This window comes from Myotis yumanensis, unplaced genomic scaffold (assembly GCF_028538775.1).
Source record: "Myotis yumanensis isolate MYYU_CA2020_CCGP unplaced genomic scaffold, mMyoYum1.0.hap1 SCAF_14, whole genome shotgun sequence".
Taxonomy (NCBI): domain Eukaryota; kingdom Metazoa; phylum Chordata; class Mammalia; order Chiroptera; family Vespertilionidae; genus Myotis; species Myotis yumanensis.
This window is the reverse complement of record NW_027223765.1, coordinates 57,017,050-57,088,873: the sequence shown is the minus strand read 5'-3', so window position 1 is coordinate 57,088,873 and position 71,824 is coordinate 57,017,050. Positions and strand designations below refer to the sequence as shown.

General features: G+C 46.8%; 1 protein-coding gene across 2 annotated transcripts; it reads left to right on the top strand.

Annotated features, from left to right (window-relative positions):
- Nucleotides 1–46,007: 46,007 nt before the first annotated feature.
- On the top strand, nt 46,008–69,939 carry PROK2 (prokineticin 2). 2 transcript variants are annotated; one of them, XM_070391813.1, is made up of 4 exons: nt 46,008–46,103; nt 50,004–50,129; nt 66,821–66,883; nt 68,112–69,939. In XM_070391813.1, the coding sequence occupies exons 1-4, from the start codon at nt 46,008–46,010 to the stop codon at nt 68,214–68,216; spliced, it is 390 nt and encodes a 129-aa protein (XP_070247914.1). In that variant the 3' UTR covers nt 68,217–69,939. The 2 variants fall into 2 exon arrangements, with proteins under 2 accessions (XP_070247914.1, XP_070247915.1); XM_070391814.1 differs by lacking the exon at nt 66,821–66,883.
- The last annotated feature ends 1,885 nt before the right edge of the window (nt 69,940–71,824 follow it).

The window sequence follows — 71,824 nt, the reverse complement described above, 5'->3', positions numbered from 1 at the left end:
AACAATGGCCTTGCATCTCCTTGGAAAGTTTGGGTAAGTCAGGTTTGTATGTTGTTGTTTTTAATTTTAGGTACAATTCCAGGTTCTCATCAATAAGACAACTTCTCAATTTACTCTTGATAAGGTTCATGCTTGAAAATGATTGTTCACATAAATATGTAGACCCAAATAAGAAAAGAACAGCAAACGCTAGTTTTTTCAATTGATTATATGAGTCAGGAATACTATTCCAGGTGTTAAAAATCAACATATCTTCCTTCTCCAGGTCTTTCAAAGCAGACCACTTGTGCTGTGAACTAAGTTCACATTTGTTTTTCTCCAATATTTCTATATCAGCACAAAGATGTTCAAATTTCGAGCTCCACAGTTCTTTGTTTTTTAAATCCAGCAATTGCATTTCAAAGTTGCCAATATTCAATATTAAAGGGAAAAAATTTAATTCTGTTACAGTAGCATTGAGAGGTTTTTTAACAAAGGCTAATGTCACTTTGCTGTTTCTGAATTCCTGGAACCTGTTGAGAAAAGCTTCCCTCATATTTAAAAGTATTGTTTTGAAATAGCAAATGTCAATATCAGAATTATTTTCTTGGCGACATTTCAACAGGCTTGGAAAGTGAATCAAAGTTTCTCTTTCAAAATCTTGAGCAAAAAGAGATAAGTTGTTTTCAAATGAAATAACTTCTAACATCGAAAAAGCTGTGTTTCCTTTCCCCTGTAGTTTACGATTAAGCTGATTTAGATGAGACGTAACGTCTACCATGAAATAAAATTTTTGGATCCACTGATCGTTCGTTAGTTCTGGATAGTGAACACCCTTCCCAAGGAGAAATGCTTTAATTTCTGTTAATAAGGAAGCGAAACGTTTCAAAACGTTTCCTCTTGATAACCAACGTACCTTGTTATGCAGCAGAAGATCTGCGTACTCACTCTCCATTTCGGGGCATGTGCCTGGGTTGCGGGCACATCCCCAGTAGGGGATGTGCAGGAGGCAGCTGATCGATGTTTCTCTCTCGTCGATGTTTCTAACTCTCTATCTCTCTCCCTTCCTCTCTATGGAAAATCAATAAAATATATGAAAAAAAAATTCTTTAAATTGGTGATGATTAAGAGCTTTAGTTATAATGGAGTTGATAATCTTAATCACCAATTCCATAACTTTGCAAATTTCTTCTGGAAATGTCTGCGAACAAAGTACTTCTTGATGAAGGATGCAATGGTAAGTGAGTATCTCGTGATTAATTTTTTTCTTTCAAAATAGCACCAAACCCATTTCTTACGCCGGTCATACTTTTCGACCCGTCTGTTGAAATTGAGACAATTTTATCAAGTGGAATATGATGTTTTTAAATGCACTCAATTACAGCATTTGCTATATCCTCTCCACGTGTTTGACCTTTGAGTGGCAATAATCCTAAAAGTTCTTCTTTAGGACCTGTAGCTGAAATAAATCATACAAAAGGTGAAACTTGCGCTGTATCATTTATGTCACAAGACTCGTCAACTGCTATTGATAAAGCTGAGACCAATTTGAGATCTTCAACTTGCTGGTTGGTTATATTCGAAGACATTTTGACTGTTCTATCTTTCACCGCTTTAGCAGACAATGGTGACTCTTTAATTTTTTTTAGAATATCTGCTTTGTTCTTAAAATCCCGAAATAGCTCTTCAGATACATTTATAAAACAACTTTTTATATATTTGCTGTCCGTATATGGTTTTCCTCTCTTAGCAATCTCTTGACTAACCACAAAACTTGCAACATTAACATTGTTGGAAGATTGCGTCCAGTAATTAAATACAGAACTTGATTTTTCTTGACTCTTCTGAAGTTTCTCAACTGCTTTCTTCCTTGCATCACTGACGGGATATTTAGTACTAAATGACACATGTTTAGTTGTAAAGTGTCTCTCCAAATTTGATTTCTTGTTATGCGCCAATTTTTCCTGACAAATAAGACAGATCGGAAGGCCATTTAAGTTTTGAATAAACTCGAAAGTCTCGGTCCACTCAACTTTAAATTCACGGTTTTCGTCTTCCGTTTTTCTTTGCTTCTTCTTTGTAGCCATGTCAAACAGGGCACCTAAAAAATGTTTCATTTTATAATAATAAAGCCACCAACACAAAAGAATTACAATTCTTAAATTGATGACAAAAATACCTGTAGGATTTGCAGCTGGTTGGAAAAATACAGGTAACTTTATGCTTCGAGTAGATACTTTTGTCACCCGCACGCGATGCGGATGCGACTAGAACTAACCACTGCACGAGACTGCTGACTGACTGGCTCACTCAAATAGTGCATGAATCGCGCGCGCGCACCTCCCCCACGCTGTGTATCCTGCGGCCGCCTGCGCCATGTCCCCAGTCGCCCGCCCGACCGACACCCCCCACTTCTTCTAAAGCCATTTCTTCAAAATAGACTTGCCCAGGCCGAAAACCGACTTCTGTGCATGGTCTTGAAGTTTCAATAGCACTGTATGTGCGCGCCCGCACGTGGTATTTTGTGAAAGAGCCACACTCAAGGGGCCAAAGAGCCGCATGTGGCTCGTGAGCCTCGGTTTGCCGACCACTGGTATAGTCAAATCTCAAAGGTACGGTAGAATATATTTATTCTAATTCTCCTGGCAACCTTGCAAGCTAGGTGCTATTGTTCCATTGTTTACAGGGGGAGATCAAGGCTCTGAGGCGCAGGGGGCGTTGACCAGGAGCCTGGCACTAACGAGCGCAGAGCTGAGAGCTGAAGCCAGTCTGGCTGCGCTGACCCCGTGCCCTTTCCCGGCACCACGGTTGTAGGTGGAGGTCCAGTGCGCCAAGATGATGTGATAATATCAGATTTACGAGGTTCCTCCTTCCAAAAAGGAATAGAGGCAATCTAACAAGTAAAACAAGACATTTAAAAATGGGAACAAAACATAAGACAGTTTAGGAGAGTTGATGTTATAATGGAACAGAAATTATTTTTGGTGAGTCTGAATTCGGCTCTGAGTGTCCTCATAGGCAAGTAACAGAGGAAGGTGAGTTACAAAGTTCTGTTTGTCCTAACAAGCCAATGAATGCACTCATTTGCAAAGACAGTCTTTTTATTTATTTATTTTTTTTGTCCATTCAACATTTTAAAAAATTAAATCTTTATTGTTCAGATTATCACAGTTGTTCCTCTTTTATCCCCCCCATAGTTCCCCTCCACCCGGTTCCCACCCCATCCTCTGCCCTTACCACCCTCCCACCCACTGTCCTCATCCATAGGTGCACGATTTTTGTCCAGTCTCTTCCTGCACCCCCCACACCCCTTTCCCCCCTGAAAGTAGTCAGTCCACTCCCTTTCTATGCCCCTGATTCTATTCTATTTACCAGTCTATTCGGTTCATCAGATTATTTATTCACTTGATTTTTAGATTCACTTGTTGATAGATGTGTATTTGTTGTTCATAATTTGTATCTTTACCTTTTTCTTCTTCTTCCTCTTCTTAAAGGATACCTTTCAGCATTTCATATAATACTGGTTTGGTGGTAGTGAACTCCTTAAGCTTTTCCTTATCTGTGAAGCTCTTTATCTGACCTTCAATTCTGAATGATAGCTTTGCTGGATAAAGTAATCCAGGTTGTAGGTTCTTGCTGTTCATCACTTTGAATACTTCTTGCCACTGCCTTCTGGCCTGCATAGTTTCTGTTGAGAAATCAGCTGACAATCGTATGGGTACTCCCTTGTAGGTAACTGACTGTCTTTCTCTTGCTGCTTTTAAGATTCTCTCTTTGTCTTTTGCTCTTGGCATTTTAATTATGATGTGTCTTGGTGTGGTCCTCTTTGAATTCCTTTTGTTTGGGGTTCTCTGTGCTTCCTGGACTTGTAAGTCTACTTCTTTCACCAGGTAGGGGAAGTTTTCTGTCATTATTTCTTCAAATAGGTTTTCAATATCTTGCTCTCTCTCTTCTTCTGGCACCCCCATAATTCGGATGTTGGTACACTTGAAGTTGTCCCAGAGGCTCCTTACACTATCTTCATGTTTTTGGATTCTTTTTTCATTTTGCTTTTCCGGTTGGGTGTTTTTTGCTTCTTTGTATTTCAAATCTTTGACTTGATTCTTGCAATTCTCTAGTCTGCTATTGGAACTCTGTATAATATTCTTTATTTCAGTCAGTTTATGCTTAATTTCTAGTTGGTACTTTTTTCATATCCTTGAGGGTCTCACTAGATTTCTTGAGGGTCTCACTGAATTTATTGGTGGCTTCTAGAAAATTCTTGAAAAACCTTATAAGTGTGGTTTTGAACTCTATATCCAGTCATTCGCTTTCCTCCATTTCTGTCATTTGTGACCTGTTTCTTTGTCTCGGCATTTTTTATGCTTCCCTGTGTTGATAGAGTGGCTTTGTGTGCTAGGTGTCCTATAGGGCCCAGTGGCTCAGCCTCCCCAATTACCTGAGGTGGACACTCTTGGTGCACCCCTTTGTGGGCTTTGTGCACAGTCTTGTTGTAGTTAAGCCTTGATTGTTGTAGGTATCACTGGGAGGAATTGACCTCCAGGCCAATTGGCTGTGAGAATCAGCTGTGTCTACAGTGGGAGAACTTCTGTGCTGGAGACACTCTTATGGGGCAAGACCTGCTTCAGTGGGGCTTTGGTGCTCACTGAGTCTGCCCCCTGAGTGTGTCCCTTATGGATCTGAGGAGTTATAATCTGGATAGTCCCACTCTGACCACTGGGTACACTGGCTCTTGGATCTCTAAGGAGGTGCTAATTTAGCCTCTTCCTGAGGCTACCCAGCAGGAGCTATGGAGAGATCTGCAGATTCCTCTTCTTTGTTTGGGATTTGGAGGTGCCCAGATGAGGCCCAACTCTGAAGCAATGCAAGCTGCTGTGGGGCCTTGAGCCTTCTTTTGGAAGTTCTGGGTCTCTCTGACCCAGCTGCAGTTTGTTAGGTAATTTTCAGATTGCAAAGGGTCAGGCCTTTCATATGCAAAAGCCTCTGTGCACAGCTTGGGTGGGGCGGGGTCTCAGGGAATCAACAGGGTGGAGGAAACAGCTATGGCTGATCCTTAGTCCTACTCTAAGAGGCCCTGGGTCTCAGTGTCCTGGGGTAATCGCTGCAAGCACCTCTGAGAGAAAGCCGCCCTCGAGTTCCGCCCATTGCCAGACAGTCCGGTTTCTCCCCATATGAGTCTGGGTCCCCAGAGACTCGCCCAGGACTGGAGTTCAGAGCAGTCGGGAGCTTGAGAATCCCTCCCAATTGAAAATGACACCGGCGTTCTTCATTGCCAGCACTTTCCTTGCGCACCTCCGTACCTCTGCACTTTGCTTCCGCACTCCTCTGAGTCTCAGTGTGCTTTTCTCTTTCCTTCTAGTTGTAGAATTTCCACTCAGCCAGCCTTCCTGTGGTTCTGGATGATGTCCATTTTGTCTTTTAGTTGTATTTTTGAAGTGGTTGTGTGAGGCAGCAATTTCCAGTGTTTACCTATGCCGCCATCTTGGTTTCTCCTCGACAGTCTTTTTATTTGATGAAGGAATTTGTGACCTGAATTCTTTATTAAGGGATGCTCAATAATCGAATGGATATTGCCTTATTGAATCTTTACGTTTGTAGAAATCAAGTAGTTTCACAGAAACCTTGAGCCTGAACTGCATTTGAGGTTATAAATTACCATTTTAAAATAGCACTGATATACATGGGTGTTTATTACATAACTCATGCTAAGGAATTAACACTAAATTGCAATTCGTTAAGGACATTTTGGCAAAAGTGGACATAGTATTATGGTGATAGTGCCATTTGATGACCTGATACCAGGGTCAGTGGCTTGCTCCAAAGGACCTGATATTAAATATTTTAAGCTTTGTGAGCTCCATGGTCTCTGTTGCAACTGCTCAACTCAGCGGTCGGAGGGTGAAGGCCGCCCAGACAGCACATAAATAAATGAGTGTGTGTGTGTGTGGGGAGGGGGGAGGGGGGTGGCGGTGGGGATGCATTAAACTTTATTTACAAAAACGGGCAATGAACCAGATTTGGCTTATGGGCCCTTGTTTGCTGACACCCCCCCCCCCCCCAATGTAATAAAGAATAGAGACTGACAGCTAGACCCTTCAGCATTTGTCTCAGATGCCAGAGGCCCACCTGAACCTGCATCACCAGCAATTCAAGGAGGAACTCTGCACCGTGTGTGCACATTCTCTGTTATTGCTTCATCAGAGGTTCGTTCTGAGCAGACAGCAAGAAGCAGAGTTCATGTTGTGAAGAGGTGGAACTCACAGCTGCAGGCTGTGCCCCCTAAAGGCTGCAGCATGGGGCTCAGGAGATGCAGCCCAGCTACCGCTGCTGCTTCTGCAGGAGGAGGGCGAGTTTCTGATTTGTCTGTTGGGAGGGATGTCTTTTCTTAATTCCTGTGCAGGCCTGCTGTGTGCCCACAGAGGCCCCGTGCAAGCCTGAGGTTGCGACTCATATCCTTCCCACTTTTGTGGGCGGCCACTCAGAAGCAAGCTTTGCGTGGTTCTTGAAAAAGAATTAGGTGGAAGCCATAGGGTTTGGCGCCATATTTCAGGAAGAAGACACTTGAGGTCTGAGAAATATTAAAGGCAGCTGTTAACAAGTGACTTTTGCAACCAGAACACCATAAGATTGTGTTTACTCTCTCTTATTTTGGTCTTAATAGGCTGTCATGGACTTTAAAATCCTAACCAAATCTAAGGAAATTGCATAATTGCTATAATGGGCCATGACCCTTGCAGGGCCCAATGCTGACTCTGATGACAGGTGGTGGGAGAGTCTGTGCTTGTTTTCTGAGCAGATTCACTGCTAACCTGTGCTCAATTGTGTGATAAGTATGTTCAAAACTTGCTGTTCTTCATGACATCGATGAAGCCTGGGCTGCGATTTGTTAAGAAGGATGCTGACATAGACTTCTTTTGTTTACTTGAGTTAGTTTTATTATTTTTATTATTAAAATTTCTCATAGAATTAAAACGATACTAAAATATAGAAAAGAAAAGCGGAGGCGCCCTGTGCTTTCTGGCCTTCGGGCAATGCTGAGGGAGGAGTGACCCAGGACGGGCTCTAAAATATATCCTCTGGGTTTCCTCCTAGTAGGTTTTTTTCTTTTTTTATTAATTTTCATTTTTTGTTAACCCTCACCTGAGGATAGAGAGTGGAAGGGAGAGGGAGAGACAGAGAATTATCCTCCCACACTCGCCCCAACCAGGGCCGGGGATCGAGCCTGCACCCGAGGTATGTGCCCTTGACCAGAATCGAAACCAGAACCCTTCAGTCTACAGGCTGACGCTCTATCCACTGAGCCAAACAGGCCCGGGCTTGTTTTGTTTTTGTATTTAAATCTTTAGTCTGACCTGAGTATGTTTTGAGTGTGTTGTGAGGTGTGAATTTGATCTTCATCTGTTGAGTGGCCAGTGTTTACACTGATGAACGGCTCCATCATAAGTTAATATGCAGCCCAGATGCCTCATGGGAACGTCCGCTTTGTCTTACAGACAGTGAAAGGGTGGAGCTTTAATCAAATGACCTTTTCCTGCTTCATCAGGAGTTCATAAATGAAATTGGCATTTTTTTGTTTTGTTTAATTTGGATTTTTTTTAACGGAAGTGCATGATGGGGGTGAGGATGACGCTCCCACAGTGCGGTGCCCTGCCTTGATCTGTGTCAGGGTCCCAGCCGTTATACCCACCGTTGTGGTTGTGCTTTTATCATCAGGGCAAATGTGCACACAGGGGAGGCAAGTCATGTTTTGGTAAATTATGCAAATAACTCTGACCTCACAGACCTTCCCGAAAGGGTCTCAGAGATCCCAACAGTAGGCTGTGATTTCTGAGAGAAGAAGAATTCTGGCCATCTTGCTTGTCATTCATTGTATTCCAGTCTAGCATATAGTAGCACATCAATAGCTATTCCTGATTGAGTGCTTGTTACCACCTCTACCAGTTAGCTTTCATTGCAGTAATACTGGCTGATAAACAACACGAGTCTCAGTGGCATCCTAACAGCATTTTCTACTCGCACATCTGCCGGCTGCCTGGTTCCGCTGATCCAGGCAGAACTCGCCTGGGCTCTGCTTCTCACCACAGAGCCTGGGGTGGTGCCTCTGCCCCACGTCTCTCGTTGCTCCATAGGCTGAGAGCTTCTCTGTGGAAGAGACATGAGAGAGAGACCAGAAACATGAAAGACCTATTAAACTTAGAAGAGGCACTCTACTTCTAGCCGTATACTTTTGCCCAAACAAGTCACATGGCCAAACCCAAAGTCAAGGAACAGGGGTACTCATTGCCCATAGTGAGGTCATGGCAGAAATGTGGTTGCAGAGAGGGAGGAAAGAAGAACTGAGACCAAACTGCTCATGGAGGTACCAACACATCCCAGTTTGCCTCGGATTCTCCAGGTTTTAGCGCTGAAAGTCTCAGGTCCCAGGAAGCCCCTCAGTTCCTGGCAAATTGGGACAGATGTCCATCCAGTGCACATGAAGCCATTTGTAGGTTAAGAATTGTATGATATGGGAGTTGGTCACATTTTAAATTTTTTCTCCTTTCTCAAGCATTATAACTTTAGATGCAAATATTCAATAAAAACTTCTGCTTATAATTGGGTGGGGGGATGGCAAAAATAAATATTAATTGTTTTCACCCTCCACAAAGAAGACATACTCTGAATATATAGAATCATCAGGTCACTCATTAAAATAATGATTTTATCAAACACAGCTTGAACCATCTATTAAGAAAATTCTATTTTAAATATATGTACGATATCATGTATATGTGATAAATTATGGTAGGAATCTCTTATGTTTTGCAAATATCTTTTAACATTTTCCTCAATTTAGTTCATTTTTATATCCTTAATCATAAAGCTATAAAAACAAGATGATATTGTTACTGACACTGTAGTTATGTAACAACTCATAGGGCAAGAAAAGGAACACATAAAAGAGTGATATAAGCAAAGAATATTTTGGAGGTATTAATGACGTTGGGTATCAAAGCTGAGAGACTGAAACAAATTTAGGGGGTTACATTGCATCTTTAGCAGTTAAAATGCAAGAGGGAAATAACAGATCAGCTGAATCATTGTAAGAAAATTGAGAAGTGAGATTAACAGAACTACACAGGAACTGAGAGACATATATGCCTATTGCTAGGAATGAAAATGAGAGTATCGGAAATGAATAATTTCCCATTATCCTTGAAATATCATTACTATTGTTCAAAAAGGTCCTTTCTCATTTGTAGTTTTCCTTAATGCAATACATTTGTTTGCATCTTGCTTGAGGAAATTGTTTGAAATACATCAGAAATGTTCTCTAATTCCAATTGAAAATAACAATATTCCAAGAGCTCAGAAGAGACTTTTAAAAACTCACTGTGCTTAAAAATAGGCCCTTTTAAAAGTGTAGTATTGAACACCAATGAATCCACTATTGCTCTCAAATGAAAATGAGTATTTATTTAAAAGATTGACTTCTGCTGTAAAAGGCATTGACCGAAATGTATCAAAAATAAATTAAGTGTACATTATGTTTTGAGAATATTTTATTCACTATCATTCTCAGCACAAGCAAGTAAATATTTAATGCAGAAGAACCTTGCACCTCCAGTCAACACAGATCTTTGTACAATGAAGGGAAGTCGGCTGCCAATGTCCTATTTATTTGGAGCAACTTGAACACAACAAAAACTGAGGTCAGCAAAATATGTGGGTGGTTATAGCACTTATCATCCCCACAGCCCTACATAGCTGATCGAACATCCTCCCTTTAGATCAGCCGTGGGCAAAAAACGGCCCGTTTGAAATGAATAAAACTAAAAAAAAAAAAAAAGACCGTACCCTTTTATGTAATGATGTTTACTTTGAATTTATATTAGTTCACACAAACACTCCATCCATGCTTTTGTTCCGGCCCTCCGGTCCAGTTTAAGAACCCATTGTGGCCCTCGAGTCAAAAAGTTTGCCCACCCCTGCTTTAGATGAAGAAACCAGCTCAGAGGGTTAGTACTCAGTAAGCACACAGTTTGTAAGTGTCAGCGTTGGTATTGACACCAAGAACACAGTCCAGTGTTCTTGCCTCTGATCTCAGCAGGTTCAGATGGAGCCAAAGCACACCTCTGCTGGAGGCTTCCGCCAGTGTCCCTCCATCCTGCACATCTCTGGTTTTTGTCTGTTCAGTCTTCTTCTGATGGGAAACTCCTCTCCATTCCATGCAGTTCCAGGGGGCTGCCACTACAGTGCCCCACCCACAAACGCATCTCCTGTTCTCCATCAAGCAGGGTTATACTGTCACCAGGCGAGCCACTCACAGAACCTTTTATTGTTCAGTTGGCATCCTTTCCATGAGTTTTCTAAACTGGGATAAAACAGCTAAATCTCTCTCTCTCTCTCTCTCTCTCTCCCCTGTAAGCAATTAGCCTTTGGAATATCAACTGTCATCTCCCCATCACCCCCAGCCCAACCTCTCAACACTGCCATTCATTTAGAGAGCGCCTGTTTGCACAGAAATAATCAGTCTAACACACAAAGAGAAGCAAAGGTGACAGATGAATGGAGAGAGAAGCTGAGGGTCTCTGAATGAGCCTAGATCCAGACTTGGGGTACATTCAGCTGATGTGAGTCAATAAATCTTCTCTTTGATTGAGGTAGTTTCCATTGGGTTTCTGTCATTTTCAATGGAAAGGCTCTTGAGTACGGCGCATCTCCCTCCAGTGTCCCATGGCCCTCGGAGCTTGGCTTTTTTGTCTCCGTGTCCATGTGTGCACTGTTCTTCACCCCACACCGAGAAGCACGGAGGGCAGAGGCTGTGCCTCGTCTGTTCTGTAGGCCCAGTGCTTAGAGTAGTGCTGAACCAATACCCACTCGGGACTGGAACCTGATCAGACAAATCAGTCGACACCAAGCGGGTGAACACCCCAATGGAACGCAGCCATCTGCATGTTCATGGAGGTCATAGGAGCCTTGAAAATGTGTTCAGTACTCAAGGAATGCAACTGAAATCACAGAAATGCCACTTGACAGGCATCAAGATGAGTGAGACGGTTAATTCTCACAATAACAAGTGTTGGTGAAGACATGGACAAACACCCATAAGCTCTTTGCATTGAGTGTAATTTGCTGTCACCGTTTGAAGAGCAATTGTGCAAAAGCTAGTAAAATTCAAAGTGTGCATATCGCTTGATTCCGTAATTCCACTTGTAAAGAAACCATTGTGCATGTGACCAGGGGAATGTGTACAAGGGTCCTCGTTACAACCTTGTTGGAAAAATGGAAAAGCACCTAAAATCGCAGCATCACTCCAGAAGAAAGACGGCGCAGCATTTGTGCGATGGAAAGTCCCAGAGCACTTCAAACGCATCCGCCTGAGTCTGCGCAGAGCCCTGGTGCGTGGAATCACCTGCAAGAAGATTTGGGGCCATGATGCCATTTTACCACGTGTTAAATCCCCAGAGGACATACACTATTCCCTCTAGTTTTGTTTATGTTTAAAATGTTCCATAATAATTTTTCATCTGTTTTCTTATTTGACTGAAAATTAGACACTCCCCCAGTCCAGGAGGAATGGGTGGGCTTAGCCCTCCTCCTGCTCCTCCTCCTCCTCTTTCCCCTCCTCCTCCTCCTCCCACTCCTCCTCCTCCTCCTCCACTCCTCCTCCTCCTCCCACTCCTCCTCCTCCTCCTCCTCCTCCCACTCCTCCTCCTCCTCCCACTCCTCCTCCTCCTCCTCCACTCCTCCACTCCTCCTCCCACTCCTCCTCCTCCTCCTCCCACTCCTCCTCCTCCTCCTCCTCCTCCCACTCCTCCTCCTCCTCCTCCCACTCCTCCTCCTCCCACTCCTCCTCCTCCTCCTCCTCCTCCCACTCCTCCTCCTCCTCCCACTCCTCCTCCTCCTCCTCCACTCCTCCACTCCTCCTCCCACTCCTCCTCCTCCTCCTCCCACTCCTCCTCCTCCTCCCACTCCTCCTCCTCCTCCACTCCTCCTCCCACTCCTCCTCCTCCTCCTCCCACTCCTCCTCCTCCTCCTCCTCCTCCTCCCACTCCTCCTCCTCCTCCTCCCACTCCTCCTCCTCCTCCTCCCACTCCTCCTCCTCCTCCCACTCCTCCTCCTCCTCCACTCCTCCTCCCACTCCTCCTCCTCCTCCTCCCACTCCTCCTCCTCCTCCTCCTCCTCCTCCCACTCCTCCTCCTCCTCCCACTCCTCCTCCTCCTCCTCCTCCTCCTCCTCCCACTCCTCCTCCTCCTCCTCCCACTCCTCCTCCTCCTCCTCCCACTCCTCCTCCTCCTCCACTCCTCCTCCTCCTCCCACTCCTCCTCCTCCTCCTCCCACTCCTCCTCCTCCTCCCACACTCCTCCTCTCTTGCCCTTCACCAGGGCCGCCTGGTGGGTCCGAGGGAGAAGTCCATGCGTGTCTGGGAGTCCAGGCGGACACTTAAGGACCCTGAAGTGGCACTGGCGAGGCAGCGTGGGCATGGTGGGTGGCCTCGGCCAAGCCCAGCTCAGAGAACTGGGCCTCCACCTTCAGGACCAGGCCAGAGTCCAGTTCATCTCCCCCGCCAGCAGCTGGCATCTCCCGGACAGTCACCGTGGTCCCTCTGGCCAGTGTCAGCAGCTTCAGGGTGAGTCTGACCCTCCACACCTCACCTCTGGTCAGGCCACACCCACTGAGCAGCGTCAGCTGGTGGTGGAGGCGGGAGTTCCCGAGTGAGTCACTACATGGGTTCCAGCGGGCCCATCTCTGGGCCCAGGGTTCCCTCCATTTGTCTGTCAGCGCCTAAGCTCAGCCCCGCTAACTGAGAAAGAACTATAATAAAAATTTAAAAGATACTTTATATTGGTTATTGTTACATGGAATGCAGTGAAGATAAAAACAGAGATGAGAAGAATATGGCTTCAATGCACCAGTGAGGGAGGAGCCCTCAAGAGTACAAAAGTAGCTTCCACTGAATCTATAGTTTTATTTACTTACTAGAAGAGTACAAAAGAAGAGTACAAAAGAAGCTTCCACTGAATCTATAGTTTTATTTATTTACTAGAGGCCCGGTGCACGAAATTCATGCATGGTGGGGGGGGTGGTCCTTCAGCCTAGCCTGCACCCTCTCCTATCCGGGACCCCTCGAGGGATGTCTGATTGCCTCTCGCAATCCGGGACCACTGGCTCCTAACCACTTGCCTGCCTGCCTGATCACCCCTAACTCCTCTGCCTGCCTGCCTGATTGCCCCTAACCACCTCTGCCTGCCTGCCTGATTGCCCCTAACCACCTCTGTCTTGCCTTGCACCCAGGACCCATGATTCCCTCCTCCAGCTGGTTTCAGGCACTCGGGACCCAGGCTTCCCTCCCTCTGACTGGCTGCAGGCACCCAGGACCCGGTCTGGCTTCACCCAGGTCAGCTATAGCCGCAGGGGACTGTGGGTGGGCAGCTTCGCCCCGGGCCACAGCTGCTGATACCTGGGACCATACGGTGGGGTGGCTTATCCCTCTCCTGGGCCACAGCCCCAGCCGCTGGCACCCAGGACCACGGGGTGGGCAGCTTGTCCCTCTCCCAGACGCAGGCGCAGCTGCTGACACCTGGGACCATGGGACAGGCCTCTCCCGGGCCACAGCCTGGCTGGTCCCCATTCCTCTCTCCCCAGTGTTGAGTGTCTGAGCAGTTACAGTGTGACAACGTGAGGGCATGATGACCATTTGCATATTAGCTCTTTATTATATAGGATTGTTATTTTTAGAGAGAGTGTAAGGGACAGGAGGAAGTGAAAGAGAGAGAGAAACATCGATGTGAGAGACACATGGATGAATTGCCTCCCCCTTGCACCCTGACCAGGCTGGGGATTAAACCTGGCCCCCAGGCCCATGCCCTTGACAAGGACTTGAACCTGGGACTCCCTCCAGGGCACAGGCCAGCGCTCCAACCACTGAGCAACACAGGCCAAGGCTATAGTTTTATTTCTTTGGGGAAAAATTCATCTGAAACAAATATAGTGAAATATTAAGAGTTATTGCATCTAGGAGGTAGGTAGACGCTTGTGTGCCAGGAAAAAGTAAATAAAATAAAAATTAGAAAAACATTGCAACAAAAACATTTTAAATCAGTAATCAATGTTCAACTAATTAGTCACTGAGCCCTTTGCCCCCAGGAGGAGCTGCCCGCCGCTGGGACATGTCTGGGCCCTGAGATGCTGCTTCCCCGCCGTGTCCACAGTTTGGCTCAAATAAACTCAAACATCCTTCTCAGGTTTAAATGTTTCTCAGTTAGCACCTGTGAGAGAACCCAAGAGGGGGTCCTGCTGGCGCTTGGGGCGTTTCCTTCCTGCTCTGCCCAGGGGAGTGGGGGGCGGGGGGGGGGCATCTCAGCGCCCCAACAGATGGCTGGCTGTGGTGAGCGGCCCCTGGGGTGACCAGGACCAGGGCAGACGGAGAGGGCTGTGTGCTCCTGGAGGCCCCGCTTCGGAGAGGGAGCAAGAGAGCAGAGCACCTGCCTGCAGATGGCCACCCAGGCGGGTGTGGCCGGAGGGCCCCCAGGGCTTGTGGGGGGGGCACACGGGGCGCGGGCGGGAGAGGCGTGATCCGCATCCTCGCTGGTAACCGGCCGCCTGTAGGTTAGGTGCTGCCGACTGTCACTGTTGGGTACCAGAGGAAGGGTCGTCCGCCTGCCCTCCCCCGGCTCTGCCTGCTCCCCTGCCTGGCCGTAGCTCTGCTCCAATGGCCCCCGAGGGACGGTGGAGGCTGGGAGCACTGGGTCCCTCCACGGCCCAGCCAGGGAAATCTTTTAAAAACTAATCTCATCATGTCCCCCTCTGATCATCACCCGCCTGTGGCACCGCAGCTCATCTCATTCACAGCAAAGTCCTAAATCCAGGCACCGCCTTCAGGCTCTACAACAGAAACCCCACTCCCACCCAAGCTCCTCAACCTCAGCTTCCTGCCCCCCCCCCCACTAGGCACAGCCTCCTGCCCCCCCACTAGAGACAGCCTCCTGTCCCCCACTAGGCACAACCTCCTGCCCCCCCACTAGAGAAAGCCTCCTGCCCCCCTACTAGGCACAACCTCCTGCCCCCCACTAGACACAGCCTCCTGCCCCCCCACTAGACACAGCCTCCTGCCCCCCCACTAGGCACAGCCTCCTGCCCCCCACTAGACACAGCCTCCTGCCCCCCCACTAGGCACAGCCTCCTGCCCCCCACTAGACACAGCCTCCTGCCCCCCCACTAGGCACAGCCTCCTGCCCCCCCACTAGGCACAACCTCCTGCCCCCCACTAGGCACAGCCTCCTGCCCCCCACTAGGCACAGCCTCCTGCCCCCCACTAGGCACAGCCTCCTGCCCCCCACTAGGCACAACCTCCTGCCCCCCACTAGGCACAGCCTCCTGCCCCCCCACTAGGCACAGCCTCCTGCCCCCCCACTAGGCACAGCCTCCTGCCCCCCACTAGACACAGTCTCCTGCCCCCCACTAGACACAGCCTCCTGCCCCCCACTAGGCACAACCTCCTGCCCCCCCACTAGGCACAGCCTCCTGCCCCCCTCGCCCCCCCCCCCCCTCCGCCCTCAAACACACACACTTGTTTCCACATCAGGCACAGCCTGGAATGCTCCTCCCTGGAGCTGATCCTTCCTCCGCATTTCCTCCAAGGCTGCGGGCTGCCTCGTTCTATCCTGACCACTCTCTAATTGTGCTGCTCGCCCAGCCCCCACCCGGACACCTCTCCTTTCTCTGCTTTGCTTTTCTCCAAGGCCTATACCACCTCTTGACATGCTGCATGCTTTAACCATTTGCGACTCTGTCTTTCCTCCCCACGCTGACGTTGTTGGGCAGGGCAGAGAATTCCGTCTGTCTTGCTCATTACTATATTCTCAGGGAGAAGAATCTGGCGTATAAAAAATGCTCGATAAATATTTATTAGATCCTTGAAATACCAGAAAGAAAGATTTTCAGTGAACCCAGAGGATGGAGCACAATATCATCTTACCCATGACCTCACCTCCTATCCCTCTCTGGAAGCCTGCCCCCTCTCTGGGCTTCCTCCTCCTTCTTCCCCTCCCCGTTGCCCACCCCCACCCCCAGCTCCCCCCCACCCCGCCTGGCCTTCTATACCCCCTGCCTCCCCAGGGCTCCTCTCCATCTCCAGGGGCCTGATGAGGTCTTTCAGGCCCTGCCCAATCCTTCAGAGCAAAGCGTCCTCCAAGCAGACACCTATCTCACTAACATCGACTGCTTCTTGAGGTTCAACAGCAGCATGTCGTTATGCTATTTTCTTGTCTTTTCCTTTGTCCTGTCAAAGCGCACATTCCCAGGAGGATTAGGAAGGGAAGGGAAGGGGAAGAGGGAAGAGAGCTGCATCTGGGCACATCTTTGTAGCCCACTGAGGCACCACACCAGGCAGCAAAGGTGCGGTGGCAACTGTCTATGAATCTCAGGAGCAAAGTGTCACCAGAAGAGGGGCTTTCAAATATCTATGCCAGCTCCCCACGGGCAGAAAAACATGTAACATTGAGATACTGCGCACACACACGCAACTGCATATTTATGGAGTGTTAAGCTCTGATATATTTTCCCATGCAATTTTATTTTTAAACTAGAGGCCCAATGCATGAAATTCGTGCAAGAGTAGGCCTTCCTTCCCCCGGCTGCCAGCACTAGCTTCCCTCTGGCACTCGGGACCCGGGGTTCCCTCCAGCCACCAGCAGGCACCCAGGACCTGGGCTTCCCTCACAAACCCGGCTTCATCCAGAAGGTCGTCCAGAAGGATGTCTGGTCTAATTAGCATATTATGCTTTTATTATTATAGAAGCCAGTTTTGACTTGTAACTTTATTTCATAACCCATGGATCACAGACCACAGTTTAAAAACCTCTGCTCTAGACCCAAGCCCTTGAACTAGAATATCACGCACACTTTGCACCCAACCAGGTAACTGTGAGACAGAGTCACTGTATATCAACGCTTCCTCCTTCATGAATACACTATTGTTCTGGTGCATGAAAATTTGTGCTCTTGGGTGGGTCCCTCAGCCAGGCCTGTGCCCTCTTGCAGTGGGGGAGCCCTCAGGAGATGTCTGACTACGGCCCTGGCCTCCCTCTGCGGGAGGCGGCCCACACGCCACTCAGGGGATGGTGCTGGCGGCAAGCAGCCAGCCATGAAATACTACGCAGCTACTTTAAATCTGAGCAATGGCTTAGGTTTAAAGCTCCTCAGAAAAGCGAGTTGGAGAAAAACATGTATAGTATAATCCCATTTTTATTTAAAAAGAAAAGAACACATTGTATTTGGGAGAAATTACTTGTAGGCGTTCATAGGAGGTTTGTCAAAAATATAGACAGATATATACTAAATGACTACTATTCATTGCTGAAGTGACATGGACTGTAAAGGTTGTCAAAGGAGATGAAGGAGTCAATAATTGGCTGTTTCATTGTACAGGGTGGGGCAAAAGTAGGTTTACAGTTGTTTGTATGGAAAATAATACAATAATTAATAAATAATACAAGAATAAACTGTTTTGCATACTCACAACTCTAAACCTAATTTGCCCCACCCTGTATAATTTCATTTCCTTCAAAAAACAAGATTTCTCTCATTTAAAAAATCTAACAAAGCATATTTAAAATAATATGAGATCATTAATTTTTTCAGCTCTATTTTAAGTAAAGCGGCCTTTCCAATCCCACCTGAGCTGAAAGGGGCTGAGGGGACAGACCGTGTGTTTTCGCCCAGCACTGCCCTCTCTTCACGCTGCAGCTGCCTCTCCCGCATCCAATGTGTGCGAAACTTTATGCCCTTAAAATAGTGTTGGGAGAACACAATAGTAAAGAACAGAATAACGCACGTGTGAAAACCCAGCCTAAATTGTTGTTACCAACAGTTTTTAATGCAAATGTAAGCCTACAAGACAGGTATCACGACAGCAGCTGAAGAAATGTAATGCTGGCAGTGTTTGGCAAAGAAATAATCATCACCGTGTGTATCTCTGATGAAATGAGATTTAACCCATTTGAGCTCCTAATTGTCTGCCACACTACATTAAAGATGGAAACTATTGTCTTCGCTGCTCAGGAATATGAAATTCAGAGCAATATGCAGAAAGTCTTGAGATAAGCCAGCTTAATGAACCAGCAAATTAGACCGTTCTATCTCTTTATTTAACATCTAGTTCCATGAATTTATCAGAGTTCACTACAAAAGTGAAAATTTAAAGAAATATTCCTAAATTCATTTATTACTAGAACTAATGACTTTGGAAAAGACTTCTCATATTTTTAGAGACAGCCATTACTTATTATTGAATTTATGTGATTCTAGGTAATAAATTCCAATCTTTTCTCACTGACTTCTGTTATTTATAGGTTAGATTTTGTAATAGAACCACACAAAAAAATCTCATGTAAAGAAATCAATTTTCTTCCCCAAACACTGCAATGACATTCAGAAAAGCAATGCAAGCCACCTGTCAGTGGTGTCAGTAAGGGAGTTGTGTTGAAGGCTACATTTAGCGATATCTGGAGACACGGGTTGTCACAACTGGGGGAGGCTCTACTGCTATCTGGTAGATAGAGACCATGAATGCTGCTCAACCTCCCACAATGCTCAGGACAGCCCATGACAAAGGGTTACCCAGCCCAAAATGTCAGTAGCACCAACACTGAGGACCCCTGACTTTTGTCTCATGTAAAGAATGCTCTACTGAATCCAAGGGTTTTAAAAACATGACATCACTTTCTATCCTGTCATGTAAACTTAGGACAAAACCAACTATAAGCATGAATCTGGCCCAAATGATTTTTTCCCTGAATAGTTAAAGTAATAATTACTTTGGCATCTGTAATAAAGATGATAGAGCGCTAAAAAAGGAACCCTTAAATATGAATTAGACAAAGAACTTTAGTTTGTCCAAGTATTCATATTATTTTCAAGGAAACATCTTGCCCATTTTAAACCAAAAACATCGGATTATCTAATAGGATTCAAGATGTTTGCATTTTTGTTCAAAGTGTTTAAAAGAAATCTGTTTGGGATTCTGATTTAGACAAGAAGAGTCTATTTCCAAAGTCAAGAATGATGGCTAACAATGGGGAGATGGGAAGGTGTGCTTCCCTGTAACTTGTATTTGCCTAAAATGTTATGGTGTCAGCGTCAAGGTGGAAGTGCCACTCTTGGTAGAGATGGTTCCATGTCGGCACTGCTGAGCTTCTCCTTTAGTGTTCTAAACGTGGCTCTTGTTTGTCTGTCTCTCATACGCCTGTGTGGGGACTCTGGTTCATTTAATTTAATTAACTTGGTACTCTTATAGGCCTTCTTTGTTTAAAGGAAATTCTATTCATTATAAAATGGCCCAATGAAAAAAAAATGAAAGAAACTGAAATTTTTCTCATCCAAAAGAAAATAATAATCAAGTGTCACAAAGTATAAAATTATCCCAATTTGTTCAACTTCTTGAGAACAGGGTGCTCCGAAGGAAAGCTGGTAAATTTCTAAGACCTGTTAATATCCTCTTCGGTCTCATTTAGTGGGGTGAGTATAATTGAAATTTTCATAATTTAAGGATTGTGGAACAGTATTTCTTATAGTGAGGAAAATGGCTTAATGGTTATGTGCTTATTATCCTGTATTTTTTGGAAAATAAATGTCACTAGCACACCAAATGTTACTATTTCTCAAAAATAATGAAATAAACTCAATTCAATTTAAAGACAAATATTAAGTAAATAACAGTAGCGGTGACACTGGATGTGGCAAACAGTGTGCTGGTACCTAATGAATGAAGTCCCAGGCAGTGCTGCAAAGCCATCATCCTAACATTTCATTGTGTAGTACTTTGAACCAAGTATAGGGATAGAGGCATGATGCCCCCACCATATGTCATCACATTGTTTTTATAATTACTGGTAATAGCAATTAACACTTATTGGGCCCTTATAATGGTGCTCAATAACATTTAAGTGGTGCTTATTACATGCCGGGATGTTGGAAGGATGTTGCTTGTTTGTTATTTTTTTAAATTCATAACAGCCCATCCAATCAGTCCCAGTTAGCACATGGTGAAGCTGGGGCCTGCACCCCGTCTGCCTCTGCAGTCTGTACTCCTAGCGACTCCGCCATACTGTGTCTCTTGTGATAAAAACGTTCACGTGTCTCATTACACTTCCAGTGACCTTCTGCTGACCCTCCTGCCCACACGGAACACTGAGGCTCGTTTCTCACTAAGCTGTGGAGAGGGGTAAACAGACTCTCAGGCACTGAGAGCCCGAGTGGAGCGGACACAGCAAGAGCCACTGAGGAGGAGGAAGAAAAGGAAAGGGAGGATCTCAACTAACATGTATTTCTCATCTCATCCTTTTTAAAGTTCATTTTTTTGTGTGGTTATAATGTACTTATACATCAACACAACAGTGTGTGATGTAACATATAATTAAATACACATATATTGAGAGTGAGCAAAAATTTTACACTGATAGATACATATTTTATAGTAACCCCATATTTCTTTCCTCCCTGGGCCATTCCCTCGGCATACACAGGTCTGCTCAGAAATATAAATTGTTTCCTTAAAGCCTGTGTGTATGTGTGACTTTATTTACTATGCACATTTCAACTCATTCACTCAGTACATTGTCACTGATTGTGGGGAGCATCTCAGATATGAAAAGAGTATGTTATTTTGGGGTTTCATCCATGAGAACAAAACAAAACAGCTAATCAATTCAGAGGAAATATCCCATTGCCAAGAATACACGAGGGTAGATGCCTGAGCCCCTTGGGTGTGCATTGAACAAGCACTCACACAGCCTGTGCTAGACACAGCAGGCACCGCACCCATGTGGCTCTGTCCTCATGCTGCTGACAGGCTAGCCCAGTGGTTAAGAGCACAAATCCCTGGATTCATGACCTTGGGCAGGTTATTTAGCCTGTGCTTAAGTTCCTCATTTGTATGGACATAATAACAGTGCCTACCTCAGAGGGTCGTGGCGAAGGAGCAGATAAACTAATATGTGTGGATGCTGAACACAGGGGCGCCCACAGAGCACTATATGCTCCTTACTATGCGTGATGATGAAATCCATATGCGTCTGCTTGGCTAAGGCAGTGTGCCCAGATATTGGTTCAAACATTGTTCTAGAGGTTTCAGTGAAGGTACTTGTTAGGGGAGGTTAACATTTAAACCAGTAGAGCTGGGTAAAGCAGATTATCTGTATGTGGATGGGTCGCATCCAGTAAGAGGGCCTAGCAGAAAAAGACTGAGCTCCCACCAGGAGGAGGGAGTCTGCCAGCAGCTGTCTTTGGACTTAACTCTTCCAGGATCTCCCGCCTACTGGCATTTCTGCAGATCTTGGATTTGCCACCTTCCACAATCATATAAGCCAATTTTTTAAAGTAAATCTATCATCTATCCATCATCTATCTATCTATCTATCTATCTATCTATCTATCTATCACCTGTCTATCTTTATCTCTGTCTTCACCTGCTTATATCACACACATTCTGTTGGCCCTGTTTCTCTGGAAATACCTGACTAACACGCTGTGGATAATGGTAGGTAGCATTTATGAAGCCCCTCCCCCATACTATCCAACACTTCAGATTTGACCTCACTTGTTCTCCATAAAAGCCCTATCACCCCTATTTTACAAACTGAGCCTAACGGAGGCGAGTGACCTGCCCGCTGGGATGGACAGAGGCAGGAGCCAATGCCTTCCCGAGTGCATGTTGCCGTTGTTTATTGCAGGGTCTGAGGCTGGGCCTGCCTGTGCTGGGTAGAGTGCTTTGTCTTTCTCAATCCTCGCAGCAGGGGACATGGGAATATTTAAGTGGCTATTTGGGAAGCAAATTCAGGCAGAAACCCAAATAGTGAGCCAATTGGGAGACAGAGGCAAGGGGTCTATGAGAAAAGGAAGGGGGACAATTACATCGGTAGAAGGAAAGCACTGCTGTTGGTGCAGAAAACATAAGACAGTGACCCTAGTTCTAAACAATGGTTGTAATTTGCACCCCAGCAGTTATCAATCCGGTAGTCATGACATCTGCTTTCTTGTTTTCCTGGCAAACAGTTCTTTGGGATTCAGCATTGCGTTAGGCTCAGTCCCTGGTTTAATATTCCAAAGGTCTGAGGCACGCAAGGCAGTTCCTCGGGATGGTGTTCTTATTATTCTTTATACAACCCAAGTCCAACCCACTCCATTGATGCTGCTTTCAATGAGGAAACCAAAACCATTGTTTTCAAATCCACCAGCACGTCTCACTCTTTCTGAATTGTCTCCTCTGTGGCGCCTGACACTGCTCCTCCCGGTTCCTGGACAAACTCTCCTGCCCCGGGGACAGCCCCAGTAATGCTTTCCCAGCTTCCCCCGGAGTCTCCTCTTCTCCGGGCTGTCCAGTCACCGGTCCAGTCATTAGACATGCACCCTGTGGGCCTGCAAGGGCCGGGTCCTCAGCTCTCTCCTCTCCTCCTCTTCCATGTGCTCCTTCATCTGTCTCATCACCCCACACCTGTTTCATTATCCACATGTCCTCCAATGACTCAAAGATCTGTCCCAGCTGAGATATGGCTCCCAAACTCCAGACTAGTGTCACCAACTGCCTTATGTCTCGGGCTTCTCAAAACTAAATTCACCACCCCTGCATCCTCCCACCGACCCTGCCTCCACACGGCTCTTACCCATTCACTTCCCATCTCAGGAAATGGCATCACCATCTAATCCTCAGCTGCCCACGCCAGAAAGCTGGGTGCCATCTTCTCTCTCATCCTGACCCTTCACATCCACTTGATTGCAAAGTGCCATCCAATTGACTGCTTAGTATTGCTCACACTATGCCCCTGGCCTCACGCTCACTCCCACCCCACGAGGCTGCAGTGTGGACTGCACACTCTCAGACTCACCCCTTCCAGTCCACCCTAAACTCTGCACCCAGATGGACTGTCTAAGCTCCAGCCTGACTGTGACGGGCCTAGGCTTGAATTTCTTTGTAGCTTCTCTCAGGAGAAAGACTACATTGGACACAAGCCTGTGCAGCTTGGCAGAGCGTCTCCACTCCCTTCTTCCAGAAGGAGCTCAGTGTTCCTGGGTGGGAGAGGTTCGTTTGCACATCAAAGCCCAGTAAGACATGAACAGGAGTTTGCAGCCAAGAAAGTAAGGATTTATTGAGGAGATGGCACCACGGAGCTCATGCTCAAAGACCTGGCTCCCGATGGCTTGCAGGGATGGATTATGGGAAATCACTAATCATGGTGACTAGCAGAGTTAGGGTCATGGTCTCTATTGATGGTTGATAGGGTCGGGATAACTGATCATTGCATCCGGTCCTGCCGTCAGCCATGGAGTTGTTGTCCAGCTTCAGCAGGCTCTGTATGTGGGATCGTTCCTGGGCCTGGAGCTAAAACACAACTGAAGCCAAGATGCTTTCTTTAGTTTGATTGAAAACTCTGTCTCAATAGTCAATAGACCCAAGACCTTGCTCCTAACACTACAGGATGCTGACCTGAACCTCCTTGTCCTGGTTCTTAATGATTAAGCAGGGGACAGGGAGGTACACGAGTCCGTGCCCCAGGTGAGGCCAGTTTGAGTCCAAGGGGAAAAAATCAAAAGGAAAGGCTGGATTAAAGGAAATAACGTTCTGCATGACGATCTGTTCTGCTGGCTGGGGCCCACGTTGAAGTGTTGGGCCTGCATGTCCTTCAAGTCTCACCACTAACCTCTGTTGTGAGCCGTCCTCAACTCTCAGAATTGCACGGAGGCCATGGTTCTGGCTTCCTGGGCTGCCCCAAGGGCAAGATGATGCAACCCGAAGTGTAGAGAAGAAACCCCCAATGGGTGGGTTTGAATACGGGAAGCAGGAGGTGAAGGGAGCTGGACAGATCCGTTTCTCCTCTTTCTGTCTTTGTGGGCGACAAAGGGTTTCTTCCTGCAGCCTTTCTGGAGAAGCCCCTGTCCCACGCGGTTTTGCCGGCTGAGTTACCTGACCTGCCTCTTTCTAGCTCAGGGGTGGGCAAACTTTTTGACTCGAGGGCCACAATGGGTTCTTAAACTGGACCGGAGGGCCGGAACAAAAGCATGGATGGAGTGTTTGTGTGAACTAATATAAATTCAAAGTAAACATCATTACATAAAAGGGTACGGTCTTTCTTTTTTTTTTTAGTTTTATTCATTTCAAACGGGCCGGATCCGGCCCGCAGGCCGTAGTTTGCCCACGGCTGCTCTAGCTCCTGCCAACATGGTGGCCACCAAGGCGAGGTAGCACGGTTTCCTCACACTACTCTGCTTCTTCATTTGCCTCACTTCCCTTTTGAACTTACCTCACTGCCCTGGGATTGATCTCCCACACTGAGTGTCAGCACTTCGGTGCTTGCCTCAGGGGCCCCGGGCTCAGACAGCGCCCACACTCCCCCTGCCTGGCTCGGGAACTGGCTTGCTTCATCTGTCTGGTCATGTTCTGGCCCCGCACCTTGCAGTTCCAGGAACACGCCACTCTCTCCTGCAGCCCTTTGTGGGTCCTCTCATCGCCCGTGAGGCTTCGGTCCCCTCTGGGAAGCATTTCTCTTCTTAATTGAATTTATTGGGGTGACATTGGTTTGCAAACCACTGGTTCTTGGCGTGACTCGCACCAAACTGCTTACGTCTCACATCGGCTGGCTTCACTGTGCTGCCCTGTGTGGCTTCTCGCTCGGCTTGGGGTTGCCCTTTGCTGGTCTGGCTTCCCCACCCGCTGGGAAGTTACTCACTACTTTACCTCTAGCACCTGGCACAATGGCTGACAAAGGGACCAAAAGATATTTGATGAATGACTGGATACATGAACACATGTTTTCAAAAGGAGACAACGTCCATGGGAAAGAGTACACCAGCAAAGAATTGTGCTAGTGTTGCTAAAACAGTAGAGAGAACAGTAGAATGAACCACCAGGTACTTTACGCCCAGCTTTAACAATGATCAATCAGGGCTAATTTTGTTTCACCTATACCCTTATTTACTTCTTTTATATAGTTTGAAGCAAATTTCATATACCATATTACTTCACCTGTGAGTACTTCCGTGTCCATTATTTCTTAAGAAAGATTTAGTATGCTTAAAATTTTTTTCTTGTTATTGTTGTTTCCTCATTGTGAACCTTCATAGTGAAAGGAATTTTAGAGACAGGACAGGGAATTTTAGGAAATAAGGGAGGTCCACAGGAGAGGAATGCATACGTGAAGGGCAGAAATAGCTCCTAGCCGCCAAAATGCTTATCATACTCTCCCAGAGGATAGGGGGAAATCACAAGATACAGAAGGGAAGAAGGTAACATATTTTCACAGAGGATAGAGAAATATTGCAAGATAAGAGGGAGAGAAAGAGGGGGCACCACATGAGCTTTGGACTTTGAAACTGATACTATGTAGCAGAGTGACCAACGAGGAAAGCATGGGGATCCTAAATTGAGAAAGGGTTCAGTTAAAAAAGGTCATGTTTAGACAAAGAACTGCAGCATCTATAAAGGGACACAAGACAAATTTTTTTTTATTTTTTTCCAGTAGAGACAGAGCAGGGTTTCCTATTTAGGGACCCCTTCCGAGGCGGTTCCCCTTTGGGGGCCCCTCTTAGAGAGGGTTTGTATGCGCTTACAGTAAACTACATTTCTATTAAAGAAGCCTTTCGTCTGTGAATTTATTCTTCAACTTCACTGTACAAGGACCCACAGAAGAATCTGAACCCCAAATCCCACGTGTCAACGGCATGTAGTTGACTGGTTAGGTTTGATGGCTGGGTACAGTTGGGGCTCACGGCTAACCCCCAGTGTTTAAATCCCAGCACCCCATGACCTGTTTTAGGGGGTGTAACCTTGGCATATACCTGGACATAGGGTCCGTCATCTGAAAAATGAGGCTAATAATAGTCTCTACCTTATGGGACTGTTAGAATAGTAAATAAGAAAAATAGCTAAAGGGCTTGACACAAGGTTTGAAACCTAGTGATGAGAGTGAGCTACCTTTACTACTATTATCTGAAGAAGGCACCTTTGGAATCACCTCCTAAATAACTTGGAGGCCTATCGGGTTGGATGTTCCTGTCTGCAAGGCACTAAGAAGCCTGGCCTACAGGACTTAGCAGGAAATGCAGTATCTGACATCCCTGGAGGAAGCGGGTCCATCAGTAGCTCAAGGATGCCATCAAAACCCCGCTCTCCCGTCTCCCCGCAGCCCTTCCTCATTGTTTTAGGGCTCGCTCTGAGGCACCTCATGGCTGCGGAGGGCCACCAGGGTGAGTGCTGCTGTTCCTACCGCTGGTGAGAGGGAAAGCGCACCCTTGGGCAAGGAAGGTAAGTCTTTCCTGCATTCTGGTTGGACCAACCTTATGTGAGCCATGGGAGCGTGGGGCGGGTAGCGAGGAGGAGCAGCATGTGATGGGCTCAGACCCCGCAGGTCCACCCCATGGGGTTGTGTCGGATTAGGGAACAGCAGGGGAGAAGGGGCTGCTGGGAGGGCGGCAGTCCCCCCGTCTACTGTCAGAAACACGGAGATGCCCAGTCATCAAGAGGAGGAATTCCAACATGTTTCATTCTGTTCAGAAACTATGTTCCCAGATTTAAAACATAACGTTAAGTATATATGCATACGACTCCTTTACATACTTATAGCTGGTATCCACTGAGGGATCGCTTCGGGCCAGACGCCATGTTAAGCAGTCCTTTACAATCACAAACTCTCCCACTTATTTGATCAGGAAATACTTACTGAGCACCTACTGCATTCCAGACACTGTGTCCTCACTGGGAACAATCAAGGCCAAAAAGAGACCAAGAGCCCAGTGGTTGAGCGTCCACCCAGGAACCAAGGGGTCACTGGTTCGATTCCTCGTCAGGGCGCATGCCTGGGTTGTGGGCTTGATCCCTGGTGAGGGGCATGTAGGAAGTGGCCAGCTGATGATGTTTCTCTCTCATCATGGATGTTTCTATCTCTCTCTCCCTCTCCCTTATTCTCTAAAAATCAATAAAAACATATTTTTAAAGAGAGAGAGAGAAAGAGAGAGAGAGAGACCAAGGCCCTGCACTCTCATGGGCCCTGAATTCCATAAATCGGAAACAGGCCCCGAGGGGTGGAGTGAGTGGGTGAGTGGCTGGGATCACTGAGCGTAAAGGTGGCAGTGTTGGAATTTAAGCTTGGGGAGTCCACGTCCGGAGCCAAGAGCAGGTTGTGACAGGAAAATGTTTCTGTGGCTCCTGGGGAGACAAGGCCAGTGGGAGGTAAGAATTAACTGACTCCCAGTCACAGTCCTCAGCCGGTTCCAGGCTCCCTTTCGTCCATGCCTCCACTTTTCAGGAGGCTCCCCGCACTTCCGGAGGCGCTGAGCCAGGGGTCAGCACCGCCTCCCCTGGAGAGCTTTCTGGGTGATGACAGGCAGCGAGCAGGCCGGGTGTCCACCTGGGCCAGGGTGCTGCGGGAGCCGGGGGCAGCACGCACAGGAGACAGAGGCTCCCACTGAGACCCACCCTCCTGGCCTCTGGCTCTCATTTGCGTAATTTCAGGGAGCCTGTGTCTTTGCTTCTGAGCTACAAGTGTAGCCACCTGCCCACCAAAAAAGGGTTTGATGGTGTCTAGTAGGGAGACTCCGGACTTCTGATGAGAACCTCAGCTAACTGAAAGATACACATTTTACAAGCCGAGTCCCTCCCATGCGGGGTGTGAGAGAATTAGGTTTACACATTGTGAGCAAGCAAAACACAGTTTATTCTGGTACTTAATATTAATTACTGTATTATTTTCCATATGAACAACTGTAAACTTGTATTTGCCCAACTCTGTATTGAGCCATGACCCCAAATTTAAGTAAAATTGGCCAGGTTATTTTGAAGTTGAGTTTCACTAGATAGAATAAAACCTATACAGAGAATTAGGTATTGAATTTTTACTGAATCATATGAAATTGACTGAAATTAAATGTGTCTTTTCATTAAATTGGTTATTTGATCAAGTTCAACGTTGTGTTTTTTTAAACCAATCTTGCAGAGGGTTCCAAGCCCCACTATGTTCCAGGCAGGCACCGTACCAGGCCCTGAGTGGGAAAAACACCGCATGGCTTGTCCCCTGGAAGCAGACTGTGAAACAAAGGTTCTCATGCAAAGAATTTCTTTTTTTTTAATTTTTATTTATTGATTGATTTTAAAGAGAGAGGAAGGGAGAGAGAGAGAAACATCAATGTGTTGTTCCACTTGCTGATGCATTCATTGTTTGATCCTTTATGTGCCCTGCTCAGGGATTGAACTCAAAACCTTGGCATATGGGGTCGATGCTCCAACCAACAGACTACCTGACTACCTGACATCTGGCCAGGGCTGCAGATGAATTCTGAGCGCAGCGTTCCCAGCAGACCCTGGTCCGAAGGTGGGGTGTGAGGATCAGGCAAGAAGGCCAGGCCCAGTGGTGCTCCCAGGAAAACTCCAGCCTTCCTCTTCAGGGAACGCGGGGGCTTTTCTTGACTCAAGCTTGGGCACTAGGCTGTTTCACTCCGGTGTGAGCAGGTCGCTGGCTGCAGGTCCTGCCACTGAGATGCAGGCTCAGGCACCCAGGCTCCGCACAAGCAGAGGGAAGCGCTGCAGAAGCCTGAGAGTAGTCCCGCCGGAGTTCCACTGTGGGCAGCCGCCGTCCATGAGGCTCAGGGAGAGCAGAGAGGGAGAAGGGGCCAGCACAGGTGGGCAGAACCGCCACCTTCTCAGGACACAGTGATCACCCAGGGGGCTGCAGAGGGACGTTACTAGGCCAGGTGGTGCACCAGGCTCTTAACTCACTCAAGAAAGAGTTCAAGACCCAGCGGGAGTGGGAAGGAAAGCAGGTTGCATTCAGGTGGAGGAGAAAGGCAGGGATGGGCTTCTGGAGACAGGAGTGAGCAGGGTGGCTGCGGCCTCGTTGCAAGTCACACCCACCGGCTGTGAAAGAAGTGCGTGCTCATGGAGTGGGCATAGCGGGTGGAGTGGGCTCAATGGGCATAGCGGGTAGACTAGGCACAGTGGGCATAGTGGGTGGAGTGGGCAAAGCAGGTGCAGTGGGCATGGCGGGTGGAGTGGACATAGCAGGTGGAGTGGGCAGAGTGGTCGCAGTGGGCATGGTGGGTGGAGTGGACATAGCGGGTGGAGTGGGCAGAGTGGTCGCAGTGGGCATGGCGGGTGGAGTGGACATAGCGGGTAGAGTGGGCAGAGTGGGCGCAGTGGGCATAGTGGGTGGAGTGGGCAGAGTGGGTGCAGTGGGCATAGTGGGTGGAGTGGGCAAAGCAGGTGCAGTGGGCATGGTGGGTGGAGTGGGCTCAATGGGCATAGCGGGTAGAGTAGGCAGAGTGGGCATAGTGGGTGGAGTGGGCAGAGTGGGCGCAATGGGCACAGTGGGTGGAGTGGGCATAGTAGGCATAGCGGGTGGAGTGGGTGCAGTGGGCATAGTGAGTGGAGTGGGCACAGTGGGCATAGCGGGTGGAGTGGGCACAGTGGGCATAGCGAGTGGAATGGGAGCAATGGGCATAGCGAGTGGAGTGGGAGCAATGGGCATAGCGGGTGGAATGGGAGCAGTGGGCATAGCGGGTGGAGTGGGAGCAATGGGCATAGCGAGTGGAGTGGGCACAGTGGGCATAGCGAGTGGAGTGGGCACAGTGGGAATAGTGGGTGGAGTAGGAGCAGTGGGCATAGTGGGTGGAGTGGGAGTAGTGGGCATAGTGGGTGGAGTGGGAGCAGTGGGCATAGCGGGTGGAGTGGGCACAGTGGGCATAGCGGGTGGAGTGGGAGTAGTGGGCATAGTGGGTGGAGTGGGAGCAGTGGGCATAGCGGGTGGAGTGGGCACAGTGGGCATAGCGGGTGGAGTGGGCGCAGTGGGCATAGTGGGTGGAGTGGACACAGTGGGCATAGTGGGTGGAGTGGGCGCAGTGGGCATAGCGGGTAGAGTGGGCACAGTGGGCATAGCGAGTGGAATGGGCACAGTGGGCATAGCGGGTGGAGTGGGCAGAGTGGGCATAGCGGGTAGAGTGGGCACAGTGGGCATAGCGGGTAGAGTGGGCACAGTGGGCATAGCGAGTGGAATGGGCACAGTGGGCATAGCGGGTGGAGTGGGCAGAGTGGGCATAGCGGGTAGAGTGGGCACAGTGGGCATAGCGGGTAGAGTGGGCACAGTGGGCATAGTGGGTGGAGTGGGCGCAGTGGGCATAGCGGGTAGAGTGGGCACAGTGGGCATAGCGGGTGGAGTGGGCAGAGTGGGCATAGCGGGTGTGGTGGACGCAGTGGGTGCCAAGGCCCAGGAGCCGTCAGGTCTGTCGCGTCCTCGGATTCTACATGTTCCCAGCTTTTGAACTTGTGGCGCCTTGTCCCTAAGGGGCCCTTCAGGGGTCAGGGCAATCTCCTCCCACTCCCTTCTGCTTGTGGGTTAGTGTCCATGATGAAGATGGTGTGATGAGCTTCGGGTCTTCCTCTGGTCAATTTCTCCCGTCTTGGAGACCTGGTTTCGCCCTTCCTGTTGACCACCGCGGGCTCCTGCACACCCGGCTCCCTGTGATGGCGGTGGGGGCTGTGGGAGAGGCCCGCCCCACGTCCTCACTGCACTGGTGGGGAGCCTTCCCTAAGGAGTGCCATCCTGCCCAGGCCCGGGGCGGGAACACAGGGAATGTGTGCTGATGAACCATGAAGAGTGCAGTTCCAGAGGCCACCAGAGGCAGGACTCTGCTGGGCACTGGGGGATGTTTACCCCATTAGTGTCCCCTGCCCCTAACTGTGACCAACAAAAATATCCTCAGACTTTGCCACATGTCCCCTGGGGGGCAAAATCTCTCCCAGTAGCAAACCACTGGTTTAACGTGTGACCTTTTTATTTCAAAAAGCCATTTAAAACTTATAAGTTTTATAATAATTATCTACAAACTTTACAATTAAATTAAAATGCAATTCACATGTAGATTTAGGAAAATAGGTCTATAGAATGAGGCATACTGTTTTCCTTTCAAGAGTCTTTTTGAGAAATATGATTATTTTAAGGTAGGAAAATCGCCATATATGTGTATGTACACACACACACACTCTACAGAGTAACTGCATCATTGGTTGAAGGCCAGGTTTTACACTGCTGTCTTCTGAAAGCATTATTATCAGGTTCTTCACATTCTTTCACAACCGACATGGCCACAGTCAAAGAGAATATGCCAAGAAAAGGTCAGTAAATGCTGAGGCGAATCCATTTGCGGGGAGGTGGGGGAGGGCGGCTGTTTCCATGGCTTCTGATAGAAGCAAAGGGAGAAATGTGAAGAATGGAGACTAGTTTCAGTGACAAACAAATGAACGGGTCTATAAATACTTCATCCCGTTAGCCCCTAAGGTCTCATTGTTGGGGGTTATCTTTATTATGAGTAATCATGGGTTGCTTTGTTTGCTTGTTTCTAACTTTTTCTGCTGATCTCTGTGCTACTCATCTCTGAAATAACACCCACTAATTTCTTTTTCATTTACCTCATTCTGGTATAAAGAAATCACCACCCAATTTAAACATATAAAGTGCATTTTTAGAGTCAGAGCGCATGGTGTGCAGCGATAACCCAGCGTGCGGGCCGTGCCTTCCTGCGGGAGCAGCACAGGGCACTGCTGAGGTGCCGTTTGTTTCTAAAGCAATTTCGAGGGTCTGGCTGCAGCATGTCCGCTCCTGTGCGTGGCTGCCGCCGGGACCTGAACGCCCCTGTGCGCCCCCTTCCTTTGTTAACACGCTAAGCGCCATGTCAGCCGCCCGCACTGACTCTATACTCTCCGTCTAGAGGACAGAACAGGCTGGGCCAGCCGTGGGCAAACTACGGCCCGCGGGCCGGATCCAGCCCGTTTGTAATGAATAAAACTAAAAAAAAAAAAGACCGTACCCTTTTATGTAATGATGTTTACTTTGAATTTATATTAGTTCACACAAACACTCCATCCATGCTTTTGTTCCGGCCCTCCGGTCCAGTTTAAGAACCCATTGTGGCCCTCGAGTCAAAAAGTTTGCCCACCCCTGGGCTGGGCGCTTAACTCGGGGTCTCCCCTCCCCTTAGGAGAACACGCCTCCCAGGCCCGCGCCAGGGGCCGGAGAAGGATGGCCTGGTGCGCATCTCATCGCCCAGCCCATGCCACGTGCCTGTCCGGCAACACGGCCCATCCCGTGGCCACAGCGATTGGTTCCGAGGTGAGCACGTGGCCCACAGTGGTCCACTCAGGCTCAGTCCTGGGATTCCTGCAGGAATTGTGGGGGGCCTGCAGCGCTCCCCCTTCAGTAAATGAGACACAGGGCTGAGCCTGGAGCTGCGGGGCCACCTGGCTCAGGAGGGCCGGACAGGAGGCCAGCGGCCAGGACCCGGTAGCCAGAGCCTCGCCCAGCACAGGCCTCTGAGTTTCGCGAGGACAGAAATTCCGTCTCTGCCTCGAGCAGTGTGGATTTCAGCACTTGGCAGGTGAAGGGCTCCTGAGGATGTGGCTCAGTCTTGGAGGAGAAGCATCCCCAATTGCATGGACTCTGTGCACAGCGGCAGAGCCCCAGACACGGCAGGAAATGCTCGCCTGAACCCTGTGGCCTTCAGAACACTGGTGTTCAGAAGCTGCTCTTGGACTCACAGGCACTTATTTTCGTGTTTTTTAACTTACACATGTCTGTTCTACTTTTATCTATAGCTGATATATTTCCGTTTTTCAGAGGTTAGTAAAGTTGCCCAAAATCAGAGGGCTTATCGTGGGGTAACATCAGTACTCTTCCCGCAGGGGCGTGAGGGTTAAATGGGCGAAGCATGTCAGGTTTCAGCATCCTGTCAGACGCCTGGCGAGGGCGCAGTAGGTGTTAGATGCTGTTATAATTATGACAACATCTTGGGATGTTGGGAGCATTATAGAAAAGAATGCAAATTCAACATTTAGCATAACACCTGGCATCTAGTAACTGCTTGTTTTAATGTTTGCTGGTGTTATTTTTATCAGAACCCTGGCCAACACTGTCTTCCACAACCAGACCATTTCTCTCCTACATTCAGGCTCTCAGAGCGGAAGACATGTTACTGAGAAGGGATATGGGCATATACTGAGACATCTTTTGTATACCTTTCCCCTTATGTTCCAAGAATCTCCGCAGCAGTGTAGAGACTTTTCCTTTGCACCTGGACTATCAGATACAGTAGCGAGCAGCCATGCGTGACTATTTGAATTTAAATGTAATTACAAATTTTGTTCCTCAGTTGCACCCGCCACATGAAAGTGCTCCTGGGCTTGTGGGACTGGCTGCACCGCCCTGTTGTGGAAAGTTCCACTGGAAGGCCTGTGATGCACTGGGAGCGATGCAAACCAGAACTGGAAAAGCAAAGAACCTTCCATTTGTGCCACTGGGCGGGGATTGCTGTCTGGGGAAGGCTTCCTGACTGTGTTCCAAAAGGGGTCACAAGGTGACCTTACCTTGATCCAGTGATGATCGGCCGGCTTTCCCGAAGCCTGGCAAACCCACAGCCTCACCTGCCTGCCCCTCCGGAAGTGGAGCGGGACACTGTGATAACCAGGTTTGGGTCATGACATCCGGATGCCAACCTGTTGATTTAGGATGAAAACCTTCATGCCCAAGGCGCCTGGGCTCCCCAGGCCCCGCCTGCAGGCAAGCCCATTGGAGCCCTGTGTAAGCGGAGGCTGCCTGAGCCAGGCAGAGCAAGGGCAGGGTCGTGGGGTCTGAATGGGCCTGTCACCGGTGCCAGACAGGCACATCCGAGGCTGGAGCCTCTGGCATTGCTGATTTGTACATCAGGACTCCCCTTTTAATTTCTTTCTTTTTTGTTCCTCTTAAATGTTAAGTTTTTGAAGTAATTTTAGACTCACAAGGCAGTTCAAAAACAAAACAGAGTTTCCAAGCACCCGTCACTGACTTGCCCCACGGACAGCATCTTGCACACGCAGAGTGCACTGTCGCACCAGGGCCTGGGCGGGCACAATGCCCTTTCCTTTGACAACCGCCAGGGCCTCACTGGGTCCTCACACTGATCACGCACATGCCGCTGAGTGCTGCCAACAGCCCTGTGCTGCAGGCACTAGCATGAGCTCCATGCAATGGCTCAGAGGCCTGAAGCTCTGAGAACTAAATTCTTCCCCAAGGCCGGGCAGAGCCGGCCGACTCCACACCCAGTCCAGAGCAGCGTGTCTGTGAGGAGTCCCTGTCTGCTAGATCCTCACCTGCCCACAGGGAGGGGGGCAGCAGTGGACGATTGCCCCCACCCCCAATTCTGACAACACACTGCAAAACCCAAAACATGCTCCAACTTTTAGTAACTTTATTGTGATGTTTAAGAAAAGAAAATAATAGTATTTATAAAATGCACATTTATTGAGCTCTTATAATGATACAGTTCATGGATTACACTTATGCATTGTTTCATGTAATCTTCATACATATTATTTCACTTAGTTCTCACAACAGCCCTTCAAGCACGGAGCCATCATTACCTCCGCTTTGCAGAGAAGAAATCGGAGGCTCTGGGACATGCAGTAACAGGTCATAAGGGAAGGAACCTGGTTCCGATCCAGAGTGCCTCTCAAGAGGATCCTCCAAGTGCGCTCAGACTATAGGAAAGATAGTGAAGCAGCACGTTCTCTGCTTCCTCGTCTCTAATCAGAGAGACAGCGTTTGTGACATTTCCTACCGCACACTGGAGGCTATTGCTGCTCTCACACTCCACTTTCTTATGTTTGTATATTCAATTTGGATGTAAGGGCACACAATGTTTTCGTTATACTTACCTTCTCATAAAGTGTTATCATCAGAGAGTTCAGAAAGCAACTGTTTTAAAAAATTATATCTCAGTATTTCTATCTAAAAATACATCTGAACATTACACATTAATGTTAAAAGTTTTACAAATGCCTATTTTAATCAATTTGGAGCAATACATCATAAACACTCAGTGTTATTTTTAAGGGCAGAAAATTGGGAGATGATTTTAATGTCCAACAAATAGGGCTTGTTTTTTTTACATCATAATAGTTCACGGATGGCTGCAAATAGTGCAGATTCCAATTTGTTGACATAGAGATAAATTGCATGATATTCTTAAGGGGAAAAAAGCAGATTATCAGAACTATATGTATAGTATAACTCAAACTTAATACAAACAAAGCCAAATATATTATGTAGACATACACATAGATTTGTATGAAAAAATAAAATTCAGTGGCATATTAGATATATGTAGAGTATTCCTGGATAATGGAATGACAGTAGTTTTATTCTTACTTCTTTTCTGTATTTTCCAAACTATCACAGAGAGCATGTGTAATTTTTATAACCTGATTAAATTGTAAGCATCATATGAAAAAATGATAAATATTTTTAAGAAAGCTGCTAAAGTCACTGAAGAGAAAACATTAAGAAAGGCCCTGGCAGGTTTGGCTCGGCTCAAGGACCCAGGGTCTCGGTTTGATTCCCAGTCAAGGGCATGTACCTTGCAGTTTTGATCCCCAGCCCAGGTCAGGGCACATGTGGTAGACAACCAATCACTGTGTCTCTCACACATTAATGTTTCTCTCTCTTTCTCTCCCCCCACCCTCTCTCCCTTTTACTCTCTCTAAAAATCAATGGAAAAAAATGTCCTTGGGTGAGGATTAACAAAACAAAACAAAAAAACAAAAGAAAGAAAGAAAAAAAAAGGCCAGTAATTTGGGATCCTCTGAGCCTGTATTGTATTGTTCTTTGCCAAACTTGTATCTGTTCATAGTTTTAATAAATTTCTGGTAACTAAAAAAAAAAAAGGAAAGAAAAGAAACTGTTGCTCTGGAAAGAACCATCTGGTAGCAACCTGCGGTGTGGACAGCACTTTCCCACAGGCACGCAGCCAGCCTGGGGCCAGGAATGGACGCCCAGCCCTCTCTGCACAGCCCTCCGTCCTGCCTGCATATTAAAGAATCAGAAAAAGTCAGGAAGAACTTTATCCAAAGGATTATCAAAACTTGGGTGTTCCACTAAAAAAAACTGCCTGAAACCTACTGGTTTACACAAACAGTATACTTATAAATCAGATTGGCAATTTTTTTTCTTTTTTTAGAGCCAAAGATATGGTTTTTATTAAACACTAGAGGCCCGTTGCATGAAGAGATTCGTGCAATAGGCCTTCCCTTCCCCTGGCTGCTGGCACCGGTTTTCCTCCAGCACCCGGGACCCAGGCCTTTGCTCCGGCCTGAGCCTTCAGTCTTCACTCTGGTGCTTGGCGCCTATGTATGCAAATTAACCGCCATCTTTGTTGGGTTAATTTGCATACTCTCCTGATTGGCTGGTGAGCATAGCGGAGGGATGGTCAATTACATGTTTGTCTATTATTAGGTAAGACTAGAGACCTGATGCACAAAATTCGTGCAAGAGTAGGCCTTCCTTCCCCTGGCTGCCAGCACCGGCTTCCCTCTGCCACCCGGGACCCGGCTTCCCTCGCAGCCCCGGCTTCGTCTGGAAGGACGCCTGCAAGGACGTCCGGTCTAATTAGCATATTACACTTTTATTATTATAGATGTGTAGAGGGGGCAAAACAAGAGTGATTAATACTCTTTTTCGAGACAAGACAAATTTAGGAAAGATTTTAAAGGAAGAATAGTGATTGAAATATTACACAGGCTACCTATGAATCAGAGCAGTGGCAATACCTGTAATAATTCCACACTGAGCATTTGCCACACAAACTTGGCTGGAACAAACTGGCATGTGTCATATCCCAGCTTGAACAGCTCAAGCAACTTCAACAAAGAATGCTTCGTGGAGACTGGCAATTACTATATTTAATTCTAAAATAACTGAATAACTGAAGTCACTTGGATAGGATTGTGGGGTCTTCACCAACTTTAAGGAGGACTGTGAGTTCCCTCAGTCAAGGCCAGCAGGGCTCTGGAGCCCCATCCACTGTGCAAGGAAAACACTCGGACTAAAGCCTTTGAGGAAGCTCGTGTCCTGGCCCCCTGCCTCTTCCTCCTGCTCTTTCTCCGGTTACTATGATGGGGATCTGTTATTAAACAGACAAACAAGGGGGAATGGTGGCGATGCTGCAATAAGATCAGGAAGGCACAGTTACTGTGGAGCAGTGGTCAGGTCTTGGAAGGCTTTTCATTACAGTGAAGTGCAGTTGTCAGTTGAAAACATTTTAGAAGCAAACAAAAGAGGAGTTAGCAATTTACCACTTAGTCTCAAAGTGAGGGTTTATCCCTCCAGTCTCTCCCCTTCAGCCTAGGCCAGTGATGGCAAACCTATGACACGTGTCAGAGGTGACACGCGAACTTGTTTTTTTGGTTGATTTTTCTTTGTTAAATGGCATTTAAATATATAAAATAAATATCGAAAATATAAGTCTTTGTTTTACTATGGTTGCAAATATCAAAAAATTTCTATGTGTGGCATGGCACCAGAGTTAAGTTAGGGTTTTTCAAAATGCTGACACGCTGAGCTCAAAAGGTTCGCCATCACTGGCCTATGCTATTCTTTTTGCTACATCACGGGCCAAACGTTGATATAATACTCCTGTATGCATTCAGCAAACCCAAACTCTGCCAAACTATGTGAAGGGCAGATGCCACCAGTGGGTAGAGACCCAGGGCTCTAACATCGCCCGCACCATTTGGTGGCATCTCTCCCTGTAGGGACAGTGGAACCAGCAATTGCAATGACTCAACCTAGAGGGCAGGAGTCTCCACAAACTAGTCTCCTGTTTCTGGAAAATGTGTTTATAACTGTTTTGTAGATGGTACCATACCTCAAAGAAGTGCACATATAGTAAAACAAAACAAAACAACAAACAAACAAAAAACACACACACAAAACAAACTTGAACTAGGAGACAGGAGAACCACGACTCAATCCCAGCTATGTCTCCTTGTTCCTATGAGATGAAATATTTTGATTCTTAGTTTTCTCTTCTGTAAAGCAAGTTTGATGAATTAGGATATCCCAACATTCCTTGTATTTGATTGATGAGCTCATCCAAAACTGGCTACATATTCAAAAACACCATCTGAATTTAGTAGGAATTTGTTAAGGTTTGCATGTGGTCAAGATAAGGGATTTCAGTTTCCCTAAAGTTTTATTCCTGACACATGCAAAAAGCGCTCTGTAGCCAAATATTTTAGAAAATCGTGGATGCACCAAGTTGGGCTGGTTTCTTCCTACAGGACTTCTCTGGGCCTCTAACGTGTTGATACAAATTATGTCTCCTTAAAAGGTCTTCAAAATTATTTGATCATAAAGCTCAATATTTTTCTAAGGAGAAACATTCATTGGCAGATACTGTGCTAGAACCCTTAGCCTCCCGCTGACTCTCCTGTCTAAAGGGGCGAGCAGAGTGCCTTTGACAGGCTACTTATCTTGTTAAGACAGAGGCACCGTCTTCTCTCAGAGCTCTGACAGAAACAGAAGCAGAACCGCAGAACAGAAATGTTGATTGCCTGTTTCCCTTACAAAAAAACATAGCAGCTCTTTGAACCTGTTCTTCAGAGGCTCTCTCTGGGGAAAAATAAAAATAAAAAGTCCCCCCAAACAAAAAGGCACATGTGTAGAATTGTACTTGTTTTCTGCTATTTTGTTTTTAAGTCTTGATCTCTAAGTTGCTGAGATAGAGATAGAGATAGAGATAGCGATAGAGACAGAGACAGAGACAGAGATAGAGATGGTGAGAAATGGCTCACCTGTCTGAATTTCAAATGGCGGGAACCAGAAGCGTGTGAAAATGAGACTTTTAATAACACTCTCGGGAGCAGGTGCCCATTGTACAGCAGACTGGTAAGTGGGGCCGGGAACACAGCCTATTTGTTTAGTCCCGCCTCCAATTCCGCATTGGCTGAGTACTATGAGATCACCAGTTTCCTCATACGTTGCCTAGGTCTTGCTCTCTCCCATTGGGCCATTAAAATACTGGGCTGAGACCTTTCTAGCTGTCTCCACCTCCATTTGTTTAGGCCTCAGTGGTCGGCAAACTCATTAGTCAACAGAGCCAAATATCAACAGTACGATTGAAATTTCTTTTGAGAGCCAAATTTTTTAAACTTTAACTATATAGGTAGGTACATTGTTATTAACTTAATTAGGGTACTCCTAAGGCTTAGGAAGAGCCACACTCAAGGGGCCAAAGAGCCACATGTGGCTCGTGAGCCACAGTTTGCCGACCACGGTGGTGGGGGGAATCTTCCTGAGAATGTGCTATGGACCACCTGCACAGCTCTCACCCCCACATTCTGTTTGCTCGGGGGAATTTCAGTATTGGCCTGGCCACATGCTGTTTCTTTTTTATGAAGATGAATCAGAGCCATGTTTCTTATAAGAAAGAAATAGAGAGGAAGAGAGAAAGGGAAGGAGGGACATATAGTAAAACAAATGTTTGAAGATGCGTTTGAGGGAAATCCACGCCAGTCATTATTTCTTGCTTCTGGTTATTGGTTACCTAAACTTTTGTGGCAATATTTAAGTAAAGCATATAGATGGGAGGAGAAGCTACACATTTAAGTATTTGGCATCGGACTGAACCAGGTTGAAGCCAGCTCTACTACACAGAAGCTATTGTGATCCACAGTTGCACCACTTACATTGTATAAGATAGTTAATCTCTCCAGATCTCACTTTCCTCATCTGTAAAATGGGGATTATGACAGTAGCTACCCCATAGGGTAACTGGGGGTATTATACAGTAATTGTTGAGATTTATTGAGCACCTACCATGTGTAAAGCATAAACAGAGCCAGCCTTCACATTTAGAAATTGAGGTTCTGTTAACTGGTTTGTGTCTATAAATTTCTATACCCAGAGGCCTTATTATTTCAAGTTCTTTTCCTCTGTAGAAAAACAAATATGATCCAAATTTCTGGGAAAGACACAAATTGCTAAATAAAATTTATTTGTATGGAATATGTAATAAATGTTGATCTAAAAGAATAAAAATCCCTACCCCCAGTTTTTATGCTAAGAAATTCTTTACTACATGAGATTCTCTCTGGAATTTATTAAGTATGCCTGCCACAGATTTGCATCACAGCCTCTTCCTTTTAGTGAAGTACATGATATATAAGCCTTAGCCATGAGGCTCATCTGCAATGCCAAAAATAAATATTAAATACATTCAGCATTATAATGAATAAAACCTAAATGTTTTAGAACCCAATGTTCATCCTAACCCCCTCATATTATTTCAAGTGTATTTTATACTAATTATTTTAAAGAAACTCTTTCTTCTGAATATTTCGACTATTAGAACTAGGTAATCTTTATTGTATATCATCACTTGAATAGATAAAATAATTTTAGTGTCTTTATAAGTAATTGGCTTTCAAACTGAAGCATGATGATTTACTTTCAAAAATAAAGAGAAGCCCTAGCTGGTTTTGCTCAATGGATAGAGCATTGGCCTGTGGACTGAAGGGTCCCAGGTTTGATTCTGGTCAAGGGCACATGCCCCAGCTGTGGGCTCGACCCCTAGTGGGGGCATGCAGGCAGCAGCCGATCAATGATTATCTTTCATCATTGATGTTTCTCTCTCTCTCTCTCTCTCTCTCTCTCCCTCTCCCTCTCTGAAAATCAATAAAAATATATTTAAAAATAAAGAGAAAACATCATCATTGAAATAGATTAAAATAGATGTCTTATTTAGAATTACAAAAGCAAATCCATTTTTCATATGTCACATTTAAAGCATGATTATTATTTAATATATATATATATATATATATATATATATATATATCAGACTAATATTATGGATTTGTTAATAAGAAAAGCCACTGTGTAATAGTATAGTGATAAAAAAAACTAAGGTAAAGAAATAAAAGCATACCTATTTTAATTTTTTGAATCCATCTAAATGAAAATTATTTACACAAAGACAAATGGGATCAGGTATAAAATTACCAGGCCCACCTATTATGCAATAATAATCAGAAGTCATATGAAGACACACAAAAAAAGTCAGTCTTCAAGCAAGCTGGAATCACTTTTAAAACAAGAGCTTCACATACAAGAACAATAAAAGCTCTCTTCATTTATATGGTTGAGAAAATGTTTCAGGCTTCCAGTTCAAGATGACAGACCAAACATCCATGCATTGCCCTTCTTCCTCAAATCCCACTGGCAGGCAGTATATTTGTTGAGCCACTACCATGTAACAGACAATTGACATGAAAGTACATATAACAAAGTGAACATGCTAGGGGCTCATCAGGAAGCAGGCGAATGAATGATGAACGAGAATACCAGCCCATAATATATGTGGTGGAAACACATTTTATCTGAGGAGGAGTAGAGAAACTCCAGACTCCGCTTCTTTGTCATCTAAAGCAAGTGGGAGTCCTGCAATTATAGAATCAACTAGAGGCCAGATGCATGAAATTCGTGCAAGAGTAGGCCTCCCTCTCCCTGGCTGCCAGCACCAGCTTCTCTCTGGCACCCAGGACTTGGGCTTCCCTCGCAGGCCCAGCTTCATCTAGAAGGTCATCCGGAAGGATGTCTGGTCTAATTAGCATATTCAACTTTTATTATTATAGATGATTATTTGACTCATGTCCACTTTCAGGGGCTGGCTTCATGTCCATTTGCTCATCATTGTACCCCCAGTACCACCCACAACATCTGGTCATAGTAAGTACTTAGTTAAATGAATGAACAAATGATGGTCTACTACCCACCTAAAAGAAAATATCAGCTTAAACATGTACTCTTTCAGAGTCTTTGTATAATTCTAGTATAAAGAATACTAAACTAAAAAAGAACACAAAGGAAACACTTTGTTGGCATTTATAATAATTACTAGAGGCCTGGTGCACAAAATTCATGCACGGAGGGGTGGGTTCCCTCAGCACAGCCTGCACCCTCTCCAACTGGGAACGCCTTGGGGGATGTCCGACTGCTGGTTTAGGCCTGATCCCACAGGGACCACTGGGACCCTCTCACAATTTGGGACCGCTGGCTCCTAACTGCTCACCTGCCTGCCTGCCTGATCGTCCCTAACTGCCTCTGCCTGCCAGCCTGATTGCCCCTAACTGCCCTCCCCTCCTGGCCTGGTTGCCCCCAACTACCCTCCCCTGCTGCCTGATCTCGGCCCCAACTACCCTCCTCTGCTGGCCAATTTGGTTCTGATTGGTCGGTTCCTATGCCAGTCAGCATCTTCGGGCCTATCTGCGGGCCTATCTCCGGGCCTGATCAGAGAGGCAGGGATGAACAGCCGCCCCTCAGAGGCTGGGAGAAAAAGAAAGGCCCGTCTGCTGGCGAAGCCCAGAAAGAAAGAGGGAGAGAAAGAGAGAGGCAAGTACTGATCAACAGCTGCCACTGAGGCTGCGGATCAGACCCTGCCTCTCTCTCTTGGTCTCAGCCCCCTGAGCAGTCAGTGCTGGGATGCCAGGCTGCAGCGGGGCAGTCAGTGCTGGGTCGCCACAGCAACCCAACGCTGACTGAAGGACTTCCGGGTTGGTCAGCCTTCGGTCGTGATTGGTCGTTATGACCCTGGGCTTTTATATATTAGAATTAATATCATAAAAAGTTTATTACCTTCATTAAGGAGTCTAAGCCATGATTGATCCCTTTCCTATAAAATGTGGTGCTAGTCATTACATTTCTGGTTCTCAGAAATTAGAGTGCCTTGTAGACTTGCATTGTCCACCCCCTTAAAGAGATTCATGTGACTTGTTTAGCTACTAAAACCTGAGCAGAAGTGATTGCTTCAATTCCAGGCAGAGGCTTTGAAGGCTGCTGAGTCACCCTCCAGCTCCACCCACCTGTGTTAGTGTGCTGTGGCCTGTGTTAGCATGCTGTGGCTGGTGTTAGGGTGCTATGGCTGCCATAAGAAATTACTGCAACAGGTAGCTTAAAACAGACACGTGTTCTCCCATGGTTCTCGAGGCTAGAAGTCTGAGGTCAAGGGTGTGGTATTTATGAAGGTTGTAGGAAGGGAGGACCCTTCCTTTCCTCTTCCAACTCTGGTGCTGCTGGCGATCCTTGGCGTTCCATGGCTTGTAGACACATCTCTCCAGTCTCTGCCTCCATCTGCACAAGTGTGCTTCTGTGTATGTGTCTTCTTTGTATCTATGTCCATCTCCCTCACTTTCTCTTATAACAATGCCAGTCATTAGTTTAAGGGCCCAACCTAATCTGGCATGACCTCATCTTAATTGATTACATCAAGCATATCCAACTCGTGGCCGGTGGCTTTTAAATAAATGAGGCTTGTGGCCCGCAGGCCTCGAGTTTGACATGCTTGGATTGCATCTTTAAAGACCCTAGCACTAAATAAGGTCGTATTCACAGGTACAGTATTTGGGATTGGGAAAATGGCTTTTGGGGGGATGCAATGTAACCCACTGCACAACCCTCCACTGGCATCATGAAGCACATGTTGAGATGGATCCTTCACCAGCCTGGGGCCAGACAGTCTCATTACTGTGGCAACAAGACATGCTGTGTCTCCCAGTGTACCTCATTTCAGTCACTTGTCCATTGAGTAGAATGGTGGCTGAATCACCTGCACAAGGGAAAGAATCTACGCCTCTAGCTTTTTGGTGACTACATTTAACCAATTCATGTAAATTAAATGCGTCTACACAGCATGCTAACACAGGCTTGTGACCGGCCTCATCAGTCACTTACTGAGAGGCCTGCTAACATGCCTCGCATTGTGCTCTGTGCCAGCAGGGTGTGCGGGAAATCACACACAAAGATCCCAAGGGGGCTGTAATCTAATCTGGTGGAAAGACGAAAATGACGATATCAGTGTTGACTGAAATGTAGAGGACACCACGTAACAGGACTTGGTGAGGGGCCACTCTAACGAGGCCCCCGTCTGTCCTGGGCACTGTGCTGACCACATCACAGGCATGGCGCTCTTCACACCCATGGGGGTTGTAACCCATGGGGTTGGTATTTTCTATCCATCTTATAGGTGAGTGAATAGAGGTTTAAAAGGTTACTAGTAAGTAACGTGTCCAATGGCCACTCGGGATTCCAAACCAGCTCAGTCAGATTCACAAGTGTGGGACCCCGTAGGCTCTCCTGTGCTGCCCATCGATTCAGGATTCAGCCAGGCCTTGATGGTCTGCTGCCACAGGCAGTCTCCACTCTGACTACACACACGTGGGTGCTCCTCACGCAGTCCTCCTGGGCAGGATGGCTCCTGTGGCCAGATAACAGGCTGCAGGAAGAAACAGAACAGGACAGGCCAGCGACTAGTAGTCGCCCATTTCTATTGCAGTGTGGGTAGGTGGCCTTCCCACCTCACTTACTTTTATGAATTAATCCAAATTCCACCTTTCATTTTTCCATTTATAAAATGGAACTAACTTTCAGACTGCAGTTTTTTTACTTGGACATAGATGCAAAGATTTGTCATACCAGGGGCCTTCATGTCTCCGCTAGAGCATTAAACCAATCAACAGAAACAACATGATCAAAAGAAATATGAGACCAAACCAACCCTATTTTTAAGTGTTTCTAACCCTGTTTCAAAACAGCCTATGAGGATTGTTTTCCAAACAGCCATGTAGGAAGTACAGCTGTGTCGATGTTTCCTGTTTTCTGTGCTCGGAGGCACTACCCAAGCTGGCATTCAATAGTAGCAAATATGAAATAGAGCATTTTTTTTTAAAGTTGTAGGAATGTTAAAATCCATGTTGACTGGTTTTCCCATTTACCCAGCGGCATTCCCAGCCTAGCGTTGGCATGGAGACTGGAAAAGGAAACTTTCCACCAATCTGTCACTTGCTACTGTTTCCACTTATTTTACTGAGCCCAATTATAACATTTTTTAAGTTTGATTCTTTTGTTGTTTGAGCATAGTCTGAAACATGAAAACGGGTGAAAAGGTTTTTTAAATCAGTCAAAGATTTGGTTTTCCAAATACTCAGCTGTTTAACATTCGGATAATTGCCTGCTTTCCCCTCTCTCCACATTTGGTCTAAATGCTTGGCAGGAGGGAGCCCGAGTCTGGAAGTGACTGCCGGCTCTCCGCGCCGCATCCATTAAAGATGCTGGAAGGCGCCTCTGCTTCTCCAAACTCCGTGGTCCTCGGGGGCAGGGAAAGTCCGCGATTCTGAACATTTAGGGAGAGTCCGCTTCCCCAAGTTGTGGCGCTGGCAGGCTTGGCGTGGTCACAGCCACGTCCTGGGCCATCGCACTCCTTGAGGAAACGCAGGCTCGGCTCTGAGAGGGAGGGCACGTCTGCCCTCGTGGCCGGGAGCGCGGGGCCCAGAGCGACTCCCTCACGGGACGCTGTGGCCGCCCGAGCCGAAGCGGTGAGTCCGGGCTGGGAAGGGGCCGAGGCGCGGCGAGCGGCTTGGGGCCTGGACGCCGGGCCTCGATCTCCCCTCGCGGCTTCCAGAACTGCGGGCCGGCGCTGGCGCGGCCCCCGAGGGGGGAGGCTCGGCGGGACCCGGAGAGCGAGGTCGGAGCAGACGCGGGCGCACAGGGAGGCGCCTGCGGTGACAGGGCCGCGCTGACTCCCGGGCGGGGGTGAGGGGGGCTTTCGCTCTTCCTTTGCCTCACCCCCCACCCCCCTTCCCCGTTGCCCGCGTAGGTGCGGGGCCGCCTCTCCGGCGGTTGGACCGCAGGACAGCAGGACAGACCGGGCGGCACCTGGGCGGCGCGCTGTGCAGACCTGCGGACCAGCGGCGCGTTCAGGGGCTCCGCCCCCCCGCCCCCCCCCCCCCCCACACACACATACACACACACACACACACACACATACACACACGCGCGCGTGTGCCCCGCGCGCGGCGCGTAGTAGGCGCTCCCCGGCATCTGGAGAGCAAACGCGCTGCGAGGAGTCGCGCTGAGCACGTGTCGCTTTGGAAACGAGGACAGCAGCGAGTGCGTCTCAGCCGGCAGCCACGCGGGGCGAGTCAGGCGCGGGGCGCGGGGCTCCCGGGGCTGCCTGCGTGGCGCCCGAGGCGGGGCGCGGGCTGGCGTGGGAGCGGGGGCGGGGGTGCCCGCAGCGCCCGCGGCTGAGTCACGGCCGCGCTCGCCTTTATAACCGCCCGGAGGCTCGCGGCGCCGCCAGCCCGCAGCTCTGCGCCCCAGCGAGCGGCCGCCCCGACCGCCCCCACGGCCGCCAGTCCCGAGGGCGCCATGAGGCACCCGCGCGGCGCCCCGATGCTGCTGCTGTTGCTGCTGCCGCCGCTGCTGCTGGCTCCCCGCGCCGGGGACGCCGCCGTCATCACCGGGGTAAGCAGCCCCGCACCTGTCGGCGGCGGGCGCCCGAGGGGCTGGGGAAGGCGCCGCGGGGGCGGCGAGGGCCGCGGGGAGGGTGTCCCCGCGCCGGGACCCGCCTGGGCCGCCCCGTGGCGCACTTAGGAGGGTGCCCGACAGCAGGGACCCTGGGCGCGCCCCGCAAGAAAAGTGACCAAGTGCCGCCCTCGTCGCCTTCGTCGCGCTTCCCCGCCTGCCTCGCCTGTCTCCCCGCACCCTCCTGGGTCTGGTTCTTCTCTGTCCGCCGGAAGATGCTCTTCAGTCCCCTCAAGCTCTATCCCGGGACGTGCCGCCTGAACCCGAACCCCGAGGCCCTTGCTGAACCGCCGGGGCCTGGCGCATACCCGGCCCGGTCCCCTCCTCTGTAGCGGGGACTTGCTCCCCACGCGCCCCCCACAGAATCGCTTGGAAAGACCTTGGTCCCAGGCCATGTGTGCGCTCTGAAAAGCAATGTGGGTGCTTCTTTCCGGGTCCCAGGGTTTCCTGTCTGTTTTGGGGGTGGGGGGTGTTTTTCCCCCCCGCGTCTTGAAGTCTCCCTGTGAAAGTTTCCCATTTCCAGCTCCCGGTGAAGCACCTCCTGCTCCTGCAAATGATGGAAAAGGGGGCCGTGTAGAGGCTTCAGCTTAGAGAGGAGTCTGCATCGGGAGGAGGCACTAACTCACCCTTCTCCCGGCCCAGAGGTCTGTGTGGGTCTGAGGGTGAATTTCTAGTACAGAATCCACAGGTCCAGTCCACTTCACATCAACAATGCACACCCGCGGTCATGTCCTTACCCTTTCTTCCAAGTCTGAAATTACTTTACACCTCCATTAAATTGCTCCAAATATCCAAGTGCACGTTCTAGGATTTAAATAAAACTTCCATATTTGAAAGGATAATGAAATAACATTTAAATCGAAGGGAAATGTCATTGTCTTGAGAAAATAAAGCTCTGTTGTCTCCATGCTAATTAGCAGTCTCAGAGCACATTGTGAGCCCTGGGACCACAGCAGTATGTGGTTCCGCCCAGGAGATAGGCAACTGTAAGAGCTGTGATATTTATTAGAGTCATTTAGAGATTTTTACAAAATGTATTTGAATACCTTTGAAAGTAGCCAGCTGGTGTGGTTGAAAAATGTTTTTATAGGTCTTTCTAATACATGAGAATTGAAACATGATTTCTCCCCTCTTCTCCCGCTGGCTCATTTAAAATTTCTGCTAATCCTCTGAGCCCAAAATTCTTTTGCAATATAAGTATCTTTTTGTTCCATTCACAGGACATCACAGTTTGCCTAGATCTGCAATGGCTTAAGGCCGAAGGGCGTTAGGAAGCAGCTGTCTAATTAAAAATATATAACCCTATGCAATTCTTTGTAAATATTTCCAGGAACTGAAGCTTCTTGTTACAAAATGAAATCTTTATCACATTGGATGTTTATCTATAGAGAGATTTAGACGGGCTTGTTATATAGTATGTGTGCTGTTTGTTGTGATTTTAACTCTGTGTTACAAAAGGAGAATTCTTTTACGAGTCTCTAAAGCTGCACGGCAATGAAGAAATGCAGTTATGTCTCCATGACAGGAACCATCTGGAGTCAAATGAAAAACTAAATAACTTATCTGGATATATTGTCCATAGGATATTAAACATCCAAGCGATGGGTTGAATTTTAAAAGATTTTTGGCTGGATTTTGATTGTCTAATAGAGTTAGTGGGGCTTCAGAATGCGAGGTCTAGAGTATCTGTTGGAATAAAATATGGCCTGAAACCTCCACCTTAAACACTTACTGTTTGGGCGAATATATGTAGTCATTTAAAGTCATTGAGCCCTGGCTGGTGTGGCTCAGTGGATAGAGCATCGGCCTGCAGACTGAAAGGTCCCGGATTCGATTCCGGTCAAGGGCACATGCCTGGGCTGCAGGCTGGATCCCCAGCAGGGGGCATGCAGGAGGCAGCCAATCAGTGATTCTCTCTCATCATTGATGTTTCTCTCTCTCTCTCCCTCTCCTTTTGTCTCTGAAATCAATATATATGTAAATCATTGATTTGTTAAAACCACATTGGGAAACATCATGTACTCAACATTTCATTGATGGTTAGGAGAGCCACATAGGCATGATGCCTGGCATACAGATAAGAGCTGGAAGATGGAAATGTTTAAATATTTTCCGATAAATGTCCAAATACCCCAAGGTGGAAATTGTAGTTTTAGTCCAGATATTTGTTTTAAATAGGTTGAGAAAAAAGTGTTATCGGGGGAAATAAATCAATTAAAAGTAATAAAGTGTGTCCATGTGTTTATATTTAAGAAGTTATGGCTTTCCCCAAAACTAGAATTTTGAAGGAATGCTTTAGTTGTTTCCAATAAATGTACATTTAAACTTGTGCCTACATTATAAATTTTTTTATTTCTTACATATTTTATAAGACAGGATGTTTTTACCTTAATGTTGGCAAAATAGATTACTACACACCATTCAAACAAAGCATCCTATTTTTGGTTGATTCTAGGAAAGAACAATAGACCTTCGGATCGATTTTTAAGCATATAAATTTAGACTTCATTGTTTATTTCTATTCATCACAGTATGGAATTCCTTCATAGTTGATTCTTTTTTAAAAAAATATATTTTATTGATTTTTTACAGAGAGGAAGGGAGAGGGATAGAGAGTTAGATACATTGATGAGAGAGACGCATCGGTCAACTGCCTCCTGCACACCCCCCTACTGGGGATGTGCCTGCAACCAAGGTACATGCCTTGTCTGGAATTGAACCCGGCACCCTTCAGTCCGCAGGCCGACGCTCTGTCCACTGAGCCAAACCAGTGAGGGCCATAGTTGATTCTTTAATTGTGTGTATTTACAGTGTTTGTATTGGGAGCAGGTGCCTTGAGTCATCACTGTTAATAATTGCATTTTCTCATCTGATGGCTCCGATAGAAGCTCCATTGGTTTTGTAATGTGCATGTGTGTATATCCTAAGCCAACAATTTTCTTTTTGCAGGTTACTCACTGGTGATGAAAGAGTAACATAAGGGAAAGCCTTGGTCTGCCCATTCTCACCCTATGAGATTTCTTTCTTTAAAGAGGAAATGGTGAAAATCAAGTCAGTGGTGTGAGAAACATCAAGTGTCATGAACCAAAATGCAAATATATAAAAAGGAAAATGAGTCTTTCTAAAATTTACATCAGTGCCTTGATGGGTCTGAAGCAGTTCATGCCAGACTTAGAGACCATTTAAATCCCTTTGGAAAAACTGGGCCCAATGTATTCAGTTAATAATCATACAGTCTCGTGATTTGACTTATGTAGTACTTAGTGGCTGTGTGTGGTATAAGATTAATATAGACGCCAAAACCGGTTTGGCTCAGTGGATAGAGCGTCAGCCTGCAGACTGAAAGGTCCCAGGTTCGATTCCGGTCAAGGGCATGTACCTGGGTTGCAGGCACATCCCCAGTAGGAGATGTGCAGGAGGCAGCTGATCGATGTTTCTCGCTCATCGATGTTTCTAACTCTCTATCTCTCTCCCTTCCTCTCTGTAAAAAATCAATAAAATATATTTAAAAAAAAAAAGATTAATATAGACTCATTTTTTTCAAGTTCAAAGCAAATTCAATAAAGCACTAGAAAAAGATAACTGGTTTTTAAAAAATTGTGTTTAAGGTTTTCATAATGTGTGAGTCATTTTTAGGCCATTTTTTTTAAAACTAGGAAAATCTCTTTTGATTATATTTTATGGCAAACATGGACAAGTAAATGAAGATTGCAGTTTTTTATATATGGGATTATTATCGCAGAGCAGTTGGATATCTAAAGCGCTTTTTTATTGCTATTTTTAGATGCCCCCTTGAGTCTCCCCTGCTACCTCTATTTCTGCTTGCTGGTGTCATTCCAGGCTTGCAACGATGACTTCCAGTGTGTTGGGAACACGTGCTGTGCTGTTAGCATCTGGATTCGAGGCCTAAGGCTTTGCACACCCATGGGCAGAGCAGGAGACAGCTGCCACCCACGGTCCCGTAAAGTGAGTATGTGTACTTGTATTCACAGTGGTTCTCTCCTGTTGCAGTGTCCTCACCTTGAGCAAGCCTGGGTGACATGCAGCCCAGGGCATGGAAGTTAGAGGAGATGACAGTGGAAACCACCTGCTCTGCCCGCTCCCCTTCCGTTGGAAAAAATTGTGTCCTCTAACTCAGTCTAGCGATCAGTTTCCTGTCATAGTTCTCATGACATTAGAGATACTTCATAAAAATAATTTCAAACACATGAATTTGTTTAAAATCATTTAGGAACACACACACACACACACGCACACACACGCACACACTGAGTGGCCAGATTATTATGACCACCTGACGTTTGTAGGCAGATTAGCTATAATTTCGCGCTGAAGTTGCTAGAGGGCCAGATCATTATAAATAGGGAAGCATGTTGTTTACCATGACAGTAGAAGTGATGTTTTTCTGAAGATGTGGGTAAACAACACGATTTAACAGCCTTTGAACGTGGGTTATATTTGAACATGAGTGGCCAGATTATTATGACCACCCCATCAGTATTTCGTTGGGCCACCTTTTGCCTTCAATACTGCATCGATTTTTCTTGGCATTGACTCCACGAGATGTTGAAAGGTGATGCCAGGAATCTGACACCATGCCTGATGAATAGCACTGTCCAGTTCTGTGAGATTTGATGGTTGTGGAACCAGCTGCCTGGTGGCTCTTTTAACTTCATCCCACAAATGCTCAATTGGATTGAGATCTGGTGATTGTGGGGCCACCTAAGCAAGGTAAAGTCTCCCTCATGTTCTTGAAAGCACTCCTGCACAATACGAGCACCATGGCATGGCACATTGTCTTGTTGGAAGAAGCCATCTCCATTGGGATACGCCATCAACATGATAGGATGAACTTGATTAGCAACAATACTTAGGTATGTTGTGCTATTCAGACGTTGTTCCACACGAATTAAAGGGCCCAAATCATGGCAGGAAAACATGCCCCAAACCATAGCACTGCCCCCACCAGCTTGAAGGGTTGTACTCATGCATGTGGGGTGCATGCTTTCATGCTGTTTCCGCCAAATTCTCACTCTGCCATCTGCATGATGCAACTGGAAACGTGATTCATCGGACCACATGACTTTTTTCCAATGGTCGACTGTCCAATCCTTGTGTTCCTGTGCGAATTGGAGACGTTTTATCTGGTAACTGCAGACAGCAAAGGTGTTCGAACAGGCCTTCGGCTTCCATATCCCATACGATGCAGTGTACGGCTAATGTGCCTACAAATGTCAGGTGGTCATAATCTGGCCACTCAGTGTGTGTGTGTGTGTGTGTGTGTGTGTGTGTGTTTGTATCTCCTATCATATACCATCATATGCTTCTTTGCAGAAATAAGAGTATAGAAGTTCTTGAAAAGATTTTTTATATCAGACCTACTGCTAAGGCAGAAGTAAATCAGTTGTGTCTTGTGGTAGAGGTGTGTGCTGTGCTGTTAGTGTCTGCGTTCAGAACATAAGAATTTATATACCTATGAGCAAAGTGGAGGCAGCTGCCATCTGTTTTGTGTTTGTTTGTTTTTTTCCGAAAATCATTGATAATACAACTAGTCTTGTATCTTAATTTAAGATACAAAAGTAATTGACTGACTATAGGATAGATTGTTCACAGTCCTAGAGGTTAATGATAGTTAATTTTCCACTGTATATTATCTAACAGGTTACTATCAGAGTGGCCTAAGCCATACCTTTGAAGTGTCATTGGCAAGAATTGGTATGAGCATAGGAGGGCAGGGTGAGCTGGGCTATGGGTTGTGCTGCAGGCTCCTGCCTGCGGCCCCAGCAGGTTTACAGGCCTCTAGCAGGGGTGGGAGGGAGGTGGGAGGGAGCGGAGAAGTGTGGGGAGCCTGGACAGTCCTTGCCCAAAAGATTCAAAACTTTTGAAATGCAAACTCCTCCAGGGATGACACAGTGCCTTGCTTTCTAGTCCCATGACCGCATTTACTGAGCAGTAAAATGAAGTCCAGGGCATAGGGACGCGCCCGGGCCAGGTGACTTGTTGCAGGCAGAGCTGTCTCTGCAGTGCCCCCTCTACATGTTACCGAAGCAAAGTGGATTCCACTCCGCTTTTACCGCGTGTGCAGAGAGGTTAAAGCTGCAACTGAATCAAGCATCTTCCCGGTGCTGCACAGGCACAGGCGAAGTTCCTGTTGCCACTTTCTCGGAAGAAGGGTAGTGATTACCTTGGCTTGGCTGAGCTCCGGGCTTGTCTGCAGTAGGGGCTCTGGTTGTTGGGACACGTCTGAAGCTGAGTGTAGCTCTCCTGTGGTTTCCTTGAGAAACACTTCCTGTTACGTTTAGACCATTCTTCCCCCCGGGTTTTATCACTCGCGACTGTACTGTCATTTTTAAACGTGACATGCACCTTTAGTCTTGGCTATTTAGAACTGGGAAGGTCTTAAGCCACCATCATCTGTCTTGGTTCCAAACCTCGGGAAGGTGCCGTTGGCCTAGTCGCCTGGGCACCGGTCTCCGTGGGCACCGGTCTCTCTGGGCACCGGTCTCCGTGGGCACCGGTCTCCCCTGGGCACCAGTCTCCATGGGCACCGGTCTCTCTGGGCACCAGTCTCCATGGGCACCGGTCTCTCTGGGCACCAGTCTCTGTGGGCACTGGTCTCCCTGGGCACCAGTCTCCCTGGGCATCGGTCTCCCCTGGGCACCGGTCTCCCTGGGCATCGGTCTCCCCTGGGCACCGGTCTCTCTGGGCACCGGTCTCCCTGGGCACCAGTCTCCCTGGGCACCAGTCTCCCTGGGCATCGGTCTCCCCGGGCAACAGTCTCTGTGAGCACCAGTGTCCCCTGGGCACCGGTCTCCCTGGGCACTGGTCTCCCCTGGGCACTTGTCTCCCTGGGCACCGGTCTCCCCTGGGCACTTGTCTCCCTGGGCACCGGTCTCCCCTGGGCACTTGTCTCCCTGGGCACCGGTCTCCCCTGGGCACCAGTCTCCCTGGGCATTCGTCTACCTGGGCACCAGTCTCCCCTGGGCACTGGTCTCCGTGGGCACCGGTCCCCCCTAGGCACCAGTCTCCACAGGCACTGGTCTCCCCTGGGCACCGATCTCCCTGGGCACCGGTCTCCCCTGGGCACCAGTCTCTCTGGGCACCAGTCTCTGTGGGCACCGGTCTCTCTGGGCACTGGTCTCCCCTGGGCACCAGTCTCCCCTGGGCACCAGTCTCTCTGGGCACCGGTCTCCCATGGGCACCAGTCTCCCCTGGGCACCGGTCTATCTGGGCACCGGTCTCCCCTGGGCACCGGTCTATCTGGGCACCGGTCTCCATGGGCACCGGTCTCTCTGGGCACCAGTCTCTATAGGCACTGGTCTCCCCTGGGCACCAGTCTTCATGGGCACCAGTGTCTCTGGGCACCAGTCTCCATGGGCACCGGTCTCCCCTGGGCACCGGTCTTTGTGGGCACCTGTCTCCCCTGGGCACCTGTCTTTGTGGGCACCAGTCTCCCCTGGGCACCAGTCTTTGTGGGCACCGGTCTCCCCTGGGCACCAGTCTTTGTGGGCACCGGTCTCCCCTGGGCACCAGTCTTTGTGGGCACCGGTCTCCCCTGGGCACCTGTCTCCCCTGGGCACCAGTCTCTGTGGGCACCGGTCTCCCCCAGGCACCGGTCTCCCTGGGCACCAGTCTCCGTGGGCACTGGTCTCCCCCAGGCACCGGTCTCCCCTGGGCACCTGTCTCCCCTGGGCACCAGTCTCCGTGGGCACCAGTCTCCCCCAGGCACCGGTCTCCCCTGGGCACCTGTCTCCCCTGGGCACCAGTCTCCGTGGGCACTGGTCTCCCCCAGGCACCGGTCTCCGTGGTCACGTTCCTGTCTGAATGTCGGTCGTGGTATGTGTGAGCCCGCTGCTGAGAGCTTAGCCTCCGCTCAGCTTGTCCTTAGGACGTGCTGCTCTGCAGCGTAGCCTCACTCACCCCGGGAGGGTCGCCGCCAGCGGCTAAGCCAGGTGAAGAGGGACAGGTCTTGTGTTCACAGCAGGAGCTGCGCCTGCTGGACCTGTCAGTGCTGCGTGTCCGGTGCTCACGGCGCTGGGAAGAAGAGCTGCTTTTGTCCCGGTCTCCACACACCGATGTTCAGACTGAGGGCTTCAGGGACTGCTGAGTCACAGGTGCCAGGTCAGAGGGCAGACACCAGGCTTCTCTTCTTGTCTGTGGTCTTAACCTCTAACCACTTCTTTCTCCACAAAAGCTGCTGTGTTTATGGAACAGCATTGAGGCCAGTGCACTGGAACTGGCTTGTGTGGATGAGGATTAACAGTCCAAAGTGGGAATTTGTCTTATCTTATAGTTCCAATGAGTTTTCCAAATCAGAGATATTTCTATTTATTTTGTTTTCACCATCACCAGGTATTCCTCTATACCAGCGGTTCTCAACCTGTGGGTCGCGACCCCTTTGGGGGTCGAAAGACCCTTTCACAGGGGTTGCCTAAGACCATCGGAAAACACATATATAATTACATATTGTCTTGTGATTAATCACTATGCTTTAATTATGTTCAATTTGTAACAATGAAATTGAGGGTCACCACAACATGAGGAACTGTATTAAAGGGTCGCGGCGTTAGGAAGGTTGAGAACCACTGCTCTCTACCTTCTTCCACTCCTGTCCTCCCCCCACAATTACCACAGTGCTGTCCACACCATGAGTTCTTTCTCTTTCCTTGTTCAATCCCTCCACTCTGCCCAGCCTCCACCTCGGGAGCTGTCACCTGCTCTCTCTGAGTCTGTCTCCATTTTGCTTACTAGTTCAGTTTATTCATTAGATCTACATCTGAGTGAAATTATATGGCAGTTGTCTTTCTCTGACTACCTTATTTCACTTAATATCCTGTTCTTCAGGTCCATCCATGCTATCGCAAAGGATAACATTTTCTTCCTTTTTAAGGGCAAGTAGTATTCCATTTTGTAAATGTACCACAGCTGTTTTATATACTCATTTACGGATGGGCACTTGGGCTGCTTCCAAATTTTGGCTATTCTAACTAATGCTGCAAGGAACATAGAGGTGCATATATTCTTTCTATTTACTGTTTCTGGTTTCTTCAGATAAATTCCCAGAAGTGAAATTGGTGGTTCATAGACAGTTCCAGCTTCAATTTTTTGAGGTAACTCAGTACTGCTTTCCACAGTGGCTGCACCAGTCTGCACTCTCACCAGCAGTGCAGGAGGGTTCCCTCTTCTCCACATCCTCACCAACACTTGTTGTCTGTTGATTAATTGATAGTAGCCACTCTGACAGGTGTGAGGTGACACCTCATTGTCATTTTAATTTACATTTCTCTCATGACTAGTGACGTTGAGCCTCTTTTCATGTGTTTTAGCCATCAATACATTCTCTTTGGAGAGTGTCTATTAAGGTCCTTTGCCCATTTTTAAATTGGATTGCTTGTGGGGTTTTTTTGGGGGGGGTGAGTTTTATAAGTTCTTTATAAATTTCAGATGATAACCCCTTATTAGATGTATCATTGGTGAATATGTTCTCCCATTACATGGGTTGTCTTTTCATTTCCTCAATGGTTTCCTTTGCTGTGCAAAACTTTTTAGTTTGATTTAGTCGCATTTGCTTGCTTTCTCTTTTTTTCCTTTGCCCAAGGAGATATATCAGAAAAAAAATATTGCTACAAGGAATGTCCAAGATTTTACTGCCTGTGTTTTCTTCTAGATTTTTATGACTTCAAGTCTAACATTTACGTTTGTAAGCCAATTTTGGTTTATTCTTATGTGTGGAGTAAGGAAGTGGTTTAGTTTCATTTTTCTTTTGCACGTATCAGTTCAACTTTCCCAACACCATTTATTGAATAGAATATCTATAGCCCATTGTATGTTTTTGCCCCCTCTGTCAAATATTAAATGACTATAAAGGTATGGCTTTATTTCTGAGCTCTCTATTCTGTTCCATTGATCTGTGTGTCTGTTTTTGTGCCAGTACCATGCTGTTTTAATTACTATGCCTCGTAGTATAGTTTGATATCAGGTAGTGTTATTCCTCCAATTTTGTTCTTTCTCAAGATTGTTGTTGCTATTTGGGGTTTTTTGTGTTTTCATATAAATTTTTGGAATGTTTGTTCCAGTTCTGTGAATATGTCATTGGTATCTTGCGTTGAATCTGTAGATTGCTTTGGGTATTATGGACATATTAATGTTACTTCTTCCTATCCAGGAACACAGTATATGCTTCCACTTGCTTGTATCTTCTTTAGTTTCTTTCAAATACAGGTCTTCTACATCCTTGGTTAAATTTATCCCTAGGTATTTTATTCTTTTAAAGCAATTGTGAATGGAATTGTTTTTTTCAGTTTCCATTTCTGATCATTCATCATTTTTGTTTAAAAATGCAACTTATTTCTGGATATTTATTTTGTATCTTGCTACTTTACTGAATTCATTTATCAGTTCTAGTAGATTTTTGGTGGAATCTTTAGGGTTCTCTCTATACAATATAATGCCATCTGCAAATAATATCAGGTTTACTACTTCCTTTCCAATTGGGATGCCTTTTATTTCTTCTTCTTCTCTGGTTGCTGTGGCTAGGACTTCCAGTACTATGTTGAATAAGAGTGGTGAATGTGGACATCTTTGTCTTGTTCCTGTTCTTAAGGGAAACGCTTGTAGGTTTTGTCCATTGAGTATGATGTTGGCTGTGGGTTTGTCATACAGGGCCTTCATTACATTAAGGTATATTCCTTCATTCTCTCTTTGCTGAGAGTTTTGATCAATAATGGGTGCTGGGTTTTATCAAATGCTTTTTTATGCATCTATTTACATGATCCTGTGGTTTTTATCCTTAATTTTGTTTATGTGGTGTACCATGCTTATTGATTTGCAGATATTATACCAACTTTGCACTCCCAGAATAAATTCCACTTGATCCTGGTGTATGATCTTTTTAATGTATTGCTGGACTAGGTTTGCCAATATTTTGTTGAGATTTTAGCATTTATGCTCATCAGGGATATTGACCTATACTTTTCTTTCTTTGTCATTATCTGGTTTTCAATATTTTGGAGTAGTTTGAGAATGATGGGTGTTAGTTCTTCTTTGAATGTTTGGTAAAATTCACCGGTGAACACATCCAGTCCAGGGATCTTTGTTGGGAGTGTTTTTATTATTATTATTACTGCTTTATTTTTTGTTTGTTTTTTTTAATATGTTTTATTTATTTTTTTTACAGAGAGGAAGGGAGAGGGATAGAGAGTCAGAAACATCGATGAGAGAGAAACATCGATCAGCTGCCTCCTGCACACCCCCTACTGGGGATATGCCCACAACCAACGTACATGCCCTTGACCAGAATCGAACCTGGGACCTTTCAGTTCACGGGCCGATGCTCTATCCACTGAGCCAAACCAGTTAGGGCTATTATTACTGCTTTAATTAACCAGTCTATTCAGATTCTCTGATTCTTCCTGATTTAGTTTTGGAAGATTGCATGTTTATAGGAATTTACCCATTTCTTTCAGATTGTCCAATTTGTTGGCATATAGTTATTCATAATATTTCTTACAATCCTTTGTAATTTTTTGGTGTCAGTTACTTCTCTTTCATTTCTGATTTTGTTTATTTGGATCCTCTATTTTCTTGATGAGTCTGGTTAAAGGTTTGTCAATCTTGTTTATCTTTTCAGAGAACTAGCTCTTGGTTTCATCTATACTTCGTATTATTTTTTATTTATTTACTTTTTTTTCATATTTTTTAGATTCTATTTCATTTATTTCTGCTCTGATCTTTATTATTTTCTTCCTTCTGCTCACTCTGGGCTCTTTGTGTTGTTCTTTTTTAAGTTCCTTTAAGTGTAAAGTTATATTGTTTAATTGAACTTTTTCTTGTTTCTTGAGATAGGCCTGTAATGGTATAAATTTTCCTTTAGGGCTGCTTTCCCTGTATCTCACAGACTTGGGGTTATTTTGTTCTCATTTTCATTTGTTTCAGGGTATCTTTTGATTTCTCATGTGGCTGTAGGCTGCTCTGCCCTCCCTCTGCTGAAACCCAGGGTGAGTGGCTGCAAACAAAATCTTGTGTGTGGCCCTTTAAGAGGGTGCCTGTATTGCAAGCTCTCTCTCCCTGGTGGACAGAAACCCCAGATGTTTTCACAGCCAGATGTTTTGTGGGTGCCTGAGAGGATTGGGCCTAAGCTGGCAGGCGGACATCCCCCGAGGGGTCCCACACTGTGAGAGGGCACAGGCCGGACAGAGGAAACCACTCCCCAGTACACTATTTTCATGCCCTGGGCCTCTAGTATGCATATAAATTCTTTGGTTAATCTCTTCCCACCCCCCTCCGTCTTCCCTCTGAGACTCCACAGTCTGTTCTATGTCTCTGGATCTATATTGTTCATTAGATTCCAAATATGAGTGAGACCATGTGATACTTGTCTTTCTCTGGCTGCCTTATTTCACTCAGCATGATACTTTCCAGGTCCCTCCATGCTGTCTCAAAGGGCAAGAGATCCTTCTTGTTTACGGCTGCCTAGTATTCCATGGTGTAAATGTACCACAGCTTTTTATCCACTCATCTACTGATGGGCACTTGGGCTGTTTCCAGATCTTAGCTATGGTGAATTGTGCTGCTATGAACACAGGGGTGCATACATTCTTTCTGATTGGTGTTTCTGGTTTCTTAGGAAACATTCCTAGAAGTGGGGTCACTGGGTCAAATGGAAGTTTCATATTAATTTTTTTGAAGAAGCTCCATATTGTTTTCCATAGTGGCTGCACCAGCCTGCATTCCCACCAGCAGTGTACAAGGGTTCCCTTTTCTCCACATCCTCTCCAGCACTTGTCATTTGTGGATTTGTTGATGGTGGCCCCTTGCTTTTTTAAAGAAATAAAAATGTATTAACTAGTCGTGGTCACAGGAATTGGTGTTCTAAAAACGTAAGGCTATGAATAGGTGAAGACTACACCTATTTAAATTTTAAACTTTCCATTCCAGTTTGACTTAGTTATTAGCCACAAATGTCTGTTAATTTTGATGAAGTGAACTTATATTTAATGAATGAACTTGATAATGATGGGTAGGAATTGATAGTCCTGAGCTCAGTTTACTGTGGTATTTCATATGATTCAGTTCACTTGTGGAGTGTGCAGATCTGAACTTTCACCCTATTCAGATCTGACTAGGCTGTATTGTCCTAATTATAGGGATTTTTGTTTGTTTGTTTTTTAACCCTCACCTGAGAAGTAAGGATATTTTTCCCCATTAATTTTTAAAGAGAGTGGAAAGGAGGAGGGGGAGAGTGAGAAAAAAACATTGATGTGACCTTGGTTGGGGTGCATCAAAACAGCAACCCAAGTACCAGACCTTGACCTGGAATCGAACCAGAGACCCTCTGGTGGGCAAGCCAATGCTCTAACCACTGAGCTCACTGGCCAGGGCAATACTTATTGGTTTTTAACTTTATATCTGATAATTCAAAAATAGAGTAAAATATAAGTCCATTAAAGGAGAACATGTTTTCTAACCATATTTTTAGGCAAATAATAGTTTTAGCATGGCTTCATTTTTAACAATAAGTTTTTAAACAATTAAGAATAAGTTACTGAATCATATGTCTACAAGGAATACTTTGTTGTTTTTAAAAGATGCCTATTTTATGAGGGCAGGACTCGGGGGATGAGGTGACAATGGGGGGATAAGGACACATTTGTAATACCTTAATCAATAAAAAATACATAATAAAAAAGACGCCTATTTTAAAGTTTACTAATACCTATACTTTCCAAAGTTTATAAAGACCAACCAGTTCCATCCCATTCTGCTTACCTGTTGGCTTTGGAAGTTTATAATTACACTAGTAGCCCGGTGCACAAAAATTTGTGCACTAGGGGGTGAGGGGTCCCTCAGTTATTAAACACTTATCGGCACAACACTGACCACATTGGTGGTGGTGGTGGTCTTGTCAGAATGTGTTATATTATGCAAATGAAAATCTATTTAAACAGATTTGATGTAGATATTTTCAAAATGGAAGAATTGTCCCTGTCAACTATTTTAGTTGATTCATATCTTCACTAATTGTCATCATTGCAAAGTTTTCAGTCCCCATATGGATTGCTGGAAATAATAGGTCATGCACTGTCCCTGTCCTTTGTAGCCTTTGTGACCTTAAGGAGGACTCTAGTTTTCCATTTATATGTTTAAGTACCAACCTACCGGCTTAAAAATGTAGGCTTTTAACACTGCTCTCTCTGTTCCGTATCCTTCCGATGAAAAGTGGAGTTGGGTTGCAGCACAGGAGAGAAATTCAGAAGGGGAATTTTGAAGTAATGACTGCAGTAGGAGAAGAGGGAACCTATTTCCCTGGCCACAGGCGCTGGCACCCTGGACCACAGGGCTGGCAGCTTCTCCGGGTGGCTGCAGCAGGTGGCTTGTTGGTCTCCTGGGCTGCAGCCAGCCACAGGCACTGGCGCCTGGACCAAAGGTGGGTGGCTTCTTCTTCTGATAGTTTCTTCTTCTTCTATGCTTCCAGGGAGGGCAGTCAGTTATGTGTATATGTGTGTGCATGCAAACATAGGCATGCACACGTGTGTATGTGGAAATCTGCTGGGCAAGTCAAAACCATAGAAGAGTTGCCCCCTATCTCTTGAATCTTCCAGAGATATCCCCCACTTTTTTATTCTATCACTACTGGTGAGTCAGTATTTGCAGCCAGCCAGACAGTGACTCTCTCAGTGTCTATTTCTGACTTCTTCTTTCCCTGTCTGTCTTCCAACCCCTGATCATATTTCCACCTGGATGCACCATTTTTTCTCCCAATATGCTGTATAGAGAAGGAGTCAGGATGCAGTCTTCCCATGAATTGTACTCAGTAACAAACCAATTGCATTTTAGTTGGGCAATGCCCCTACCCACCCTTCAAATCCCTTCCACCATGCATTTCTGTTTCCCTTTTTGTTTGTTGAATTGTTCTGCTGCTCCTTCTCCTCACCCCACCACCCTTAGATCATAATGTAAAATTATTTTACCATGTCAAGAAATTATTAAAAATACAGGTACTTTGAAAAAAAAATACAGGTACTTCTCCGAACACCACCCAGCTTTGCCGATCACTGATCACCAGCCAGGATGGGGCAGGGAAGAGGTAGCTGCCAGCAGCCACCTCTTCCATGCCCCGCCCAGCTTCTCAAATCACCAGCCGGGGGGCAGGGCAAAGGTGGCCCCGCCTTTGCCCTGCAACCCAGCTCTTGCCTGCCGCCTGGGTTTCCGATCACGGTTAGTGGCAGGCGGCTTCTTCTGTCCTTCCCTTTTCGCCTCCCAGCATTGCGCCTATGTATGCAAATTAACCGCCATCTTTGTTGGCGGTTAACTGCCATCTTTGTTGGCAGTTAATTTGCAAATCGCCCTGATTAGCCAATGGGAGGCGTAGCAAAGGTACGGTCAATTACCATGTTTGTCTATTATTAGATAGGTTGTTTAATACTTTTAATTTTTATTACTTACTAGAGGCCCAGTGCATGAAATTTGTGCAGGTAGGGGGTTCCCCTCTGCCCAGCCTGCACCCTCTCCAATCTGGGACCCTTGGGGGATGGCCAACTGCCAGTTTAGGCCTGGGTTGGGCCTAAAATGGCAGTCGGACATCCCTCTCACAATCCTGGACCGCTGGCTCCTAATTGCTCACCTGCCTGCCTGCCTGGTCACCCCTTACTGCCCCCCTGCTGGCCTGGTCACCCCCAACTGCCCCCCTGCTGGCCTGGTTGCCCCCAGCTGCCCCCCCCCGCCGGCCTGGTCTCCCCACGCAGCCTGCTTGTTCAGTTGTTTGGTCATTTCTCACTAACCCCCCTGCCGGCCTTGTCATAGGCAGCCAACTTGTGAGGGTGTGAGGGTCAAATTGCATATTACCTTTTTATTATATAGAGGATTAATAATATAGGATTATTTTATGAAATTTTTTAATTTAACTATTTCCTCCAAAAAAATTAATCTGAATATTTATTTTGTTCCACTTTTTATATCAAAATTTTAAGCACTAGTTTTACTTTCTTTCGCTGCATTTTTAAATGACAAATTATTCTTTTTTGAAGAAAAAAAATTCAAATTAGAACATGCGTCTTTTGTTTTTGTGAAAAGAAGATGGAGGATTTTAAATGATTAACTTTCTGTTACAGGCTGAACCTGTGACAGAACATTGTAAACAGCTGTAATTTCAGGATGGAGTATAAAATTTTTGAAAATGCCAACTAAAATATAACTTCTATCACTACAGAATGTAGTGAAAGATGGTAGAGGAAAGCATAATGTGTTAATTGCCTCATCTTTCATCACATGATGTCAGGAACCTCTGTCTACTTTTGACCTCTTGGGGGCAGGATTGCAGCTGTGATTGCAGGGTCATTGGCCATTGGTGGAGAGATGCTGAGGAAATACATACAGCTCAGTTTAAGCAGAGCTTCTCAACCTGGCCACCACCAGCCTCAAGGTCAAGAAACTGTATTGTAGGGGCTGTCCTGTGCATTGTGGGAAGTTTAGCAGCATCTCTGGCCTTTGATCTGCTATCTAGTTGTGACAACAAAAATGTCTCCAGACTATGACATGTGTCCCCTGGCAGGTTTGGGGGGCATTCAGAGGGAGTTGTGTTCTGGAATCGCCCTGGTTGAACACCGTTGGCCTCATGCTACATCAATCTAGCCTACAAGACACAATACGGAGATCAGCACCCACTGCTCATTGGGAGCTTCAGCAGCTACCCAGGCACACAGCTTCTTTTGGCCTCTCAACTCTATGGGTGCTACCAAATTCAAGGGCCAAGGTATGGGGCTCCCCTTGATCCACAGAAGCTACCACCCTTGTGTTTTGCAAATCTGTTGTGACTCCCTAGCCCCAGAGGCCCGAGGCCTGCATGCCAACAGCTCCCCTAACCAATGTTCACACAGCTAGTGAGGCCAACCCACTGCTCCCGTGTTCAGCCAGTCTTCTTAAGGGCACAGTGCAGCCGAAGGCCAAGGTCAGTGGGACAGCCCAGCATCCCAGCCCAGGTCAACCCTCTCCTCACAAGAGGAAGCCAGGTTGATGATTGCATTATTTAGGGTTATATGAATGTATATGTATTTCAAAAAAACTTGAAGAATCAATTTAAAATGTAACCAAATTAAGATACATAGCGATCTTCATAATTAATAAAACCAGAAACTGGGAGTTTTGGACTCTCAGTTTTATTTTATGCATTATTCTACCATTTGATTTTTTAAAGAACTATGTACCAAAAAAGTTGTTGCAAAGCAGTTTTGTTACAAACTAGTGGCCTGGTGCACAGATTCGTTCACATTGAAAGAAAATTAATTAGAAGAAAGATTCATGCGGTAATTACATTACTGCAAAAAATTACATCTCAAAATAGTATATCTACACTAATAAAAGACAAAGATGCTAATGACCATACCTTCGCTATGCTCAAACCACCCCCACCAGCCAATCAGAGTGACTATATGCAGATTAACCAAACCAAGATGGTGGCCGGCAGCCATGGAGCTGGAGCAAGCAGGAGCCTTGGTTGCCCCGGCGATGGAGGAAGCCAAGCTTCCCGCCTGCTCTGGCTGGCTATGGCCTCTGCAAAGGGCAACAAAGTTTCAATTATAGAAGCTAAACAAATTCCAGATACCTGCTTCCAGCCAGCCTCCACTGGGAGCTTGGGTGGCTGGGGGTCATGGCCAGCCTGCAAACAGCCATCAGCCCCTCAACCAGGATGGCCAGGCACCCCAGTGGGAACCCCTACTCTGAAGGGGCTGTGGCCAGCCTGCAAAAAGCCATCAGCCCCTCATCCACGATGGCTACACCCCCATGGGATGAGGGTCCCTGATGGGGGGCTTGGCCAGCCTGAAAACAGCCATCAGCCCCTCACCCAGACTGGCCAGGGTCCCCAGCAGGACCCTCCACCCTGAAGGGGCTGTGGCCAGCCTGCAAACAGCCATCAGCCCCTCACCCAGGTTGGCCAGGCACCCGTGCGGGGACCCCTACCCTGAAGGGGCTGTGGCCAGCCTGCAAACAGCCATCAGCCCCTCACCTAGGATGACCATACCCTCATGGGGTGAGGGTCCCCACTGGGGCCCTTGGCCAGCCTGCAAACAGCCATCAGCCCCTCACCCAGACTGGCCAGGCACCCCAGCGGGGGCCCTCCTCCCTGAAGGAGGGTGTGGCCAGCCTGAAAATGGCCCTCAGCCCCTCACCCAGGCTGGCCAGGCACCCCAGCGGGGACCCCCACCTTGAAGGGGGTGTGGCCAGTCTGAAAATGGCCCTCAGCCCCTCACCCAGGCTGGCCAGGCACCCCAGCGGGACCCCACCCTGATCCGGGACACCCTTCAGGGCAAACCAGCCAGCCCCCACCCATGCACCAGGCCTCTATCCTATATAATAAAAGGGTAATATGCAAATTGACCCTAACAGCAGAATGACTGGGAATGACTGGTCACTATGACACACACTGACCACCAGGAGGCAGACGCTCAATGCAGGAGCTGCCCTCTGGTGGTCAGTGTGCTCCCACAGGGGGAGCTCTACTCAGCCACAAGCCAGACTGACGGCTGCCAGTACAGTGGTGGTGGTGAGAGCCTCTCCCGCCTCCTCAGCAGCACTAAGGATGTCCAACTGCAGCTAGGCCTGCTCCCCGCTGGCAAGTGGACATCCCCTGAGGGCTCCCAGGCTGCCAGAGGGATGTCTGATTGCCAGCTTAGGCCCAATCACCTGGGGAGCTGGCCTAAGCCAACAGGTGGTCATTCCTCTAGGGGTCCCAGACTGGGAGAGGGCACAGGCTGGGCTGAGGGACCCTCCCAAGTGCACAAATTCTTGTGCACTGGGCCTCTAGTATAATAGTATAAAATTAAAATACAAAATATTTTAATATCGCTATTCACCCTTTTTCTATCATAGAAGTGTCAGAGATGAAAGAAAATTAGTAAAATGTATATGAAAATAATATATAAATTGATTAATAAATAAACAATATTCTGTTGACAATGTCGCTTTTTTTCGGCTTCAGAAGTATGTTGTGCTAATAGTTGGTCTTCCGATACATTCTGGTGTTGCATGCGATTGGTGCCAGCGAGAGCTTTGTATGTCTCGTGTATGCACGAGTCAATGTTTATTTTTAATGTTTATTTTTAAATTGCCAGTGTGCGTCATATGTGCCAGTCGGACAGACGGTCGGATGTACATACGGTCGGTCACTTAGCCTTTTAGATAGATAGATAGATAGATAGATAGATAGATAGATAGATAGATAGATAGATAGATGGATGGATGGATGGATGGATGGATGGATAGATAGATAGATAGATAGATAGATAGATAGATAGATAGATGGATAAAATGACACATGACTAGGCTTTTCTTCCCATCTCCCATATAGTTTCTTCTTTAACATGACTGGAGAGAAACGCTGTTTCCTCTACTAAAACCTGTTGCCAATGGGTGAGGCTCATGCCTTCACTATGTGCCGGTGCTCTGCTCCATGTCTCCCAGGGCGTGCGCTTGGAGTGCTGGGCTAGTGGGAACATTGGGTTGATGTATAGTTGATTCTAAAGTCTGGACTGAACAGTTAGCTCCTGGGCTCTGCTTGTTCCTCTGATATGCGTTGTCTGTCAGTACTTGCTCGCATTGGCGACTGTCAGACACCTATTAGCTTGCCACTCTGTGTATGTAGATCTGGAAGTGAATGGGCCAGTGAAGAAATCAGCAAGGCTCTCAGTGTGTCATGTCAGAAACTGTGGTCTTTGTCATCAGAGCTGTCATATGAAAGGGGCGGGTTAAGATGCTGTACGAGGCTTGGCCTGCTTTTCCTTCCTGTCTGCTTTTGGCGCCGACAGCCCATGTGACAATCCAGAGTGACCACAGCGTAATGCGCAGGACAGGGAGCACGGCGAGGGCAGCATTAGTGACAGTGTATTTCACTGGCTTATCTCTCTTTCATAATTGAAGTGTGAGCTCCATGATGGGCAGGGGCCTCCCTTGTTTTGTTTATTGCTGTATCCGCAGCACCTAAAACATGCTGGTGACACTCAGTAAATGGCTGCTGGATGAATGAATAAGAGGGACATGCTTGGTATTTCTTTTTAGTTTCAATTCACTTCCTTCCGGCTCCTTTTCCTTGGAGGTTCACATTTGGGGCCAGACATTTCTTTGCTGTAAGGACTGTCCTGTGCGCTGTAGGGTGGTTAATGACATCCGTGGCCCCGACCCACTAAATGTCAGTGGTGCTGCCCTCTTGGCTGTGACGAACAAAAATGTCTCTAGATGTTGCCGATGGCCTGTGGGGGAGTGGCGGGGAGCATCACCCCCAATGAGGAACACTGGTCCGCGCAGGCGTTTTAGGCTGGACAAAAAGGAAGCTCTCACAGTCCCAGAAGGGACCGGAAGTTCATGGAGTGTAACTTCTCCTACTGTCTATAGTCACCCAGCTTGTCCAGCGGCACCCACCTTCTCTGTCAGCGGGTGAGCCCAGCACCCACGCACCTTTGACACACACAGTGACAGAACCATTCTGAGCGCAAGTCTGCACCGTGCTGGCGCCGTGCGGCCGTGGAGACACGGTCCTTAGAGCCTTGAAAGCGATGCCGTTTCAAAAAGACAAAGGAATGGATGGCTCCGCCTGCCCACCGCACACAGCCCCCCCTCCTGCCTCCCTTTATATACATTGTTCTCAACCGTCTCCCTGGCCCTTCCAGAACCATTTTGGAAATGGAAGGCAGGAACGAAGAAAGAGGAAGAGAAGAAAGAGGAAAAAGGAGGTAAGAAGAACATGGTGTGGCCCCACTCAAAGTTAACACCCAGAATAAGTAGCCTTGATCCTTGGGCAACCAGAGTCAGGTCTGTTCCATCAGTTCAAACCAAACAAAGGTTAGGATGGTTCTGCCACTGTCTGCACAGTCCTTCTTCTTCATAAAAAGTATCTAGAAGGCACTGAAGATGCATCTCAGGTTTCTCAGCAGGACAGGCCATGGGGACCAGTGGCCTCTTTGGGTGGAATAGTCAGAAATACGCCGGAACGGCACTGACGAAAGCATGTGGGTTGGAAACAGGAATGTGTCAGCTGTGGGACAGCCCTGAGGTGGGAGTCTGCTAGCTGGCCTCTCACTTACCTGATTCTGAGGAACTTGCCCTCCCAGTTCACTGACTGTCACCACCTCTAAGCTGGGGAGCTTCCCCCGCGTATCCTGCAGAACAACGGGCAGCTTCTCATGAGGCACCATTGCCGGGGAGCGGGGCTGACTGGCTCTCTGCCTGCAGAAGGCACGTGCATGTGGAGTGCCCACCACCGGCCCCTGCACGGAACCACCGGCCCAGATGCTGGTTGGCCCTCCTCAACCAGCCCCGTTGGTGGCACGGGCAGGGTTCCAGGACTCTCAGAACGAGCCGGCCTTCGGCTGGGGCTCTGCCTCAGCGGGGTTTGCTTACTTCCATGTCAGCAGACCAAGTTTCCCTCTTGTTTCTCCCCATTCCTGCCACCCCCGAGATTTTGATTCCTCTGACATCTGTGTGCAAAGGTGGGAAGCTATGTATTGCTTATTGTCTGTGAATTTACATTTGCTTATTAGATAGCTGTGGTCATGCCCACTGTGTCTGCTCTTCTTAAGGAGCTCCAGGGGCAGGAGAAAGAATTACAATGAGAAAGAGTGAAAGGCAGTAGAGCTTGGTGGTTCAAAGCTTAGTCTCTGGTCCAACTGCCAGCCAAGCTTCAAGTTCTGGGTATGACCTTGGGCAAGTTACTAGTCTCGCTGCCTCGGTCTCTCACCTGGAAATGGGTCTAACTAAAGTAGCTGCCACGCTCAGTGGCAGGAGGATGGAAAAGGGTAACGCATAGCAGTGCTGACCACACTGCTGGGCAGCTGGGCGAGTTGTTAACACCCAAACGCCAGCTATTAGTCAAAGAGGTTTCCCAAGAAGAGTTTGGTGGGGTTTTGTTTTTGTTTGTTTTTTATGTTTCCTGCTCTGACTCGGTTTTCTTTTTTATTTTAGGTTCCATTTTTTGGGCGGAGGATGCTTCACACGTGTCCATGCATGCCTGGCTTAGCCTGCTCAAGAGCTGCAGTCAACCGATTTGTTTGTTTAGCCCGAAAGTAATCACTTTAGAGTAGAAACTTGAAATGTGAGCAGCCACATGATGCCTGTAAAATCTATTCCTTGCTATTGTTCCAGACATATAGTGTGCCAGACAGAAAAGCTAGTGCTTCCGCAACCTTCCAAGTGACATTTCTAGCTTTGATTTTTAAAAGACCTCTTTTTACTGAAAAACATTTAGTTTGGGGTAGAAATGTAACGTTCAAGGCATTATGGAACTGGTTCTCATTTCCCTGTTTGTGTTAGGATTTGGTTTGGCTTTTTTTAATGCCAATAACTCACCCATTTTCACAAAAATGAGGACAATAAGAATTTGATATTTTGTTACAGACACTTCTTTTTTCTTAAACCCTTCTCTCCCATCCCTGCCCCCCCCCCCCCCCCCCTCGCCACACACACACACACAAACATCCTTGCTCACCCTTTGGTCTCTCACTCCTCAAAGAATTTTAAGGCCCTCACTTTGTTCTTTGCCATTTACCTCCCTGTCCTTGTGGCATTTTAAAATATGTGTGTGGTGGGGGAGGGGTGTCCATATCGTCCAGTTTGCCGGTGGAGTCACTGATGAAAATCAAGCTTCTTGATGATGCTTAAGCAGTGACGAGTGGAGAGCTACACTAGACCCCTCAGCATCTCTGACATGGAGCGAGGGTGGGAGCTGCTGGACGCCCATGGAGCCCGTCTGCGCAGGCCTCAGGTCTGCTGGGACCGTGTGAGGACAAAGGAATGGAGGGACAACTTAATTTAGTCCAGATTGATAGGTGGGTTTTTAAAGAATTCCTGATACAGCAGTGTTTTCAGCTGGTGTGCCCCTGCACACTGGTGAGCCACAAGAATTTTTGACACCTGCAACACCTGCCTCTTTCCCTTAGATTGTCAAATTAAAAATGACAACAGCTAACACACAATATCCATCTGGTGTGAACGACTCAAATTTATACTTTTTTTTTTTGTCAGACTGGCAAAATATTCTTTTTGGTGTGCTGCAGAGGTTCAGTAATTAGTTTATGTGCAAGTCGCTACAGTACAGTATTACATAATTTCTTTTTTTATGAAGCTAATTTTATTAGAAAACTCTTGTAGTTAGAGATGTTCCCCAAAATGTCACTTGAAGAGGAAGTACTGGTTTTATTATGGCATAAAACTAGTTATCCTTTTAAAATTGGTTTTAACTTGTAATTTAAACTTCATTTGTAACCAAAAGTTCTATTGTAATGGATTGCCTGCCATCCTGCCATTTGTACCTGTATCACTATTGCTGTGTGAAAATTCTGTATCAGAATTTCTGTATCAAAAATCCTGTATCAGTACTGTATACCCCTTGATTTATTTTAATATTATATCCTTATTTTTGTCACAGTTGTCTTCAGTTTTTATTACAAGCTGATTTTTATATAGCCCACATCCCACACCTGGCAAAGACTCTTCAGTTGGTCAAATAGCACTATTGTCTGCGCATTTTCACTTTACATACAGGAAAATTCTGTTTGCATGAATGTTAAGGAAGTACAAAAACCATGTAAGTCGGTGAGGTTTTGGAGAATGAAGGAAAATTATGACATACAGAACCGACTGCAACCAGAACGACTCGTGGGGTGTCACTGCCGATTCAGCAGGTAGTGACGGCGTGTCCGCCCTGGCTCTGGGGCAGGTGCCGGTGCTCGCCAGACAGCGATGCCAGCGTGGCCTGGCCTTGAAACCCAGCAAGTGTTGTAAATGGATTCAATGTCACAAATAAATGGCTTATGCAATGTGTCTCACTGACTAAAGCTCATCATGCCAACCTACTAAAAGGGTCCCGTGGTAGCTGTTTACTCCGCCAGGCCTTCGGCTCCCCAGAGAGCCGCTCAGAAATGTGGGGGGTTGTGCTGTGCTAATTACCATCCTTGGTCACGGAAGTAGTGGTTTGGGTTCAGTTTAGTCTGTGTTCAAGGAACATTCCTTAGTGAGTTCATTGAGAAAAAAATTTAGACTTCAGCAAGTGGAATCATGGGTAAAAAAAAAACAGGCAGTTCAGCAATTTTGCTAAATGTTGTTTTCACATAAGTGGTGAAAACAATTGGATCAATCATCCATTTTTAAAAAATATATATATATTTTTATTGATTTCAGAGAGGAAGGGAGAGGGAGAGAGAGAGAGAAATATCAATTATGAGAGAGAATCATTGATTGGCTGCCTCCTGCACACTCCTTACTGGGGATTGAGCCTGCAACCCGGGCATGTGTCCTTGACCAGAATCAAACCAGGACCCTTCAGTCCGCAGGCTGATGCTCTATCTACTGAGCCAAACCGGCTGGGGCTCAATCATCCATTTTCCCATGTTAAAAATCATATAATCAACTTTAAAAAAAATTTACTTTTGCAAATACCAACTCAGTTTTTAACATGGAGGACTGAACGCAGCCGAGAGCGAGGTGGCCTAGAGCTGTACCTACGGACTCACTGCCACCCAGAAAACCAGCTTTGTCCTTTGATACTCTGCCCTGGGTTATTTTTATGGAGGAATAATACTCCCTTTTTTTTGCTTTTGTTAAATCTCACTTGAGGATATTTTTTCTTTTGCTTTTCAGAGAGAGTGGGAGGGAGGGAGGGAGAGTGAGAGACATAGAGAGAGAAACATTGATGTGAGAGAGACACATCAACTGGTTGTCTCCCACACATGGCCCAACCAAAGGCTGGGAGTGAACCCGAAACCCAAGTACATGTCATTGTCTGGGAATCAAACCCAGGACCCTTCGGTGCACAGGCCACCACTCTAACCACGGAACAGACCGTCCAGGACAGTACTTCCTTGTTTAGTGTATAGTTCTGTTTAGTTATTGTTTTAACGTATTACCAAAGTTAGCTAGCACCTTTCAAATATTTCAAAAATACTTGTAATCAGACCTCATGAAGACTCTTTTTTATAATAATTCTATGCGAAGAACACAAAGTGTTGCTTTATGAAGACTGTGGCATGGTTTCCGCCAGGCCCAGCATGGCCTCTCACTAAAATTGGGACTTCATAGGCCAGAATTTCTACAAGATAAGGGACAGCGACGTGCTCTGTAGTAAGTGTGAATGGATGGGATCCATTATGAGGTAGAAATGAATCTTATGCCTGAAGCTACTGACCAAACTCAAGTGCACCTTTGGATTTCATTGCAAACATAGACTTCCATGAAAACTCATTTCTGACTTCAACAACCTTATTTTAAAAGCAACACTTTTTTTACAATATTAACCAGTTGGCTTTATTCAATTTGTTAATGAAATATGGTTAATATGATCTAAACATTAATTTTCAATTGTTTTTCTTTTTATTTTATTTTAATTTATCTTTATTGTGATAGTATTACAGATGTCTCCTTTGTTTTTGTTTTTTCCATTGACCCCCTCCACCCTCCTCCTGGCCCTCCCAGGCCTACCCCGCACTAATGCCTGTGTCCATGGATTACGCAGATCTCTCTCTATATAAAATCCTAATATGCAAATACACAGAACAGCAGAACAACCGAACAACTGGTCGCTATGACGTGCGCTGACCACCAGGGGGCATGCGCGAAACATGGTGGGGGTCAGCAGCAGGCAGCAGAGCATGGAACATGGCAGGCATTGGCTGCAGTGGGAT

Excerpts from the sequence above, each read along its gene's own strand:
- PROK2 (XM_070391813.1), top strand. The coding sequence starts at position 46,008 with ATGAGGCACCCGCGCGGCGCCCCGATGCTGCTGCTGTTGCTGCTGCCG. Across the intron at positions 46,104-50,003 it reads ACGCCGCCGTCATCACCGGG|GCTTGCAACGATGACTTCCA; the intron begins GTAAGCAGCCCC and ends GTGTCATTCCAG. Across the intron at positions 50,130-66,820 it reads GCCACCCACGGTCCCGTAAA|AACCATTTTGGAAATGGAAG; the intron begins GTGAGTATGTGT and ends TGGCCCTTCCAG.